Genomic DNA, 72,089 nt, shown 5'->3' on the forward strand with positions numbered 1-72,089 from the left:
GGGTAGGTTCAAGTGTTTCTTATCGGGGTTGTCATACCAAGTACTTAAAATGTTAATCCTGAGTATTTCTACGTAGTATAAAATGATTCTGGAAGAAAAATACTACACTTTGCGTTTCATCTAGAGTTAACGGCAGCAGAGGCCCGTGTTATAAGAATTATTTGACTTCGGCAGTCGACGGTCTTTCCTAATAGACCACATGTTTGAATTTTCGCCACAGATAAAAGTATAGAACTCTCAAGTTTGGTGAATGTGCAGACCATTTTACGTTTTCTGAACTACATTACGATGCTCTCCAAATATTGTCTTGAGAGGGTCTCTCCTTAGATGTGCGGAAAGGGAGGGACATCCGTCTTGTTGGTACCACACTGAGGACTTATGTCCAGTGGGATGTTCTCCAATTACTGCAGCAGCAGCATATCTTAGGAACTCGAGGTAATTGAAAGTATTTAGATTCACATCAATAAAGCAGGTACCGATTATGGGAGTCTTCGAAAACATGCACTAAACGTTGATAGACCGTTGTTTTAACCTACTTCTTTTAGTCAGTGAGAGTTTTCAACTGGTGGTTAGTGCAAATTATGAAGACTGGCTTGCCCATAGTTTGTAAACGATTTTTCTTCCTTAAACAAAATTCTGCATAGATTCGCCGCATCGTTTTGTACTTTTCGTCGGTAACATTCGGAGAGCTGTAACCACATTTGGAAGTCACTGTCGTGACGCTCTAGATGCAGCGAAATGTAAAGGGAATGAAATGCGATGGAACGTAATGCCCGCAGAACACTCATTTGATTGATCTCGTTCGTACTTTCGACATGCCCCTTAGTGACATTCACACTATATGCTACTGTTGCTAAAATGTTAGTTTAATTTCTTTCTTCACTTATTCTTCTTTTTCCCTGGCGTTTTCTATTCTCCGGACGTCTTGTTTCTACAACTTCTCGCTTCTTGTGTGATGTTTACAAAGACAGATCGTGAGTGCTTGGTACTACTAAGGAGACTGCCTACACTAGGTTTGTGCGTCCTCTTTTAGAATACTGCTGCGCAGTGTGAGATCTCTACCATATACGATTGACGGAGTACATCGGAAAAGTTCAGAGAAGGGCAGCACGTTTTGTATTATCGCGAAACAGGGGTGAGCGTGTCACTGAAATGAAATGATACAGGATTTGGGGTGGACATCATTAAAACAAAGGCGTTTTTCGCTGTGGGGGAACCTTCTCAGGAAATTCCAATCAACAACTTTCTCTTCCGAATGCGAAAATATTTTGTTGACACCGACCTACAAAGGGAGAAACGATCACCATGATAAAATAAGAAAATCAGAGCTCATACGGAAAGGTATAGGTGTTCGTTCTTTCCACGCGCTATACGAGATTGGAATAATAGAGAATTGTGAAGTGGTTAGATGAACTCTCTGCTATACATTTAAATGTGATTTGCAGAGTATCCATGTAGATGTAGATGTAGAGCTGGATACACTTTAGCATACATTCGCACCTCTGCTCTAATAGTTTGGTGACATTTAAATTCAACGAGATTAACATTTTCTACTGTCGGTTATATTGTGAATGTCTCAATAGCTTCAAGAGCAAGTTACCCGATTAATACAAAAATAGAGCACAGACTGATGGGCTTTAAGTGCACAGGTAACACAAGAACCATGCCTGAATTCCATCTTTGCTTCGAACTATGTGGGTACTCTTCAGCATACAACCGCACATCTGCCATAATAGACTGGAGATATTCGCCATAAAAGATGTCCACTTTTTCGACTGTCGCACTCACTGTGAATTTCTCAACAGCTCTACGAGCACAGAGCACATACTGACTGGCTTCAGGTGCAAAGGTAAACGCAAGAAACATACGTGTGTTACGAGTTTTTGTACATTTGCTATAACAGGGGAAACGTTTGTGGAATCTCTTGTCCTAACGACGGGACAGTGGTTCGCCGTACTGGTAGCCTGGTACTATTTGATCAAGTGTCGTATATATAACGTTGTTGAAGTCCTCTTAGAAGTTTCTTTCAAATGTCACAGAAACAAGTATATAGTAACATTAGAAAAAAACAAAATCGATGTTGTAATTCGGTGACTAAAAACGGTAAAAATTACTTACGAGCCTCATTAAATTCATCATATTGTCCGCAATAGCTTGGAGAAAACCATATCTCGATATATTTTTCTCTACTAGGTAACCTATCTTAGCTACCTCAGCCTGTATGAAGAGTGGTTATACAGCAGTCTTCTTTTCCGGAATCATATGAGAGAGTTGGTTGTAGATGATAACTTCGTCTTATGCCACGTGTAAGAGGGAGAAACAGCTACCAGCACATTTCAGGAATCGACAGCGGAAGAATCTTGTGTTATCGAGACTGTGGTTCATCGTTCCATGAAGTTACTGCTGGCGTTGGTCGGTATCCCACGACTGTCATGGGCTTACCGAATCAATGGTTTCAGGAGGGACATACCCAACGCCATGCACGATCTCAACGACCCCATACGATTAGCGCCCGAGAGGATAGGAACATTTTTCACTCAGCCATACATGAACGCACAGCCTCCCCATGTATACAGAGTCAGGAAATAGGGTTGTTTGAATCAAGATATATATTCATAATGACAGTTCAACGACACCTAGAATACCACTGATTGTGAACACAGCGATTAATCATACAGCTTCCCCTGACACAGTATAGAAGAGGTTCCCCGACCGTGGTGCACACAACACCGGACGCAGGAATTACACTAGCCGTCGTCTTCTCAGACAAGACCCCGTTCAGCATACAGTACCACAATTGACATACCCATCTACGGAGATTCTGTGGAGCAATAAAGTTCCCAGAGTCAAAACAACATCGTATAATGGTCTTAACTCTTGGTGTGAAGCTATGAGATGGCATTGGGCTGAGCAGCTGCTGTCGCGTTTCCGATGTGTTAAGGACTATGGCTGTATCCTACTTTACTTTCGAATTATTTCGTAAGATAGTGGAAGACAGCATACTGCCTGATAACGAGGGTGTAGGGATAGGCCAGGAAGCTCATCAGATCACTAACTTCTGAAAAGGTCTGGTTATGAGTTTCAGAGAGACTTGCACGCTATGGCTCTCCAACCACTGTGACTAATAAACTCTGGCATACACGCGAGGCAGCATGCAATGTCAATGCTCAGTTCGACTCACTGCTCAGGCCATTTGGGGCCAGTGTTTCCACTGGAAATGGCAGCTCGTTGTAAAAGTTTTTACGTCATATAATCCGTGGGCAAATGGAAGACATATGGGATCCACTATTAGTCTGAGCTTAACAGAGTTTTGGAAAAATTTAAGTCAAATAAGTCATAAGACAGATGGACCATTCCTTCGGAATTTCTAAAATCATTTCAAGAAGTGGTAAATAAGTTGGTTTCTAGAAGCCTTAAGTCCAGAGACATCAAAACTTTCGGAAAACTCTAATCCACACAATGCCAACAGAAGCACGATTTAATAAAAGTCAAGACACATTCATAGTATTCGTCGAATCGGAAGAAAACATTCGTCAATGCAGAATGGTACAAGATATTAGATGTTTCTACTGCCTAGGAACAAATACTATTTATTTCATGTTTTAAGTGCTTGTGTAGGGGTTACCGATTGTACTATTTGTGTTGCTATTTCTAGACTTGGTTCTACATGTTGCACGTGTGCTGTCATGTTGTATGTTTGTGTGCACGATGCCATATCCGTGAACGGATGCGGTAAGTGCGAGGGGATCCTCAGAACTTCGACACGCGCTTCCTCGAATGGCTTGACCCTTATATTGTGTAGCACCCTGCCCGTCAATTAGCTGGTTTTGGCGTGTGTTCACCCCAACTAATTGACTAACAGATCAACAGAGAGTGCAAAACTGCCGCAATATCGGATAACGCAAAAAAGTAATATGGCCTTGTGACTCCTGATTGAACTGCGGTGGCGGTGTTGACATTAATTTATTCAGAATTGATCACTTTTAATTAAAAGGGGGTGCACATTGATGTTATATTCAGGTATTGAACACCAGATGCAAATGTTGAACATAAAATTAATTAAGAAAGTGGCTTGGGATTTCAACTACTTGATTGAAAACAGATGCAGTCGATTAGCACAGATTTATTTTAACTCACGACCTTCAATCATCACATTACATTACTCTCCTAACAGGCAGTGGTAATAAATTGCGTTTGCGTGGAGTAAAGCGCGATAAATCAAAAGTAATTCCTATCGACTGACCCAGGCGTAATGCGAAGTGCGAGAAGAATTCTACAATACTCGGCCCATGAAACCCTTGTGAAAACTTTGCCGACGTGATCCAGCAAATTAATCACTGGCCAGAGCAGGCGCAATATCACTAAATACAGCGTGGCGGAGCGGTGTCGTTGTGCGGTGCTCGTGGTGCTGCAAGGCTGCGCTCGTCTATTCACTCCTAGCTATCTTGCTCAGTACATAGCTGAACCAAAACTTCCTATCTCCAAGTTCAATCGTTCTGTTTGCTAAGTCCTAAACTGCAGAGATGCTCACTCTTTCTCAGGCGAGCTGAGTAAAGAACGCCACGTCCGTACTCTAGGCAAGTTGGGAATGGAAGACCTCTACTGAGACTTCTGCCAGTCCACTCTTCGCCTCGGTTTCCCCTCCAGGAAAATCACTTACGCCAATTGCAGCGCAAGTCACGTTAATTATGCGTCGCATCCCAGCGCCGACCAATGCCTGCTCTGGGAAGTGAACAAATTCCCACAAAATTTCCCTTCCTCTCAACTTCTTCTATTTAGCTCTCCACCCATCAAGGTTAGCGTCTGCACAAACACGAAGTTTTCCGGAATTCTGACTCCCAGAAGGGTACTTCAAATTCCTTGGTCCTACGTTCCCACCGAAGGCCGGCGTATTTCATGCTGTCACTCTTCACCTGATTTACTTCAGGCTCTGCGGACCGTGAATTCAGCGTGAAGATGCTATAGTCACGAACACGCATATTTTGACCTCTGTTGACCGCTCCACTGTAGCTTTGCATAGCTTTGTCGCATGTTTCACAGAAAACGGGACGACGGACATTTATCAACAGACGTACAAGTTCTCCGTCTGTTTCCCGGTACACCAGCATGGAGTTGGGGTCAACCACCCAATCTTAAGGCAGCTGGCGGCTGCGCACCGTGCATGGGGGCTTAATTAAATATGATTGAAAATACTTTTTAATCTTTTTCGTACCTGTCTGTCCGATTACGCTATTCTCGTAAATGGTTGGCCCTGACTAGTTTTATTACGCTATCTGACTGCATAGAACAATGACAAAGAATGAAATGAAATTTTCGTTAACACAAATAATTAATTAAGTCCCCAGCAACTATAAAATTACGAAGCCAACAAAGCACAAGTGTAGCTGTTTTGTATGTGGTAGTATGACTCAACGCACATCTGGCACGGTTCTTCTTCAACAAGACAAGAATTTTAAATACCAATTATACTGACGTGATAAAAGAAAATTAGAACAACTATAATTACGCAAGAAAACCAGAATTACACTCTAATACAAGAACACAAGCCAGATGCTTTGTTGACTGAACCTGTAATGATGCATTATTTAAAACATGGAAATAATGAAAAAAAACACGCAATATTTTACCTTCATATATATTGACGAAAAGCACTCTGATCGTTACAATATCTTCATTAGAATAACATCTGCTATCTCTCCCATCAAACAACTGCATAAAACATGGAACAAACACTCCTTACTACAACATCTCGACAAGCCTTGCCCACTAGCACATCTCAACACGAACTGTCTTCTACGAGCTCTGCCCACGCACTGACTGCTACGAGTTCTTAACAGGCACTGACTACTACGAGCTCTCGACAAGCACTCACTACTACGAGGTCTGCCCACGCACTGACTGCTACGAGCTCTCAACAAGCACTGTGGAGGCGGCTTAATAATACTCTTTGGCGCCATCTCTGGCGCAGTGGCTCAATGTAGCCACCTTTCATATTCCCCTCCTCCACAGGCCAGAATTTGATGGTATTTTTGCCAGCATTGGTGGTGAAAATACCACCAAATTCGTTCACAAAAATACAGACAAAACAAAAGATAATATTATTACCTAAATATCACATAATTTGTTAAAATTTTGGCTTTGCACTGACTTTTCACTAACCTAATATATGAAATACAGTAAGCAATACAACTTCTTTTCATACATGTGACTTTACATAAGAGTTAACACAATACACAAAAAATCAGTTTATACAAATGTTCACATAAAATACTTTTAATTATTAAAAAAAAAAAAAACAAATAGTTGATAATTCCAGCCCAGCAATGGTCAACAGGTGCAAACACCAACAAGTGACATCATTTCAGTAGAAGCAGTCCATCAGTTGCACCCAGCAATGTTGAGCAGGTGCAGACACCAACAAGTGACATCATTTCAGTAGAAGCAGTTCATCAGTTGCACCCAGCAATGTTGAGCAGGTGCAGACACCAACAAGTGACATCATTTCAGTAGAAGCAGTTCCATCTGTGGCACCCAGTAAAGTTGAAGAGGTACACACAGCAACAAGTCACATTAGTTCATTAGAAGCAGTCCATCAGTGGCACCCAGCAATGTTGAGTAGGTGCAGACAACGGCAAGTGACATCATTTCCATAGAAGTAGCTTCATCTGTGCACCCAGTAATGTTGAGCAGGTGCAGACACCAACAAATGACTTCATTTCAGTAGAAACAGTTCATCAGTTGCACCCAGCAATGTTGAGCAGGTGCAGACACCAACAAGTGACATCATTTCAGTAGAAACAGTCCATCAGTTGCACCCAGCAATGTTGAGAGCAGGTGCAGACACCAACAAGTGACCATCATTTCAGTAGAAGCAGTCCATGGGTTGCACCCAGCAATGTTGAGTAGGTGCAGACACCAACAAGTGACATCATTTCAGTAGAAACAGTCCATCAGTTGCACCCAGCAATGTTGAGCAGGCGCAGACACCAACAAGTGACTTCATTTCAGTAGAAACAGTCCATCAGTTGCACCCAGCAATGTTGAGCAGGTGCAGACACCAACAAGTGACATCATTTCAGTAGAAGCAGTTCATCTGTGGCACCCAGTAAAGTTGCAGAGGTACACACAGCAACAAGTCACATTAGTTCAGTAGAAGCAGTTCATCAGTGGCACCCAGCAATGTTGAGTAGGTGCAGACAGCAACAAGTGACTTCATTTCAGTAGAAACAGTTCATCAGTTGCACCCAGCAATGTTCAGCAGGTGCAGAGAGCAACAAGTGACTTCATTTCAGTAGAAACAGTTCATCAGTTGCACCCAGCAATGTTGAGAGCAGGTGCAGACACCGACAAGTGACATCATTTCAGTAGAAGCAGTCCATCAGTTGCACCCAGCAATGTTGAGCAGGTGCAGACACCAACAAGTGACATCATTTCAGTAGAAGCAGTTCCATCTGTGGCACCCAGTAAAGTTGCAGAGGTACACACAGCAACAAGTCACATTAGTTCAGTAGAAGCAGTTCATCAGTGGCACCCAGCAATGTTGAGCAGGTGCAGACAGCAACAAGTGACTTCATTTCAGTAGAAACAGTTCATCAGTTGCACCCAGCAATGTTGAGCAGGTGCAGACACCAACAAGTGACATCATTTCAGTAGAAACAGTCCATCAGTTGCACCCAGCAATGTTGAGAGCAGGTGCAGACACCAACAAGTGACCATCATTTCAGTAGAAGCAGTCCATGAGTTGCACCCAGCAATGTTGAGTAGGTGCAGACACCAACAAGTGACATCATTTCAGTAGAAACAGTCCATCAGTTGCACCCAGCAATGTTGAGCAGGCGCAGACACCAACAAGTGACTTCATTTCAGTAGAAACAGTCCATCAGTTGCACCCAGCAATGTTGAGCAGGTGCAGACACCAACAAGTGACATCATTTCAGTAGAAGCAGTTCCATCTGTGGCACCCAGTAAAGTTGCAGAGGTACACACAGCAACAAGTCACATTAGTTCAGTAGAAGCAGTTCATCAGTGGCACCCAGCAATGTTGAGTAGGTGCAGACAGCAACAAGTGACTTCATTTCAGTAGAAACAGTTCATCAGTTGCACCCAGCAATGTTGAGCAGGTGCAGAGAGCAACAAGTGACTTCATTTCAGTAGAAACAGTTCATCAGTTGCACCCAGCAATGTTGAGAGCAGGTGCAGACACCGACAAGTGACATCATTTCAGTAGAAGCAGTCCATCAGTTGCACCCAGCAATGTTGAGTAGGTGCAGACACCAACAAGTGACATCATTTCAGTAGAAGTAGTCCATCAGTTGCACCCAGCAATGTTGAGAGCAGGTGCAGACACCAACAAGTGACATCATTTCAGTAGAAGTAGTTCCATTAGTGGCACCCAGCAATACTGAGCAGGTGCAGACACCACAAGTGACATCATTTCAGCAGAAGCAGTTCCATCTGTGGCACCCAGTAAAGTTGCAGAGGTACACACAGCAACAAGTCACATTAGTTCAGTAGAAGCAGTTCATCAGTGGCACCCAGCAATGTTGAGCAGGTGCAGACAGCAAGAAGTGACATTATTTCAGTAGAAACAGTTCATCAGTTGCACCCAGCAATGTTGAGCAGGTGCAGACAGCAACAAGTGACTTCATTTCAGTAGAAACAGTTCATCAGTTGCACACAGCAATGTTGAGCAGGTGCAGACACCAACAAGTGACATCATTTCAGTAGAAACAGTCCATCAGTTGCACCCAGCAATGTTGAGTAGGTGCAGACAGCAAGAAGTGACTTCATTTCCATACAAGTAGTCCATCAGTTGCACCTAGCAATGATGAGCAGGTCCAGAGAGCAGTCCATGATATTCACTATCACTAATAACACTGTTCAGCAGCAGAAACTAAACATGTCCTAGTGACACCAATCATGTAGATAAAGTACAAGTAACAGTCCATAATATTCACTATCACTGATCACTCAGTTCATCAGCAGAAATTAATCATTCCTAAGTGTCACACATTACGTTGAAAAGTGCAGGTAACAGTTCATAATATTTACCATCACTAATCAGACAGTTCAGGCATGAACAATAGTTTGAATACACATACAAATGTTTTTACACTAAACATATAAATTCTAATAAACACACAAATGATTTCAGATAATTGTCATATTAACTATTACAAATACTCAAATATCAGTAAACCTATAATATTTATGGGTGTCAGTGCAAGCCACTACAAACAAATACAATAATATTCAGGAGATAGGTGGGTACGATTAGGAAAGGAGAACACACAAAACACACTCACTCATCTTTCATCCACATTAAGTACTACTGTGTAATTGAATGGTGTTAACTGTGTAAATGTAATTCTGTCAAAATCTGATGTTCATCATGTGTATCAAGTAGTAGTGGCAGCAATGTATAACAGTCAATAATAGTTAGGTCAACGTCAGAGTCATCATGTCAAGACCAATGTTTGCCAAGCCAGATCAAATGTACTGTTGCTGAACAACTGTCAGTGAGCGAAGATATGCAAATACTTCCTCTCTTCAAAAAAAAAGTATATACTTCTTAGTGATTTAGCAAAGTGTGTGTATAGACTATCTTCCTTCTACTTTAGTGTTCTAGTCTGCTATCTTCATCCTCCTTGTTCCATAAGACCAACAAAAAAAATATGCACCTCACTTACTTTACCTCTTATCCACCAAAACTCCAATAATCATCTACTTCACACAATCTCAATAATACCTCAATAATACCTCTTCAATACGTCGATACATATAAACCTTATTGCCAATATATGCTCCTCACTTACTTTACCTCTTATCCACCAAAACTCCAATAATCATCAACTTCACACAATCTCAATAATACCTCAATAATACCTCTTCAATGCGTCGATACATATAAACCTTATTACCAATCTCATTTCACTTCTATAACAACTCTTTCCTCTAGTCAGTCTCCTCGAACAAGTACAGATAAAATCCTAATGCAAACTTCAGTTCATCATCCCATACAATCTGAAGACACATTGCCAACACACAACCTCTGTGTAATCTATCTGACCCAAATCTTCTGCTCATTATGAATTATAAACAAAAGAAATGCATACATGACCTCTAACAGACTTAGTTCGAATAACTCTCAGTAATTAAGTACGATTACGGAGTGTGAATGATCATAATATTTCACAGTGTGTACACCACTTCAAGAATTATGGCAAACAGAAGCAAACATGTGGAGTATTTCTTGTGTCAAGTGTCACTTCCTATTTCAATTGCTCACGAAAAATGCAGTGTAATAATTGTCAATGGTCTAAACCTATTTTTGGTATGTCATGTCGTTAGCCTCCTTCCTATTAGCATAAATTTATACAGCTTCCATAAAACCTCAGCTCATGTGACTTCAACGAAGTTCTTTGTACCAATGTCGTTCGTCGAATTATAGCAGTTCATTTTCTTATCTTAAAAATATAAGGCACTGAGTGTAAGCAAAACAAGCACTAGCGAGTAAATATACCAGTATAGAACAGAATGTCAAAAAGTGGATGCAGCACAATCCTTACAACGAGGCTCTGCCAAACGAACAATCTATAATTAATCCAATAGTGTGACCTAAACTCTCTGTTTGTACACAGTATATCGGCATTTTATACACAAAATTAAAGAGTAGTTATGACAACAACAGATATGTATAAATATGCAATCCATACGCAAAGCAGCAAACATATGTTATCTAACATAATAAACAGGTCATTAGCATCATATCAGCAAAAGCAAATAAATGTTCATATGTCATCTTAATAAGTAAACATGAAGGCGCAAGCAGATAAATCACAAAGTATAACTTACATACCTAACCACATCAGCACAATTAATCAGGTGACATTTATAATTTAAAGAAATAAGCACAGCAGACACATAATAAAAAAAAATATGACGTCAGTAAAAAAAAGCAGTGCAGCCAAGCGATGCATAATATATACAAGTTACAACCCAGTTCATTAATAATCATTGTCAAAATCAGTTAACGTACGCAAGCACGTCGCTTCACACGTAAATTCATAGAACATGAAATTAGCACAAAGTATGAATCACGTAATCGCGAGCAGCAAATTACGTCTAAAGTACGTACCTAAGTGGAAATATGTTACCTGAAAAATGAACTCAATTAATAGTTACCTTTTTTTTTAGTTTATTAGTTTCTTCTTCGAAATTACATTCTTCCTGAAAATTTCTCGATAGCAAGTCCTCTTAACGTCGGAGACACACAGAACTTATCTGAAGTTCTTAAATATTTTATAGAACCGTATCCTGAAAAATACTGAATATTAATAACAGAATTCATCAAGTCACTATAGCTTTATACTGAATTTAATCGGAGAAATTAAACTGTGTATTTGTTTACGGCTGTCAGTGCATTCGCACTGAGCGCTCGATCAGCTGTAGGCGCGTGACGTAGGAAGCAATTGTTCGCGGTCAACGACTGCCTTGTGAGGCGCGCAGACTTGACTGTTGCTTTGAGTATGTGCCGCCGCCAAAACACAGCGCGGTATCCTTGTACTCTCCGCATGTTTACATCTAGCTGTTAGTCTCTCACAAGTATGTCATTCCACAAAATTTTTTCAAAAGTATATCATTCCACAAAAATTTTTGAAACTACGAACCTCTCGTTTTGTGGTAGGAACAGCATAATTACGAATAGCGTCTATTTTTTTTTTTTTTAATAAGGAAGAATACCTTCTGTACAAATAATGTGACCACCTGTGAACGACCAAATTCAGATTTTTCTAAGTTCACTGTAATGCCAACTCTTGCAAAAATACGTAATAATGAATCCAAAATTTTGTTATGCTCACTCCAAGAACGTTTAGCAATAAGAATGTCGTCAACATATGAAGTAATATTGTTACGAAGATGAACAGGTAAAATTTCATTTAAGCTACGAATGAATGCTGCAGAAAATATAGTAAGTCCAAACGGTAAATTCCAAAGTCACTTTTGGGTAAATTAGTCAAATCCGGTTATTGTTTACTTACTCACTAGATAGATTGATAGTCGAAGAGTTGGTTTGACAGATGCAAAGAATAGTGAAAGAGTAGGCAGCGGTGCAGAAAACTAAAAGAGAAATAGCACCACTACAGCTCGGGGCCCTATGCTCGCTACGGCACATATTCACTTAGAGTAGTGAATCCCCTGAGGACATTAATAGCCGCACATAATTTCCAGTTTGTGTCTTAATGGCCAATTTAGTGGGAGTGCGTACATAAATTGATCTAACCATGCACATGGATGTATGTCATTCTTAGAATTGCGGAAGATCTTAAATTTCCGAACAGTCAAAAAGTGTTTATAGTCAAAGTTTTCGCCTCGTGGCGACAAAGACCTACCGCGTCTGTCCCAGTCCCAATGACGATTATTGTTAAATTCGCGCGCCTGGCGCTCTCTTGTAGCATCCCGTAAATGAAACAATTTATCTTCTTCAAACCCCTCTGCTATCTGTGATTCCAAATTTCTTTTGCTGTCCTTTCCTACAATTTCGCCTTCGATTTGTTTGACTTGCTTTCGTAATGCCTCAATTTCCCTTTTAACGCGTTCATTAAATTTTCCCTGATTTTCAACATGCTTATTTATGTTCTGGTACTCTTCGGTTTCTGAAAATGGCAATGGAGCTGTATCATCTGAATCTCTGTCCCCATTTAAACTAAGATTTGTCAATTTGTCTGAAATCTCCTCAACTCTTTCCGATAAATCACCTATTTGTTCTTTCTGTTTATTTACGTCTTCCGTAAGTGTCGCGACTCGGGTTTCAGTATTGTCACATTTGGTAACTAGCTGTTCATATTGTTGTGTTAGGTTATTTAATCTGTCATTTGGTACGGATTCCTCGATTCTCTCAAATATTTCTTCCTTATCTTTTGCACGTTGTAAATTTAACTCTGAAAATTTCTGTACTATCACGTGATCTCTTTCTTCCTGTTCTCTATCCTGTTCCCTTTGTCTAATCTCTACTGCAATTAATCTATTATTGTGAGAATTCAAAATCGGTTGTACTTCTTCTCTGATTTCTTTCTTTAATTCATCTTTCATATTTTTGAAACATGTCCCTATTCGTGAGTCTATCCGTGTTTCCAGTGTTCCCATATCAGTTTTTAATTCAGATCCCAAAGTTCCCATCTGTGTTTTTAATTCAGATCTAAACCGTGTTTCCATTGTTCCCATATCTGTTTTTAGTTCAGATGGTAACTGTGATCCCACTGTTTCCATATCTGTTTTTAATTCAGATCGTAAATGCTCCATTGTTCCCATTTGTAAATCTAACCGAGATCCTAAATTTAATATTGCACCCATCAACTGCTCCATATTAAATGGTTCAGAATTCTTTTCGCCCCTAACATTTCCCGCAAAACTAACTTCCTTCTGCATAGCCATAAGGCTATCTGTGTTCGATACTATTTCAGAATCTTCTGTCGTTAATCTCGTACTCTGTGAATTTTCTGATTGAGAAAAATTTTGAAATGGTTCCGGACTATTTTCCCGACTTATTAAATTGTTTTCCACTTTATTATTCATCACACTGTTTTCCTCTGTTGGCGAGTTCGCCATGTTAACAATTTCGTCATTCTCACTATTCATCATTTTTGCCTTTTTCATTGACCGTGTAATCATTTACAAAACATAAAAATTTCGTCACTGTTCGAAAATTACACACAATGCCTCCTTATCTCCAACAAAACCATTTACATGCAATGTCTCCCTCAAACACGATCAATCGAACAATTGAAATAATTGCACTAAATTGTCAAACCCGTAGACAAGACAACAAACAACAACAAAAAAAAAATTTAAAAATACCATTAGAAGAATGCCAATTACCAAATCTACACACTCAATACAGACTACAATCACTAAACTCAAATTACTACAACAATACTACAGTCTACTATTTTTACAATCAGAAGAATTTCAAGGGACGATCCGAAGCAGGGTCGCCACGTGCATGGGGGCTTTATTAAATATGATGCAAATATTTTTTTAGTTTTTAGTAGCTGTCTGTCCGATTACGCTGTTTCGTAAACGGTTGGCCCTGACTAGTTTTATTACGCTATCTGACTGCATAGAACAACGACAAAGAATGAAATGAAATTTTCGTTAACACAAATAATTAATTAAGTCCCCAGCAACTATAAAATCTACGAAGCCAACAAAGCACAAGTGTAGCTGTTCTGTATGTGGTAGTATGACTCAACGCACATCTGGCACGGTTCTTCTTCAACAAGACAAGAATTTTAAATACCAATTATACTGACGTGATAAAAGAAAATTAGAAAAACTATAATTACGCAAGAAAACCAGAATTACACTCTAATACAAGAACACAAGCCAGATGCTTTGTTGACTGAACCTGTAATGATGCATTATTTAAAACATGGAAATAATGAAAAAAAACACGCAATATTTTACCTTCACATATATTGACGAAAAGCACTCTGATCGTTACAATATCTTCATTAGAATAACATCTGCTACCTCTCCCATCAAATAACTGCATAAAACATGGAACAAACACTCCTTACTACAACATCTCGACAAGCCTTGCCCACTAGCACATCTCAACACGAACTGTCTTCTACGAGCTCTGCCCACGCACTGACTGCTACGAGTTCTTAACAGGCACTGACTACTACGAGCTCTCGACAAGCACTCACTACTACGAGGTCTTCCCACGCACTGACTGCTACGAGCTCTCAACAAGCACTGTGGAGGCGGCTTAATAATACTCTTTGGCGCAATCTCTGGCGCAGTGGCTCAGTGTAGCCACCTTTCAACCGTTACCGCTTTCTTAGAGCTTGAGCCACCCTAAGGTGCCTATTGTTGCTTCCCTTAGCCGCTCCCCCCGCCGGCCACAGTCAAATACTTCCCTGGGGTAAACTAGCATCTAGTAAAGCGACTCGTTTCCACAAAGTTTTCATGTCGTGTGAATTACTTTAAAGCCATCACCCGACATTAATTATTCCACTACGTCCATGCTATACCCTCTACAAGATGCATTGTGCCTTGTCAGTCATATTGTTCAGCCCTACTGTTCGCTCAACGTGAGTTAGGTGATCTTTAATGACTTCATGTAAGGGACATAGTTCTTGCCATCTTACAATTCAACGACTGTCCCATTGTTTACGTTAGTCATTATCCTTAACAGTACTTAGTTATCATATTAAAGTGCTGTTTAGATACATGGATCAATCAGGTGCTCTCTGCTTTTCTTATAATTATCTTATTTATCTATTTTAGGTAATATGCTCGTTATGTTATGAGTCTATCTATGACTGAGTTTGTATCCTCCCAAGGATCATGTGGTCGTGTTTGTTGTGTGTCTGTTAGAGATGTGCTATACGTATTTTCTTGCCTATAGACGTCGTCCAGTGTTCTTGAACCATTATCAGCGATGTTCCCTAGAACACCATTTTTGTGGGTCCCGTAAAATTTCTTTGATGTCGTCGTATGCTTTTATATATCTTACGTGTGTGAGGGTGTTGTAATGTAATGTCACGTGTTCTGGCGAGCCCTATGACCCCCAGATGCTTGTAGCACTCTGGCTGAGTCCCACGCGGTTCAGGTGGCCGTTCAAAAAGTGAACCATGCCACGGCCTGTATTCAGATGTTTCAATATCAGTCGTTCACTTATATTGGAGATAATAGAGCAAACGTGGACGGCCTTTCTCGGTCGTGTCCCACTTTCATCATGTATCAAGGCTCCAGTTGTTTAGTTGACGCATGTCTACGATATTTTCCCCCATTTTAACCAATATGCCGCCGCTTTGTTGCCGAAGAGTGATGTCAGTGGGCCAAGTCCTCAGAACACACAGAAGGCTTCTACCGCTTTGAAGCCAAAAGCGCCAAACATTCTGAGTAGTGTGCTCCACTGTCTTCGCCTCACTGTGTTTCCATAGGACACTAGACACAGGCATGCTCTCGATGAAAATAAAAGAAACTGAACTCCTCCCGAACAGGCGATGAAGGCCCAACGATACTGACCGGCAACCGTGTCATTCTCAGCTCATAGGCGTCACTGGAAGTGGTTATGGAGGGGCATGTCGTCAGCACACCGCTCTCCTGGCCGTATGTCAGTTTCCGAGACCGGAGCCGCTACTTCTCAATGAAGTAGCTCCTCAGTTTTCCTCACAAGGGCTGAGTGCACCCCGCTTGCTAACAGCGCTCGGCAGACAGGATGGTCACCCATCCAAGTGCTAGCCTAGCCCGACAGTGATGAAAATAATAGGATGGGTTAAAATATTATAAAACAATGACTGGACGAACAATAGAGAAAAGTAAGACGGAAAGTAACTTTAGACCACTACATAAATTACTCTTGGACTGTGAGGAACTGGAAAAGAAAAGAATCAAAATTTCGAAATGTCATACCATATAGAAGGATGTTGGAAAATAAAATGGTTCAAATGCTTCTGAGCACTATGGGACTTAACTTATGAGGTCATCAGTCCCCTAGAACTTAGAATTACTTAAACCTAATTAACCTAAGGACATTACACACATCCATGCACGAGGCAGGATTCGAACCTGCGACCGTAGCGGTCACGTGGTTCCAGACTGAAGCGCCTAGAACCGCACGGACACACAGGCCGGCGTTGAAAAATAGACGGGCTGATGAGATAAGAACTGTGGAGATCCTTCACAGATCAGTGAGGATGGAACCGCATGGAAAGTATGGGGAAGAAGAATCGACGAGATACTAGGACATGTGTTAAGACATCAAGGAATAACTTGAAAGGGTCCTGTAGTCCCCTTTCTTTATCATTTTATTTGTTTTGCAATGCACTCTACATCCTACAGAACAATTCGGGTGTTTTCGTCTCTAAACTTCGTACCAGAGAAGACTGAGCTCTGATTCAATTAAGCCTTAGCCTATTTATTTCTACGATTTTCAAGCATCATATGGTTGTTATGTTCTTTTATGTTCTTTTCAGACTTGCAAATGCGTCTATAACGCCATTATAAGTCTTCCATGCTTTTATATATAACCCAACTTACGACTATTATTCCAGCAGAGAATCAGCGGTAGTCTTACAGAACGGTCAACCCAATAGTTCTCAGGTAGGCAAAGAGGGTTGTTCCCTTTGTGTGAAAGTTATCGGTGTTAGGTTGGTGGCAGAAGTCTCATCTCTGGGCTTTCCTCACCACGGGGTTGGGTGGGAGAAGTTTTAGTGTGAGATAGGTAGTCTGCTTACATCTCTCTGAGGGTCTACAGCCGAGGTCTCTTCGAAGAAGGGTGAGATGATTTAAGCGCGTGGCGAGTTGTGTCATAGCGAGTGGGGAACTTTTAGCTTTCGGCTTGAAGTGCGCCCTCGGTTCAAAAAAATGGCTCTGAGCACTATGGGACTTAACATCGGAGGTCATCAGTCCCCTAGAACTGAGAACTACTTAAACCTAACCAACCTAAGGACATCACACACATCCATGCCCGAGGCAGGATTTGAACCTGCGACCGCAGCAGTCGAGCGGCTCCGGACTGAAGCGCCTAGACCGCTCGGTTACCGCGGCCGGCCCCCTCGGTTCAGTGTGCATGTTTGTGTGCCTGTGACTGCGTGTGTATACATTCTAAGTTTTTCCGAATCTTGATAATTTCTGCCTCTTCGTGAATTTTCTTTGTTTGATTATTACATATCCATTGGAAACCATTCACGTGGGTTAATATTAGAGTTTTTTGGCCTTCTGAAAATTACCCTCTGTCTATTCAAATGTGTCCTCTGTAAAATGTTAATTTGTCACGGCTGCTGATTTAATGTTTCTAAAATTTGGCCGCGGTACGTAGAAATTGTGTCTCCGTGAACCACGTGCCCACACGAGTTAACTGTGAGCCTAACTTTCCGGTGGCCTCCTGCCTCTGTCCTAGAGTTTACTTGTTGCTCTGATTTTGGAATATTAAATATATCCTATCCGGATTATTCAATTGTATTCGTGATTTGTGATTTCATGTTAAGCGCGTAAGCGTGTATGTATGGCTCTCGTTGAGGCGGTTTCTCCAAACCGAGGTTCAACTTCAAATGCAACCGTGATACTCAGATTTACTCGTTTATTTAATCATTTTTCAATACATCGGAACAAACCTCCTAGCATGTTAGTGATGGGGCCATCCTTGCTGCTCTTTGAGTGAATGTGGGTCTGAATGCGAGTAAACCTTTCCAGTCCTCCTCTAATTACTACCGCGATTCTAAATTAAGAGATTCTGTTGTGAATCGTATAGCGTTTCACAATCAATTGTACGTAGTTACCAGGTAACAGCAGTTATGTAGATGACTTATATTAATGTCTCAAGAAATAGATAATTTTGTTTCAAGTCTTATCCAGTTTACCGATCTTACGTCTCCTTTACCTACGCCATTCACCTTGTGTTTCCTTGTTAGCCCATCCATAGCGTTTCTTTAGAAGAGATCTTGTTTTCAGGTATGTTGCTGCAAGCTGCTCTTAATCACAGTGTTCACGCAACTTTTACTTTATTTTAATATTTGATTCATGTGAACAACTTCTGGATCGTATTAATAATTGCAACCCATTTTATGAGTGACATTACAATGAATGTTCTTTTATGAGCTTTTTCTGATGACTAAGTTAGTTAATTTTGCAACTCAGTCGAACCTCTTGTTTGTCGTGTGGCTAGAGTTGGTGGCGACCCAATTTTTAACTTTGATTTCAATGTCAGATAACATTTACATTTGCTTATGGCTCTTTGAGCCATCAGGATACAGCTCAGGGCTCCACTCATTTCATAAACCCCACTTAAGTGCACGTCACTTACAAATTTCCATAGGACTCGAGGGAGAAGTAGAAAGAAAAATTGTAGTAGAGGAGAGATAGTGGAATATGTTCATTAAATAACAGAAGGCGTTGCATGTAAGTGCAGCTCTAAAATTACTTGGCACTGGAAGGGAATTCGTGTCAGGGGGTATCAAACCTGCCAGAGTACTGACGCCACACCTCTCGCCGAAAGAAAATAAAGAAATCTGTAAATTTAATCATTTGCCCTTTATGCTATACTGTGTACCCACAATAAATGAATTTCGTTACTTGCTCTCCTTCCTGGCGCTACAGCTTTATGGATCAGTTTGTTCGGTTTATTGTTGTGCAAATTGTTTCTCTTTTCAAGTGTGTGTTTGTGTTTCTTTCGAAGGTCACAAACAGTCCAAAGCGCGCCAAAGTCCTATAAATATACCAAAGGTGTACTGTTGTCAGGGGGAGACTCCACTAGCGAAGGGGGAATTAAGTTCATAGAACCATAAGCACGAACTGAATTTATTAGCATCCACAATATCATGTGTGTCACTCGCACGTGCTAGACAGCTCCGTCGTTGGCGCCCCGTCTCACGAGATGGTGACGCCGGCATTCTCGCCGATCCAGTCGAGGAAGGCTGTGACGCGCATGAAGACGTCGGGCTGGCCGGACTCACAGTCGTTGGCCGTGCCCCACGACACGACCCCCACCACCAGCGGCTCGCCGTCCGACCCAGTCACCGCCAACGGGCCACCGCTGTCGCCCTGTAACCAGAAAGGTCGGCTGTTCATGTCTGCAGATGCAGCCTCCTTAACTACCACTATCCACTTCGTATAATCCAAATCATGAGTCATCTCTGACGGACATTTCTACATCTCCGTCAACAAATTCGAAACTTCACTCAATCCAATAGAAGCCATAGTTCTTCATGCGCTCTTAAATTCCATTTATACTAATAGCAACCGAACTAAAATTGTACCTTACAACCCTGGCCGCTGTCGATATTGCAATTTATAATTCTCATAGGAACCTCAACTACATTACTATGAATTTAATCCGACACCTTCAGAAAATCACACAATGGTATATGCTGTGAAATATCAAACTTAACACAAATGAAACCGAAGCAGTCAGATGTAGATTACAATGAAGAACCCATGCTGGACTTCAGTTGTATGATACTGCTATACCAATACTTCCAATGGTGACAATAACGTCACCGCGCGGGATTAGCCAAGCAGTCTAGGCCGCTGCTGTCATAGACTGTGCGGCTGGTCCCGGAGGAGGTTCGAGTCCTCCATTGGGCATGGGTGTGTGTGTTCGTCCTTAGGATAATTTAGGTTAAGTAGTGTGTAAGCTTAGGGACTGACGAACTTAGCAGTTAAGTCCCATAAGATTTCACACACATTTGAACATTTTTGAACAATAACATCGTGTCAAGCCTTGACTCTCATCCTGCTTGGAAATTTCATATTGCTGAAATAACGCAATGTTGTTTTCCAACTTTACTCCACGATGAGAGGAGAAAGATTATCTATAAATAAAAAATTAATGCTACGGAATACATATCTCAACGTATGGATGCAAACTATAGATCACTCCCTATGACGTCGACATATTCTACAGTCAAGTCCTACAAAATAAAACCCTCACAGTATTACCGCCAACCCCACGGTTCCAACTAAACCGACGTATTCAGTCCATATCAGTGCAGTGATTAGCACAGTGGAGTAGAATTTGGGAGGTCGACGGTTCAAATTCGCTCCCGGCCGTCCAGATCTGCATTTCCCGTAATTCCCCTAAAGCGTTCCACACAGATGCCGGGATGGTTCCTTTGAAAGGACACGGTCGATTTCCTTCCCTGTTTTCGAAACAATCGGAGCTTGTTATCTGTCCCTAATGAGTTTGTTGTCGATGAGATATGAATATCTGATTTTTCTTCTTCCTTATATCTCATCTTTATTGGGACAAAAGCCACAGTGTTTTTCAAAAAATCTGCTGTCTCCCTTCACTAGGCTAACAGCCTCTCTTGCCTCTGTTAAAAATGCCTTCAATCAAACCTACTGAATCAACCACTGTTGCTTTAGATTCTGTATCTATTTCTCTTTCTAATGACTTCGTGTCATTATTATGTCTCTCCATAATAACCATTTCGTAAATGTTGTCTCATGTCAGAAACCATAATTTTAATGGGGTTTCAATCATTAAATGTGCTTGAGGCCAATGAAGACTGCGGTCGTCTGAAAATACAAACAATATTTTCTCCGAAAACTGCAACACAGCAATGATATTTGTGAGAGAAGTGAACATTGTAGTACAGTCTGGGTACTTGAGAATACACACGCGATCAGGATTACGGAATAATACTCAGTCTTTGAGAATTCCGTATGATATGAAGCAGCATGTAATGAGAGTCGAAAAAATAGAGGGATTTGGGGGGAATTAGCTTACGAGACGTGAAGTACTCTGATTAATTGTCAACAGCAATTTTGCTCAAACGTTACAGCACTTTTGGAATCATGTGGCAATCGGAGCCCGTGTATCCACAAATTAAACGCAGCTGTAAAACAACATGTCCAGCATCTCTTCTAGGGAACTAATTTTCATAGTGGAACGAAAACCACTTACGTATTGCATGTAAATGACAAATCTACACGGATATTGTAGAAAACTCGGCCGTTGGTAATCCAAAACAGCGGCAGAAACTAACTTTCTTACACGGACATTAATTCACGCTCGCATTCCTTGAGGTAGCAAAAGAAATCATAGCAGGTTGACATGTGCCAGATATCATTTGATCTTCCTTAAATTTCTAACAAGGAAACGTTAGAACTCCATATTTTTCCAAAATGGAATACCTCGTTCTTAAGCGTTTAAAGGGTGCAGAGCAAACTCACGGCCATATCGGGACTGATTTGTATGAGGGAAGTAATTTTAAGAGGAGAGACTACTTAAATCGACGACTGTGTCGGTGGTGGAGGCGACTCTGTGAAGAATTTAATGAAAACATGTGGTGAATGGTGTGCAATGTATTTCTGTAGTACCTTCTATAAACTTTCTGGTGTAAGAAAATGTCCCTTACTTTCCGAATGTTCTTTGTGAAACGTATACTTACATAGCAAGTATGCTGGCCATTAGTGCCCATTGCACAGATCGCATTGGAATCGACAAGTTCACCGTATATAGCCTGGCAGTCTGCGTTATCCCAGATTTGTACATCAGCGTATTGAAGATATCCAGCAACATTCCATGCATCTGGAAACAAGGTAAAGAGTGCAAATGTGAATACGTCAGCATGACAACTTCACTTTCTAGGACATGCGAATGTATGATATAATAAAATGAGATTTTTTATCTTCTCCAAGCGATACTTTAAATTTATTGTAAATCATTATATGAAATTATTGGGCATTGCCTCGCAGAACTTATGTTAAGTCTCTGAAAGCAGTGTTATTTGCATCTGATGTTTAGAACTATGTATATAGTATTACAACTAAATCAAGTGTAATAAGTCTAGACATAGGGAAAGTAAAATATACATTTCACTCGTTTACATAATTTTTAGTTCCTTCTATATTGCTTTCCGCTGCTCACGTAATGGTACATGACATGATTAGCATCACTATAATGTGAGATGAATTGCAATAGTTTCATTATTCAATTTCATTTCAATGTTTCTTCCACATCACACTTTGAGTTGTGCCATGATCAGAATCTGTAAAATGAAACAGGGAAAGCAACATGAAAAGTCAGTGGTCTTGCTTACAGAACACTCATGAGGTCATTCTAGGATATTGCTCAAATGTGTGGGAGCCGTACCATACTAGACTAGCAGAGGTTATTGAATGAGAGCAAAGAAAGGTAGGACGAATGTTCGAAGCATTCTTTTAGCTATGTGAATGCATCATGAAGATGCTGAAAAGCCTAAACTGACAAACACTCTTAATACGGAAGGGAACTATTCTGTAAAATGCTATTTGCAGTGTCTGTTTTTTGGTTTAGTATATAATGTCTCTAAGATGTGCATACATATTTGAAGACCTGGCACTGCTACGATCAGCAGCTATATGAAACGGAAGAAATGTATTCGGAATTGCGAATGCAGTCATAACGCAACTCCACCATTAGTGACAAACGAAAATCTGTGCCAGATCAAAGCTCAAACCCAGAGTTCCCGCTTTACATGTGTGGTCGCTGTTGTATCATGTATCGATACCACGCTATGAGAATCATTACATTGGTAATGGAATTGAAAGTTTCCGTTGAATGTCAATAGCGGTCGTGTGGAATCAAGCGGCCCCAGTGGTGTGTGCCAGATAAGCCACACCTTCACTGGCTCTGTACCATGAGCGCCCTCTGCCACCACGATGAAGGGCGGTTGGCAGCAATGACTAAACCCACTCACACTCGGAGCCACATCGCCACATGTCGCTAAGCTAACGCCGGCAGATCTAGGCCCTGACACCATAGTTCCTGCAGTAGTCTGGAACAACTCATCTATGTTGACATCAGTAGCTGGACTCTATTCTTGTTGCATCATTTGTTATGCATCTTCCTACATTTGGAGACATACAAGTTAAGTAAATGTTCTGTTTGCTGTGTTACTTGTTCCCTAATCATTTCTGGTCTTGTTCAGCTTTCCCACCATGGCAGTTGCCACACCACTCCGTAGCCCACCTCTCCTTACCACTGTGAAGGGATACACAACAATCGCCTTAACCACTTTGGCTGTCTGAGTATGCTTCCACGTACGCATGTCTGAAGGACATTGCACAGAACATCGAAAACACAGCATTGCAAACAGTATCACATGCCTAGACAGGCCACAACAATAGTAATGTCTCACTCTGTGCAGGAATCACAGCAATTGTACGAGTGCAGGATATAGACACTTAGTGGCATATGGAAATTTGGGTCAGTCCTGGACACATGCTTGGATAGCCAAAGTGGTTAAGGCAACTGAGTGCGTAAAGCAGAAAATCTAAGTTTGGGCCCTGGTGTGGCCCAGAATTTCATTTGTCACTAAAAAATTGTGAGTTGCAGTCTAATCATATTCACAATTCTGAATTCATTTCTCCTATTTCGCGGAAACCTCTCTTCTTATAAATTCTCAAGAACCAGTACATAGATACATGCATACATTCATTAATCCTTGTTCTATATATCATGGAAATGGTATTTCATAGTGATGTGGACTGTGTTGCTTTAACATAAGTTTTCTTATCACAAAATAATTAATTAATTAATTTTTTTACAGTTACTACTTCATATCTAAGAATTCATCTATTGAGTAGGAGTTGTCAATCAGAATTTTTTTTTAATTTGCTTTTAAATGTTGGTTGCCTATCTGTCAGACTTTTAATACTATTTGGAAAATGACCAAAGATTTTTGTGGCAGCTTAATTCACCCCTTTCTGTGCCGAAGTGAAATTTAATCCAGAATAGTGAATATCATCCTTTCTTCTAGTGCTGTAGCTATGTAATTCGCTGTTATTTTTGAATTGGGATGGGTTATTAATGACAAATTTCATAAGTGAATATATGTATTGCAAAGGTACTGTGAATGTCCCGAGCTCCTTAAATATTGTAGCTATGCAATTCGCTGTTATTTTTGAATTGGGATGGGTTATTAATGACAAATTTTGTAAGTGAATACATGTATTGTAAAGGTACTGTGAATATCCCAGGTTCCTTAAATAAATGTCTGCAAGGTGATCTTAGGTGGGCTCCAGCTATTATTCTGATTACACGCTTTTGTACAATGAATTCTTTCTCTCTTAATGAAGGATTGCCCAAAAATATGATGCCATATGAAAGCAGTGAATGAAAATAGGCATAGTAGGCTAATTTACTGATATATATATCACCAAAATTTGCAGGAACCCTAATAGTATAAGTAGCTGAGTCTAACTGTTTCAGTAGATCATCTATGTGTTTGTTCCAATTCAATTTTTCATCAATGCACACACCCAGAAATTTTGAGTATTCTACCTTAGCAACAGACTTCCATTCATAGTCTATATTTATCAATGGTGTTAAACCATTTACTGTACGGGATTGTATAAACTATTTTGTTCTCAAAATTATGTGAGAGTCCAATTGCAGAGAATCACTTAATAATTCTGAAAGACATTATTTGCAATTTCCTCAGCTGATTCTTGCTTCTTGGGTGTGACTACTATACTTGCATCATCACCTTCATGAATATAGAGTGGCAAGTCCTTAATATATATTAAGAACAATACGGGACCCAAGACTGAACCCTGGGGACACGATTCTTGATACCTCCCCAGTTAGAGGACTCTGTTGGTTTTTGTAGACTATCTGTACTGTTAATTTCAACCTTCTGGATTCTTCCAATTAAGTATGAATCAAACCATTTGTGCACTGTCCCACTCATACCACAATACTTAAGCTTATCTATAAGAATTTCATGACTCACACAATCAAAAGCCTTTGAGAGGTTACAAAATATCCCAATGGGTGATTTTCAGTTACTCATTGCATTTAATATTTGATCAGTGAAAGCATATATAGCATTTTCTGTTGAAAAGCCTTTCTGAAAACGAAATTGACTTTCCGTTAGTACTTCATTTTTACAAATATGTGATGCTACTCTTCAATACATGACTTTTTCAAGAATTTTGGAAAAAGCTGTCAGAAGTGAGACTGGGTAGTAGTTGTCTGCATCAGATCTATCCCCTTTTTTCTGCAATGGTTTAACAATAGCATGTTTCACTCTATCTGGTAAAATTCCCTGTTTGAGTGAGCTGCTACATATGTGGCTGAGAATCCTACTTATTTGTTGGGAACACGGTTTTAATACTCTTTTGGAAATGCCATCAATTCCATGTGAGCTTTTACATTTGAGTGAATTTATTATTTTCCTAATTTCAGTAGGAGAGGCGGATTCAATTTCAGTTTTATCCAATTGCGTAGGTACTGCCTCTTCCATATACTGCCTTGCATTTCTAATGAATAGCCGGAACCTATATTCTCTACAACACTGAAAAAATGATTATTAAAAATGTTTCCTACTTCTAACGTCTTGTTAACAAACTTTTCATTGTGTTTGATAGAAATACATTCTTCCTTTGCTCTCAGTTGCCCTGTTTCTCTTTCCACAATATTCCAAACTGTTTTAATTTTATTATCAGATGTGCTAATCTCAGACATAATGCGCTTTTTAATAACTTTCCTTAATACAGTGCAGTGGTTTTTATAATGTTTCATTGTTTTGGGATCATTACTCCTCCTAGCTATAAGATACATTTGCCTTTTCTGTTTACAAGATATTTTTATCCCTTTAGTAAGCCATTGCTTTTTACATCGTTTCTTACAATTATATTTCACTGTTTTCTTAGGGAAACTTTTCAAATATACTCACAAATTTATCATGAAATAGGTTAAATTTTAAATTAGCATCATGTTCCCTGTACACCTCATCTCAGTCTGTGTTGCAAACTTTCCTTAAAATTCTTAAGTGTTAAATCGTTAATGGAATGCACTATTTTGGAGGACTGTTTTGCGTTACTGTATGGTGCTGTGCCATATATTGTAACTAGCAGTGCATCATGATCAGACAGACCATTCTTAACAGGAAAAGTTTTTATTTGATTAAATTCATCTTGGTCTGTGAAAATTTTATCTATCAGTGTGGTGCTTTCCTGTAGCACCCGAGTAGGAAAATCAATAACTGATGTCAAATTGCAAGAACCAAATAATACTTCAAGGTCAAGATTCCTATGTGACTCTTTCAGAAAATCTACGTTTAAATCCCCACAAACAATAATTTGGTTTCCATTGTCTGACAGATAACACAACAGGGAATACAAGTTTTTCAAAAATAGTTGAAAATTTCCCAATGGGGACCTATGCATGGCTACAATTATAAAAGTGCATTTATTTAGTTTAAGCTCACATTTACGTGCTTCTATGTGTTGATCCATGCAAAATTTTTTAGTTTCCAAATTTTTCACAGTACGACTGATTTTATCGTATATGTAAACTCGTCCTCTCTCCATAGTGTCTCTTCTTACATGGCTGAAACCTTATATCTACCTACATTTACCATTTCCATACCTGTGACTACATGATGTTCAGACAGGCATAGTACATCTATTCCACCATCAGTTTCTAAATCTTCTATACAAACAAGAAGCTCATCTACTTTTTTTTAATCACCTGATATTCTGAAGAATAGTGAAGAATCTAGAAATACATTGCAATCATCTGCTTATGGATCCTGTATCATTCATTTCACGACCCTTATGTGAGTGGCATAGGAACAAGCCCTAATATGTAGTACAATTGCAGGTAGTCTGTGTTGATACAATACATTATTACTTGTTCCTTAGATCAGGACTATGACATTTTGTGATGATGTGTGACATGTCAGTTTCACATAACATTTCTTTACTCTATATTACTTTTTTTGTTTACTGTTTTATATCTGAAAGTTCATGTATTGAGAAAAAGGAGTTGTCATTGAGAAATTCTTTTAATGTGTTCTTAAATGCTGGTTGACTATCAGTCAGACTTTTAGTGTTATTTGGTGAATGACCAAGGACTTTTGTGGCAGCATATGCACTCCTTTCTGTGCCAGTCAGATTGAATACAGAACGCTGAAGATCATCTAAGGTTGTAGCTATGTATTTTGGTTTTAGTTTTGAATTGGGATGAGTTGTTAATAACAAATTTCATAAGTGAATATATCTGTTGTCAAGGTACCATAATTTTCGATGAGCTCCAGCTATTATTCTGGTTACACACTGTTGTGCAATGAATACTTTTTCTCTTAATGATGAATAGGTGACGAAAAGCTAACTCTTGGTTCAAGAATGATGAAAGAAGGTTGTGTACGTGGAAGAGGCCTGGAGATATAATGATGAGAAAGAAATTTAGGAACCAGGTTTTAAATTGTAAGACATTTCTAGGGACAGATGTAGACTCTGACCACAATCTATTGGTTATGAATTGTAGATTAAAACTGAAGAAACTGCAAAAAGGTGGGAATTTAAGGAGATGTGACCTGACTAAACTAACAGAACCAGAGGTTGTAGAGAGTTTCAGGGTGAGCATTAGGGAACAGTTGACAAGAATGGGGGGAAAGAAATACAGTAGAAGAAGAATGGGCAGCGTTGAGAGATGAAATAATGAAGGCACCACAGGATCAAGCAGGTAGAAAGACGAGGGTTAGTAGAAATCCTGTGGTAGGCGACGATATATTGAATTTAATCGACTAAAGGAGAAAATATAAAAATGCTGTAAATGAAGCAGGCAAGAAGGAATAGAGATCAACAGGAAGTGTCAAATGGCTAAACAGGGATGGCTAGAGGACAAATGTAAGGATGTAGAGGCATATATCACTAGGGATAAGATAGATACTGCCTACAGGAAAATTAGAGAGACCTTTGGAGAAAAGAGAACCACTTGTATGAATATCAAGAGCTCAGATGGAAACTCAGTTCTAAGCAAAGAAGGGAAAGTAGTAAGGTGGAAGGAGTATATAGAAGGTCTATACAAGGGCGATGTACTTGAGGGCAATATTATGGAAATGGAAAAGGATGTAGATGAAGATGAAATGGTAGATATGAAACTGCACCAAGAGTTTGACAAAGCACTGAAAGACCTAAGTCGAAACAATGCCCCGGGAGTACAAAACATTCCATTAGAATTTTTGACAGCCTTGGGAGAGCCAGTCCTGACAAAACTCTACAATCTGGTGAGCAACATGTATGAGACAGGCGAAATACCCTCAGGCTTCAAGAAGAATATAATAATTCCAATCCCAAAGAAAGCAGGTGTTGACAGATGTGAAAATTGCCGAACCATCAGTTTAATAAGTCACAGCTGCAAAATACTAACTCGAATTCCTTACAGACGAATGGAAAAACTTGTAGAAGCCGACCTCAGGGAAGATCAGTTTGGATTCCGTAGAAATATTGGTACACGTGAGGCAATACTGACACTATGACTTATCTTAGAAGAAAAATTAAGGAAAGGAAAACCTACGTTTCTAGCATTTGTAGACTTAGAAAAAGATTTTGACAATGTTGACTGGAATACTCTCTTTCAAATTCTAAAGGTGGTAGGGGTAAAATACAGGGAGCGTAAGCCTATTTAAAATTTGTACAGAAACCAGATGGCAGTTATAAGAGTCGAGGGACATGAAAGGGAACCAGTGGTTGGTAAGGGAGTGAGACAGGTTTGTAGCGTATCACCAATGTTATTCAATCTGTATATTGAGCAAGCAGTAAAGGAAACAAAAGAAAAATTCGGAGTAGGAATTAAAATCCATGGAGAAGAAACAAAAACTTTGAGGTTTACCAATGACATTGTAATTCTGTCAGAGACAGCAAAGGACCTGGAAGAGCACTTGAATGGGATGGATAGTGTCTTGAAAGTAGGATGTAAGATGAACATCAACAAAAGCAAAACGAGGATAATGGAATGTAGTCGAATTAACTCAGGTGATGCTGAGGGAATTAGAATAGTAAATAAGTCACTTAAAGTAGTAGATGAGTTTTGCTATTTGGGGAGCAAAATAACTGATGATGGTCGAAGTAGAGAGGATATAAAATGTAGACCGGCAATGGCATGGAAAGCGTTTCAGAAGAAGGGAAATTTATTAATATCGAGTATAGATTAAAGTGTCAGGAAGCCTTTTCTGAAAGTGTAGCCATGTTTGGAGGTGAAAATGCTAAAGAAGAATGCTAAAGGTTAGATGGGTAGATCATGTAACTAATGGGGAGGTACTGAACAGAACTGGGGAGAAGAGGAATTTGTGGCACAACTTGACTAGAACACGGAATCGATTGGTAGGACATGTTCTGAGGCATCAAGGGATCACCAATTTAGTATTGGAGGGTAGCGTGGAGGGTAAAAATCGTAGAGTGAGGCAAAGAGATGAATATATTAAGCAGATTCAGAAGGACGTAGGCTGCAGTAGGTACTGGAAGAAGCTTGCACAGAGTAGAGTAGCATGGAGAGCAGAATCAAACCTGTCTCTGGACTGAAGACCACCACCACCACCACAACAACAACAACAAAAGATGATGCTATATGAAAGCAGTGAATGTAAACAGGCATAATAGGCTAATTTACTGATATGTTTATCATCAAAATTTACAGCAAACCTAATTGCATAAGTAGCTGAATTCAAACGTTTCAGCAGATCATCAATGTGTTCCTTCCACTTGAATTTCTCTCCAATGTACACATCCAGAAGTCTTGAATATTCTGCCTTAGCAAAAGGCTTTGGTTGAAAGTCTGTCAATGGGTTTATACCATTTCATGTACAGAACTGTATAAACTGTGTTTTCTCATTATTTAGTGAGAGTCCATTTGTGGGGAATCACTTGGTAAATTTTCTGATTATTTACTATTTCCTCAGCTAATGCTTCTTTGATGGGCGTGATAACTATACTTTTATCATCAACAAAAACATCCAGGTTTGCATCTTCATGAATATAGTGTGGCAAATCATTAATACATATTAAGAACAATAAGAGACCCAAGAATGTGGGACACTGCTCTTGATGTCTCCCTAGTTAGAGGACTTTGCTGATGTTTGGAGACTATCTATACTGTTAATTTCAACCTTCTGCATTCTTCCAGTTAAATAGGAATTAAAACATTTGTGCAGAGTGTCATTCATACACAATACTTATGGTGTTGTAGAAGAATTTCATGATTCACACAGCCAAAAGCCTTTCAGATAACACAGATTATCGCACTGGGTGGTGTTCGGTTATTCAGAGCATTTAATATTTTAGTAAAAGCATATATAGCATTTTCTGTTGGAAAGTCTTTCTGGAAATCATTGATTTATACAAATATGTGAAGTTACTCCTTAAAACATTACTTTTTTCAAGAACTTTGGATAAAGTTGTCAGAAGCGAGATGGGCGATAGTTGTTAACGTTAGATCTATCCCCTTTTTTATGCAATGGTTAACAGTAGCGTATTTAAGTTTGTCTGGAAAAAATGCTCTGTTTCAGTGATCTACCACAAACATGTCTGAGATTCCTCCTTATCTGATGGAAACAAGCTATTATTATTCTGTTGGAAATGACATGAATTCCATGCGAGCTTTTATTTTTGAGTGAATTTATTATTTTCCTAATTTCAGCAGAAAAGGGCGGCTGCATTTCAGTTTTATCATATTACATAGATATTGCCTTTTCCACACAAAGCCTTGCTTTTTCTGAAGAACAGCTGGATCCCATTTTCTCTACAACACTTAGAAAAGAATTATTAAAAGTATTTTTCACTTCTGACTTTTTGATACCAAATTTTTCAATAATTCTGATAGAATCACAGTCTTTTTGTGCTATTGGATGCCCTGTTTTCCTTTTACCAGTATTACAAATTGTTTTAATTTTATTATCAGAGGCGCTAATCTTAAACATAATGCACAGGCTTCTGGATTTTTTAATGACTTTTCTTAACACAGTGCAGTAGCTATTATAATGTTCGACTATCTTTGGGTCATTACTCACTTTAGCTACAAGATACGTTTCCCTTTTCTGTCCACAAGATTTTTTATCACTCTAGTAAGCTTCAGCGTTTTAGATGGTTTCTTACTATTACGTTTCACTGTTTTCTTAGGGAAACTATTTTGAAATATGCTCATAAAGGTATGATGGAATAGGTTAAACTATAAATTAGCAGCTGGTTCCCCATACACCTCATACCAGTCTAATTCTTGCAAGCTTTCCTTAAAATTTGCAATTGTTAGTTCGGTAATTGAGCACGCTATTTTGGAGGACTGTTTACTTTATTGTATGGAGCTATGTCATTTACTTTAACTAGCTCTGCATCATGATCAGAAAGACCATTCTTAACAGGAAAAGCTTTTATTTGATTAAATTTATATTTGTCTATAAAAACAATATTTATCAGTGTGCTGCTTTCCTGTACTATCCGAGTAGTCAAATTGAAAGAACCAAGTAATACTTGAAGGTCATTCTTTCTATCAAGCTCTTTCAGAAAATCTGTGTTTAAATCCCCAAATACAATAATTTGCTTTGTCTGGCAGATAACACAACAAATAATCCAAGTTTTTCAGAAACAACTGAAAGTTTTCCAATGGTGATCTGTACACAGCTACAATTATAAAAGTACCATTATTTATATTAAGCTTTCAGGCACATGTTTCTGTGTTTTGCTCTAAAAACGTTTCACAGTGTGCATATATGCCAACTCTTCCTCTCTCCATAGTCTCTGTTGGTCCATATTGCATATGGGGCCTGAAATGGCATAGTGAAATGCTGTAACTGGTATTCTTCAAAATAAAATAAAATAACATCTTAAAATAACACCCGTTGGTGAATTTCCTTGACATTGACTGACTGTGCATAGTGTCTCTACCTACATGTGCTGAAAAATTATATTCAGCTACATTTACCATTTATATATGTTTGACTATGTGATATTCAGACAGGCATAGTACAACTATTCCACCCTCAGTTTCTAAATCTTCCAAACAAACAAGAAGATCACCTACAGTGTCTTTTAATCCTCGGATATTCCAATATACTAACATTATTTTTCATTTACTTTTATGAGAATCTTGTGATATTTTAATGTCTCTAGTACCTGCCGGTCTGAGCTTCTCATTAAGCTTAATTTCATTCATTGTTGTATCATTGGATACTGATCTTAGCCTACAAAAGAGGTACTTCCATGAACTTTAGTACCTCTCTCCCCATTAAGTACATTTCTATCTGTGATCTACGCAGTGTAGATGTAGATGTAGACGCAGAAGCAGCTCACCGTTGCTGGTGAGTCCCCACCCAGTGACGGTGGCGTCGGAGCCGGCGAAAGTCTCGCTGACCTGCGACCTCGATGGCAGCTTGATAGGCTTCACATAGTCTGCAACGAGAGGCACAAGCAAGCGTTAGATAAAGTACTCAATCTGGCCGTATTCGTCCATGCGAATTATCTGTATTTCTATTGGTTCGTACACAACCAGCAGTCTCATCACTAGAAATGGTCAGGAGAGGAAGCATTTCTCGTTTAAGTTATTTAAAATGAACATTTTCAGATTCTAATAGTGGGAGGAAAACATTATTTGGTAACATAAACTTGACATAACGAGAGCTACGGAAGAAATATGTTATTTGTAGTAAATGTCTTGTTATTATTTATGTGCGATAGTAATATGATATATACGGTTGTTAATAAATGTATACGGTGCTATCAACAGCTTTGAAACGACTTAGTAATAGCTACGTCCTTCTAGAAACTTAGTTACAATCATAAACACATTACTTTACTTAACGATTTAACTGAACTGAAAAGAAATTTCACTTTTCATTAACGAGAATCGTGATTGTATGATTGTGTACTAAACCAGAACTTTTCTACAGTGATAAGTTTACCGTAACTGTAACTAAGGTAGACGGACGGCCGTTCCACGAGAGGGACAACTTCAAATGGTTCAGATGGCTCTAAGCACTATGGGACTTAACATCTGAGGTCATCAGTCCCCTAGACTTAGAACTACTTAAAGCTAACCAACATAAGGACGTAACACACATCCATGCCCGAGGCAGGATTCGGACCTGCGAGCGTAGCAGCAGCGGGGTTCCGGACTCAAAATCCCGCCGCGCCCGTCACGTTTTGTGGTCTTCCATCGTCCACCAGTGCCTCCAACCATGTGGCGACTCCCCCCCCCCCCCCAGGTTAGTAAACAGCTGACCGCCCCCGTGCTTTACCCTCGCTACCACCAATTACACAGAGTATGTGTATTTATTGTATTGGTATGTTTGGACACTCAAGTTACGTCAGACGGTTTATTAATCTGACCTCTGGTTTCCTAGGTTCGCCATTAAAAATGGGGCTCCCTACTACGTGATACGTGTATTTTCGGTTCCGCCTTGATTTTTATTGACGAATGCCTTAAACAAAGTTTATAGTCTTTGATACTTTTAGTTCTTCATCTGCAATCAATTTGCACATGGATGCACATGTAGGCCCAATAACTTAATTAACCTCCTCCTCCTCGATTTTTAATCTTACATCCCTTTTTCCAGGTGGTTTTTCTTTATCCTTGTAGTAACGGGGCTGGTTAACGGATTACGTTTCTCAGAAAGACGCTCTACTGATGATATGTTATTTTATGTTTCTTATATTCTGTTTTAATGTTATTTATTTCATTTAACTACGGTTCTTTTTGCCATATTGCTTCCTCTCCTGCACTATTCGCCCCAATGCTCTTTTCGTTATAATTTATTGACTTCTCCCCCTCATCATAATGTTGGATTCTGTGACTACGAAATTTGATGGCCTTTCCGTTTGCTAATTATGTGACACTACTGTAAGTACTTTTCATTCAGTTTTATTTTTAGTGGCTATCCTTCTTTTTTAACTTGTATAGAGTACAAGCTTGCTTTATTTTCTATGTACTATCACCTGAAGACGCTGCTTTAACGTATCAAAACCGGTCTTGTGAATAAATTATCAGTTAACATCTGTTAGTGGTTTTATTCAAGTTCCGTTTACCATTGCTTTTCGTCGATTAGTACCACAAATCTATAATTATGGTTTTCATGCTACCAATCTTTGATAATAAAAATGTCTCAACTGGCCTCTGAAGACGCATCGGTGCCGCCCGACCGCCGTGTCATTCTCAGATCGTAGGCGTCACTGAATGTGGATATGAAGAGGCATATGGTTAGCACACCACACTCCCAGGCGTTGGCAGTTTATTTGAGCAGAGCGGCGACTCCTCCAATAGCTCCTCAATTGGCCTCATAAGGGCTGAGTGAAACACACTTGCCAACAGCACCGGACCATCATCCATCCAAGTACTAGCCAAGCCTGATAGCGCTTAACTTCGGTATTCTGGCGGGAACCGGTGTTACCACTGGGGCAACGCAGTTGGCCTCCTAACAATAAACTTTCACAGCAATAAGATACATTTTCATGTTGAAAAATAAAGATTTACACTGTTCAGTGGTTCAAGGCTCTAAGCACTATGGGACTTAACATCTGAGGTCATCAGTGCCCTAGACTTAGAACTACTTAAACCTAACTAACCTAAGGACATCACACACATCCATGACCGAGGCAGGATTCGAACCTGCGACTGTAGCAGCAGCGCGGTTCCGGACTGAAGCGCCTAGAAACCCCCGGCCACAGGATTTACACTGTTATGAGGAATTAATACCTTTCAGCCTGACCACATAATTAAGAGACATGTTTCTAGATAGAGTGTGCTGACATTCAGTCGACTTATAGACATTTAGAGCAAAATTCATCGGCGCATAAGACTTGTCCCTGACAGTTTGAGTCATTTCCTCCGTACTTCACAAATATCAAGGCCACTGTGTCTACTTTGAAATAGTCAGGACCGAAAACTGAACTACTAGCACCTATGATGTACAGAATGTCCACCTGTATTTGCGATTAATATTTTACTTCCCATAAGGAAGAAAAAAATAAAAGAAAATGTTACTGCACAAAGTATAGGGTTTTCGCATTAAATTTCCTGTTTCAAAACATTGCAGTTAGAGAACCACTGATTAGAAAGACATCAAATTTGGAAAGCATATTATTGACAGGGGGAAATGACATGGAACACACACACACACACACACACACATACACACACACATGCGTGAAAATTTTACCACAAGGCGACTCTGTAAGCGTCTTTGCGTAAATGCAGTTATGCAACAAGTGACAGATGAATCGTAGCACAACAGGTGTGGTTTGAGTTGCTCATTACACCAGCCGTACTATTCAGATGTATGACTGCAAAAGTTCGGGAGTCAGCAGTTGTGGCACTCCTAGGTAAGACCGTCCACCATGACAACATCGTACCACATCAGATGGGAAAAATCGAGATCGAAAAGCCACATAAAAAGCAAAATGTCATTGGCCTTTATCTGCCGTGAGACTGGAGCAAGACATGTTAAATACGCTTTCCACCATTTTCTGCAACAAGTTGAAAGTGTGAAACAAGGTATTCCACAACAGATCGGAGTGTCTCAGGGGTCACGTTCAGAATGCGTTGCGCAATGCGTGCCTTCAGTTCAGCTACGTTCGTAACTGGAGCACTGAACACAACATCGTTCAGACAGTCGGAAGTCGCACGAATTAAGATCAGGTGATCTCGACGGTGAGGCCGTAGAGAAATGACGGCTGATAATTCTAGCGTTTTCGAAATGCCTCTGCAGCAGACGATTCACTGGCTGTGCAATGTGCTAGGGAACTCCATCTTGCATGAAAATGATCTTACCCCACACATCCACGCTGTTGAAGGGTTGGAATGGAACACACATGGCGTTTATCAGTGACGATACAGGCCTCATATCCTCGAAAAAATACGACCCTTCAACAAACGACGGCGCACGACAGAATCAACTTAGAAGAGTGAAGTAGTACCAAGTTGATGTGCGTGCGGACTTTCTGTGTCCATATTCTGCAATTCTGCGTATTGGCATGTCTTTGGAGACGGTAATGTTTTTCTTCTGTCCACAGAATGGTCCGTGGTCATTCATTGTCCACTTCCACGCGAGCAAGAAATTCCAAAGTGATCGATTGTTTTGCTGGCAGGTCAGCAGAAGGTAGCTTCTGAACTTAGGTGATTTTGTAAGGACAGTAGTGCAGGATATTTTGTAGGATTTTATGCACTGTGGTCGTAGGCATGTCCATTGTTCGGGCAATTCCGTGTGCACTGAATGCTTGCACAGCACCGATCGATCCCTCCTGCAATTCTGTGACCATGTTGTGACACATGTCGGAAGAACTGCTTTCCTCCCTCTGATTACAACGCAATTTTTTTAAAAAAATCCTGTATTTTCGAATTTTGTAGTGATTTTCTCTAGACCCTTAGGAGACATTGGACCAATACCTTTTTTCATAGTCTTGAGTGTCTGGAGATTCTGCAGGGCTACTGGCGCATGCCCACCGTCCTTGTAAAAGAGTTTTACCAGCAGCTGGCGATCCTTCATAGAGACAGTTATGTTGGGCCTTCAGGATGTGTGCCGTGCACCTGTTAGTGTGCGTATTCTGACGCTTATAGCGACAGCTATTGGTCAAATTTTCGTTAAAACTAGTTGGTTCCATGTCGTTTCACCCTGCGTCAATAATATGCTGTTGAAATTTGACTTCACTCTGAGAAGTCGTCTTCGTTCTACAGCGTTTTTAAACGGGAACTGTGATTAAGAGGAAAGTGTAACAATTTCGACTATAAAAATATTTAAGAGTATGATAAATCGATAAATTCTGCGTGTCATAGCTCCAAATTCTATGTATTTTGAATTACTTTCACTTTGGAGAACAAGGACAAGATCTCACAATGCTGTCGCTGTCAAATTTCTTAAAAAGAGACTCGACCACAAGATAAAGTTCAGTTAAAATCTAACAAATAACGGTGGCTATCCATTTTTCATAAAAAATAGAAAAAGTAAAAAATCGCGTCTTAGCTTTGTGATAATTGCCGAAAATAAATTCCCTTCTGCTTCTCTCTTCATAGATTTAAATCTACAATAGTTCATTCCAATTTGATTCGCTTGCACAGAAATAATTACACTTTTGAACGGGACCAACCTATACTAGCAATGTGATGACATTCAAAATCTTTCAGGCAAACCTCACGCCATATCTCAAGCGCGAGACGTTGGAGCCTGTGTTTGTCGGTGACAATTTTGTCCTGTGCGTGTGATTGCTAACTCCGTAGATATTCAAACAGTAGAATTGTGACTTGGAAGCCATATCAGCACTAGGAACAGAAGTATCTAAGTATCTCTGACCTCCATCACAAAAACCTAGATGACATTTCAGTGGAGACACTCACCGGTGATGGTGATGGGATCGGACCACAAGATGACGCCGACGTCGTAGTAGGCGGCATTGCCGTCCGGAGTGTAGAAGGCGTCGTTCTTGATGGCGTCGGTGGTAGCGAAGGACTGGCTGTTGTCCCCAGACGTGGGCCGCGGCTCCAGGCCTCCGAGCAGAACGGTGAAGAAGGAGCCACTGCAACAGGGCGCGAGCAGCGGCTCAGTCCCGCTCAGTCAGCATGTCTCACGAGAAGGCCGACATACTGAATTAGGTATCAGAAATTGTTCACAGTGGAACATCATAATACGGTGTATCCTTTTAATCGTCCCATGACCTTTGAAATGGCAGACAACCGACCACGGAATAGAAAAATAAGAACAATTGCTTTGTAGTAGAAAGGCTTGTGGACCAGATGAGATACCTGTAAGATTCGACAGGGATTATACAAAAGAACTTGTTCCCTTTCTAGGAGCGTTTAATGTAGATCGCTGGAGCAAAGAGGGGAACCAAGGGATTGTAAAACAGCGCACGTCACTCCCATTTCCAAGAAGGCTCGTCTACAGATGCACGATATATCGTTGGCCTCAATCTGTCGCAGAACTGTAGAACCTGTTACATGTTCATGTATTATGACTGTTTTGGAGAAGGAAAACTCCTCCGTAAAAATAAATCAGGATTCTGCAAACAGAGATCTTGCGAAACTTAGCCCGCTGTGTTTCTCCGTGAGATCCACAGCGCTGGTGACATAGGCGTTCTGGTTGATGCCGTGTTTCTCGACTGCCAGAAGCCGTTTGACACTGTGCTGCACTGAAGTTTGCTGAAAAAATACGAGCGTAGCGACTATCAAACCACACTGACGACTGGATTAAAGACTTCCTTGCAGACAAAGCTTAACACATCGCTCTTGACGGAACAAAATCGACTGATGCAAAGGCAACCTCCAGACTACCCCAGGGAAATGTGACAGGTCCGTTACTTTTAGAATGTACGTAAGTGATATAGAAGAAAGCGTGGAAGTTCTTTAAGACTGTTCACAGAAGATGCGGTTGTGTATAAGAGAGTAGCAACGTTAGAAGACAGTAACGATTTGCATGGGGATAAAATAAGGGAAATCAAAGCTCATACGGAAAGATATAAGTGTTCGTTTTTCAGCGCGCCACACGAGATTGGAATAACAGCGAATTGTGAAGGGGGTTCGATGAACCCTCTGCCAGGCACTTTAATGTGATTTGCAGAATATCCATGCAGATGTAGATACGCAGACCTAATAGATGATGAACGTTAATAAATACAACATATTACGCACAGATGGGAAAATAAATCCTCTGCTTTACAAGTACAGTATTGGTGAAAAATTTCTGGAACAATATATACCGTAAAATACTTGGGAGTAACTATCCAGAACGATGCTTGGAGAAATAAACGACGTAAAACAGCAGGAAAAGCGGTTACCACATCCATTAAAGAAGAGGCTTCACAATGCTTGTTGGACCGAATATTTTAGTAGTGTTCATAGATTTGGCACGCTTACCAGGTAGGACTGACAGAAGAGGTAAAGATCCATAGAAGAGCTGTGCTTTCCGTCACGGGATCATCCAGGTCGTGTGAGAGCGTTACAGAGATGCTCAGTAAATTCCACTGGTAGACGCTACAAGAGAGGCATTGTGCATTACAGAGAGGTTTACTATTGTGATTTACTGTTGTAATTTCACTAGAGGACTTTCTGGGTAGAGCCGAACAACAAGTTATTTCCTCCCTCATTCTCGCGAGATGAGCTCTCCCAAGAATATTCTGGAAATACAGAGGATTACCGAGAGTCAAATTTCGCACTCGCCGTTCGCGAATGGAGCAGGGAAGGGGGCATCAGTATGCGGTACCACAAATGCCGTACGTCACTTTCTGGTGGCTTTGGGGAGTATTGATGTAGATATAGAATCAGACGCCATGTGGTATGGTTTCAGAAAGTCGGTTCTCTCTCGTGCGAGAGCGAGAAAACTACCCTTATCAACCGTGTGACCCGACTGCAAGTTCATCACTAAGATGAAGAAAACGTTATAGTCCCTCTTTTACTAAAAATGCTTCTATCGATTTGATTCCTAGTTCTTGAATTAGTGTCAGGTGGGCATTCGCAGTCTCCTACCGCAACGGCTGAGTCCACACGCTTGCCTGGGATACAACATGTGCATTTACTGGCACAGATCCTTTCTTCAACGCAAAATGCAAGTCTGACAACAGTTTATGTGTTCAAAAGTTAGTTTAGATTGACACAATAAATTATTGGTCATCATGCTACACTGTGATGTGAAGAGATTTACTGGTGTTTCTTTGGGAAGACATCCATGTAACATTCCAACTGTTGTTCGTCAAGAAACTCCTGATCCAGTTCCATGTCAGAGAGGAGAACTGACCGAATGGAGCCCCAATAACATTGGAAAATAGGGCAAGGTGATGAGCCTCAAGTGCACATTTCTATACAATACTCAGTTAGTCGCATGTGATAGGTTCCGACACTAAGATTAACATCTAAGTTGGCTTGAGATTAACATCTACGTTGTCTTGTAAGGACATTATATGTGTAGTAAGCCTGAACGCTATCATAGTCAAAGAATTTTTATTAAGATATTACTTTCTAGTGCTATAAGCTTATTTCGGCTGCACTGCCATTGTCAAGCTATCTGCAAACATATGGAGTTGTTAGTGCATATATCTATGTCTCTTCGTAACCAATAACCATTCTGTACATATCTGTTGTAGTACTTATTACCGTAACACAGTTAACGCTGACGCTGTCTCATACTTTGTACTTCTGCATATCGTAGGTGCAGCACAGACAAAACTGTTGCTCTCTAGATATGTAATGGCTCAGCAGTGGAATTTATTGCTGAGCAATATATACTGAGACCAATTTAATATTTTCCCTCAAATCACGACCCTTTCTGGTGCGAAAGTTGTTACCATGGACAACTGGAGCGACACTAGCGCTCCAATGGTGAGAAAGCAGTCACATGCGCGTTTATTTTTAATTTTTTCGACTTAATTAACAGAACAGCTGTTATACTTTAGCGTTCCATGCATTAATAAGTTACCAAGAGACATGAATTATCGTGAGGTACATGTAAAAACAGCAGGATCACATTGACTCAAATACATAAGCTACAACTCATTCACGATGAAGTACTTCCGAATGTATCTACAGGGTGACATTTATTGAACTATACGTAAAAAACGTAAATTAATTAACAACTACGGTGTGCACACACTTTATTCGACACGTATATGTAAATACAGTTATTTAGATGTAGGTTATGACATGTTCGAATACCTGCCAAAACTGACGATTATGTGGCGCAGACGAATCGCGAAATTCTGCATGACCCGCTGACGTGTCGGAACATTGATGCAGTTGATAACGTCCTGAATGGCTGTTTTCAGGTCAGCGATGTTTTTCGTGTTATTTCGGTGCATATTGTCTTGAATATAGCCCCACAAAAAGGAATAGCACGTGTTTATATCCGGGAATATGGCGGACAATCGAGGCCCATGTCAGTGGACTCTGGGTATCCCAGAGCCAGAATAAGTTGCCCCGAAGTTCTCCTCCAGGACATCAGTTTCTTGCTTCTATGGGGTCGAGCTCCTTCTTGCATGAACCACATCTTGTCGAAATCAGGGTCAGTTTGGATAATGGGGATAAAATCGCCTTCAAAACCTTCACTTACCGTTCGGTGGTCACGGTACCATCAAGGAATATCGCACCGATTATTCCGTGACTGGACATTGCACACCACACAGTCACGCGTTGAGGATAAAGAGACTTGTCCATCGCGAAATGCGGATTCTCAGTCCTCCAGATGCGCTAATTTTGCTTGTTGATGAACCCATTCAAATGAATATGGGTTTGTTCTTTAAATCTCTAATGTAAACCACATTCACATCAAACTCCCGTTCGTCAGTTCTGTGGACAATAATGTTGGCGGAACACAATCGCTGTCCCATGGCCCTGGTTTATTTCTTTGGAGAAAATACTACCAGTGAGTCGGAACAACGGTTTCAGTCGACTTCAACTCGTACACTTGCACTTTACGCACAATCATCCAGCAATGGCAGCGAGAAAGATCTTGCTGGGCTGCGCTGTGAAGAGGTGTACTTTTGTTTTCCTTTTCGTAGTAAGTTTTAACGGAAAACCGGAAAGCTGTGTTATGGCTAACTTTATAATCCTTCCTATTCGTAAATCAGAGCAGTCGGAAGTACTCAGTTATTTTGGACAAATGGCAGCATCGCTTGTAAATACTGAAGTTCTTTATTTTGCAGATCATCTGTAAAATAAAGGATTTCAATATTTACGACCGGTCCTGCTATTTATCCAAAATACACTCCTGGAAATGGAAAAAAGAACACATTGACACCGGTATGTCAGACCCACCATACTTGCTCCGGACACTGCGAGAGGGCTGTACAAGCAATGATCACACGCACGGCACAGCGGACACACCAGGAACCGCGGTGTTGGCCGTCGAATGGCGCTAGCTGCGCAGCATTTGTGCACCGCCGCCGTCAGTGTCAGCCAGTTTGCCGTGGCATACGGAGCTCCATCGCAGTCTTTAACACTGGTAGCATGCCGCGACAGCGTGGACGTGAACCGTATGTGCAGTTGACGGACTTTAAGCGAGGGCGTATAGTGGGCATGCAGGAGACCGGGTGGACGTACCGCCGAATTGCTCAACACGTGGGTCGTGAGGTCTCCACAGTACATCGATGTTGTCGCCAGTGGTCGGCGGAAGGTGCACGTGCCCGTCGACCTGGGACCGGACCGCAGCGACGCACGGATGCACGCCAAGACCGTAGGATCCTACGCAGTGCCGTAGGGGACCGCACCGCCACTTCCCAGCAAATTAGGGACACTGTTGCTCCTGGGGTATCGGCGAGGACCATTCGCAACCGTCTCCATGAAGCTGGGCTACGGTCCCGCACACCGTTAGGCCGTCTTCCGCCCACGCCCCAACATCGTGCAGCCCGCCTCCAGTGGTGTCGCGACAGGCGTGAATGGAGGGACGAATGGAGACGTGTAGTCTTCAGCGATGAGAGTCGCTTCTGCCTTGGTGCCAATGATGGTCGTATGCGTGTTTGGCGCCGTGCAGGTGAGCGCCACAATCAGGACTGCATACGACCGAGGCACACAGGGCCAACACCCGGCATCATGGTGTGGGGAGCGATCTCATACACTGGCCGTACACCACTGGTGATCGTCGAGGGGACACTGAATAGTGCACGGTACATCCAAACCGTCATCGAACCCATCGTTCTACCATTCCTAGACCGGCAAGGGAATTTGTTGTTCCAACAGGACAATGCACGTCGGCATGTATCCCGTGCCACCCAACGTGCTCTAGAAGGTGTAAGTCAACTACCCTGGCCAGCAAGATCTCCGGATCTGTCCCCCATTGAGCATGTTTGGGACTGGATGAAGCGTCGTCTCACGCGGTCTGCACGTCCAGCACGAACGCTGGTCCAACTGAGGCGCCAGGTGGAAATGGCATGGCAAGCCGTTCCACAGGACGACATCCAGCATCTCTACGATCGTCTCCATGGGAGAATAGCAGCCTGCATTGCTGCGAAAGGTGGATATACACTGTACTAGTGCCGACATTGTGCATGCTCTGTTGCCTGTGTCTATGTGCATGTGGTTCTGTCAGTGTGATCATGTGATGTATCTGACCCCAGGAATGTGTCAATAAAGTTTCCCCTTCCTGGGACAATGAATTCACGGTGTTCTTATTTCAATTTCCAGGAGTGTATATTGGCAATAATACGGTCGTGTTGGACACGGTTCTCAGTGGAGTTAGACGTCAAAGCGAAATATTGTCATTAAAGATACTATCCTCACAGATCCAATAGCTGGAATTGTCTCTCTCATACCCATTGCGTACCCCATTTTTACCGATTTACCCATTACTTTTGACTTCTATTCTCAATCAAGGTTTCGTTTGTGACAAGAATACATAAGCTAAGAAGGGGGTGAGGAGGAGATGAGCAGAAAATAGGGGAAGAAACGAATATAAAGAAGGGACAGGGGGATATGAACCGATAGATGAGGGAGGAGGAGATGGATAGAGAGAGTGAGGGATAAAAGATGTACAGCGAGCAGGGGAAAGATGATGGACAGCGATAGGGGGAGGAGGAAGAGATGGACAAATGAAGGGAGAAGTGGAGAGAGATAGAGGGCGAGAGGGGGAGAAGGAGACGTATATACAATTCCCATACATGTTTAGCAATTGCAAAGATTGTTGAGTCAGCTAGTTATAAATATTTCCGGGGTCAGTTTCAGTTTGCCCATCCTTCTGGAAGTCCCTGCTTGTTCAGTTTATCAGTATCAAAAGTCACTAGCCATCTGGCTCGGTATGTGGTTTCAAAAGGCTAATGTTATCCAACTATTTGTCGATCTACAAAGGTTGTCTAACACGTAAGATTTTTTATGTTGTTGTTGATTAAGCGCGTCGAGGATTGGTATTATTTATTCCGTGCTTTGGTGATTACGTTACTGTCTTTTGCATACAGAACGCGCTAGTATTGCTACAAAATGTGTGTACTTACGCGTCGACGCAGTGTGCAGCGGTGAGGACGGCGGTGGTCGAGATGAGGGAGCCGCCGCAGAAACCGGAGCCGTCGATCATGAGGCCCGCTTGGAACGGGAACTGCCCCTGCACGGCCTGCGAACCTTGCACGACGCGGTCTTCTGTGGATGCTGCGGAAAACAAGCGATCTCATATAGGAATTGGGAAAGAGGAACTCTTTGTTCACGTGGTCACGACCGAATTCTCTTGAGCGGTGGAAGGGGGGGGGGGGGGGGGGTGACGGGGGTTACGGAGACAGGAAGAAGCAAGCACTGCTCACTGTCGCCGCCTGAGTGGAACTGCAAGGGGTGTGAGTTGGGGTTCGTGGGGAAAAGAGTGGGTGGGAGGGTACAGTTTCGTATCGCGCTTCTATGACGATAAGAAGTGTTGGTTGGTTGGTTGGTTTGTGGGATTAAAGGGACCAGGATAAGAAGTGTCGCAGGAACTACTTCGTCATTGATTGCGAGATATACTAATCAAAAACGCAGCACATAATGGCACCACAATCACTTCGTAATGGTTTTTGCACAAACAGGAACGCCGTTTTTCAGATTGTCAATGTTGGCAGCGGTCGGACGCAACATATTCGCCGGCCGAAGTCGACCCACTCCTACCGATCCAGGAGCAACAGTTGAGAACATCGTAAACGAATAATGGAAGTATCTCACTGGTGTGATGAGAGAGAGGGGTTGGCAATAGCGATAGTCGCGAGTTCACGTCACAGTCCGCTACGAAATTTTAATATGTCAGGAAACTGTCAGCTAGTTATCTTTTAGTGGTTACCTTGTAACACTTATATCGATTAGTAGCAGCTTTATATCAGGCAACCGTGTATCTACGATAATGGAGTGTGTGTTCTTTGTTAGTTTAAGTCCTTGATTTGTGACAGGAAATTAGAGTGTCGTAATGTATATATGGAAAAGAGACAAATGATTGTTTAAAACAATAAAATTTTATAATACGTGTATATTTCTAAAAAATTAATGTGGACTGCAAGCTGGTTTATGGTTAGGGCATTTCTGTTTGTAAAATGTAAAAGACGTAGGGAAGTCCCTTCGCAACGGAAGTAGCACGGCGCGATGTAAAAGGTGGTTTTGGCGGGGGAACTGGGTGGCTACTTGGTTGGAACGGTACACATCGACGGTGCCAAGGGAGGTAATGGAAGCCGTTTTCCAAAGAATTTTGCTCGGATGTGGATTTGGCTGTTGCCTAGTACTCTCAGCAACAAGAAATGGCTCAAAGACTTTAAAAATCCGTCGCCAAGAAGTAATTTTATAGAGCATTCAAACATCAAGAGCAGTGAGTACAGTTAGCTGCCATGTCGCTTGCCACCACAACTTCGCCACTGCTCCACTAACTTCATGCATGCAGATATGTATCAGAGCATGGACCAGTTAATTTGTGCGAGTGATTTCAATAATAATCCTGATGCTATACATCTGTGTTTGTAACCATAACTTCTATCCTTATCAAGAAGCTATTCAGGGTCGTCTCCTAAGTGTTTTTAAAACCAGATATCCTGTTTCAAATGAACTAGTGATTTATTTATGTTGGTCAAATGTGCAAAGATTAGCAAAAGTTGAAGTTAAAACCGCAAGAATGAAGTTAGTTAGAAATTTGCTTAAGTACTCTCAGTTTAGTGCAAAGTATTGTCCTGCAAAAAAACAGTGCCAGATTCTGTAAATGTTACTGTCTAAAATAGTTGATTCACAGGTGACGAAAAAGACAAATACGTTAAACTTATCTGAAACATAATTTAGTCTCGAGTACTACCATGGATGATTTTCTTTGGAGTTAATTGAGTTCAGTGTTGAATAATTTGCCTTGAAAAGTAGAATATAAACTAACCAAAGTGAAGTTAAGGAGTGAGTTTTTTTGAATTAGTCTTTGCTACTGAGATAATCACAGAGCTTAACTAGTGATATTATACCAGTTTATGGGTCCACACCATATTCTCCTCATATTACAAAGATAATTGGAATATTATTGCTACTAAGGAAATCTGATATATTTCTATAAATGGAAGTATAAACAGTGTAATTGTGATATTATTTGTCTTTTCTTTTGTTTGTGGTTGTTAAATGTCAGTTAAGTCAGAAACCCCCCGCCCCCCCTCTACATGACCAAATTTAGTTCTGCACTTCTTGCAGTAACATTTAAGTACTGGTTCATGTAATAATCTTTAGTGTAACTGTTATTAGTATAAGTTTCGTACATTTTTGCTTTCCATGATTTCCAGTTTGTGCATTATTGGTAACTGCTGCTACGTGCAGCTCAGAGTGGCCTGAGTCAGTTTGTATCCTGTGTGATATTCAAAGGGAAATATTAATGAAAGTAATTTCAACAACTAATATTCAATTTTCTTAAACATATATTTCCGAATTGTTGTTGTTATGGTCTTCAGTCCTGAGACTGGTTTGATGCAGCTCTCCATGCTACTCTATCCTGTGCAAGCCTCTTCATCTCCCAGTACCTACTGCAGCCTAAATCCTTCTGAATCTGCTTAGTGTATTCATTTCTTGGTCTATTGTGCCTAATTTGGCTGGCGACGTTCATTTTTTCATTCTTATATGAATTTTACTACTTCCATTAACGCCAGAGTTAAAGACTGTTTAGTTTTCTGCTAATTGCAATATGTTCAATATTACAGTCCGATACCTTTATCCATTAGACACACACGCGGTCAAAATTCCCAAATCCTCTCAGGGGGTAACATGGTAACATTAGCTTCGGTAGTTAGGGAAGAGTGGCGTATAACGTATAACGAACTAGTGTTATAACCTGGATAACTAATGAGGAGGTATTGAATAGAATTGGGGAGAAGAGGAGTTTGTGGGACAACTTGACTAGAAGAAGGGATCGGTTGGTAGGACATATTCTGAGGCATCAAGGGATCACAAATTTAGTATTGGAGGGCAGCGTGGAGGGTAAAAATCGTAGAGGGAGACCAAGAGATGAATACACTAAGCAGATTCAGAAGGATGTAGGCTGCAGTACGTACTGGGAGATGAAGAAGCTTGCACAGGATAGAGTAGCATGGAGAGCTGCATCAAACCAGTCTCAGGACTGAAGACTACAACAACAACAACCTGGATATCAACGAGTTAATGAACGAGATCACATTGATTTCATGCTCTAACAGTATGATTGATTTCTTTTGGGAGTGACAGCTCTTAGGCAGGTATGTGTAAGAAATCTGCACCATTCGTCTTTCCACTATAAAAGAAGGGTTAGACAAATATTACTACAAATGTTGGTGAAAGCAGCTGAAGTCGATAAGACTTCACGAGAATTCACGAAATTCCCCTGCGGTCTCTGCAGGTGAATAAACTTCAGTCATCAGTTCGGAAGATCCCCTGAGTAGAGAAAGGGAGGGTTGGCTTTCTTCAGTTCTCCTTCTTCGTCTTCTTCTTTTAGAATGCAGAGCAGCTAGTTCATGTCGACCCGTACTGCAATTTTGATTGAAAGTAGTCACGGTCACACTGAGGCTGCCTGTTATAGCGTTTTTCCACTTGCAACCAAATGGTCATCTACATACGATCTTATAGGGAGTGCTCTAAAATTTTCGTCACAAACTTGTAAGACCTGCAAAGGCGACCGACTGGACAACATTCTCAATTAGAACCCATGTCCAGAAACGTATCGTTTCGCACTACAGCTATTTGAAAACATGTTTGATGCAACAAGTTAGTCATGGTGGGAGTGTTTACGTCGGATCAACTAATATCATTTGACGTCTTTTCTATCTTTCTGCCCTGGTTCAAGCCTCATTCATGTGTCTGTGATTATTGCCGCGACTGGCTGAGTAAACGTCTGGAGAATACCAAGAGAATCTGTCAATGAGTTCTTTGGCTGTCAATGAATAGAATGGCTCTGAGCACTATGGGACTTAACTCTCAGGTCATCAGTCCCCTAGAACTTAGAACTACTTAAACCTAACTAACCTAAGGACATCACACACATCCATGCCCGAAGCAGGATTCGAACCAACGCGGTTCCCATTCTAAAAGGATATTTTCGGCTCAGAAACCGGCGATTCGGGGAATAGGTGGTTTATGTTCACGAACCTCTTGCCGACCCCTGTTCACAAGTCTGAGTATTTTGACATTGGCCTCTCAATATATATATTCTTTGCGTCATTTATTTTCAACAATATTAGCTTATTCCCAAGAATAAGCAGCTTTCACTCTGTTAATACTCGGCAGAAATCAAACCTGCATTTGAATCGGACTTCCTTATCTCTTGTGCAAAAAGGTGGGCAGTATACTGCTGCATCCATTTTCACTAAGCTACCACTCGAATCCAGAAATCTTAGCAGTAATCCACGAGCTTTCAAATCGAAACTGAAGAGTTTCCTCATAGATCACTCCATCTATTCTGTCGAGGTGTCCCTTAAAAAAATTAAGTTGATTCTTATTGTATTGTTGATTGCATTTACTTAAACTTATGGACTGACATTTTTCGGGTTCATAAACATTTAATTTTATCTGTTATTACATTATGTTGTAAATTCATGTACTGACACGTTCTATGAGTTTGGATATTTGCTCGTCAATTTCGTCCTACGAAACTTGACGTGTAAATAAATAAATAAATAAATAAAAGAAGGACTCACTAGCACAAAAGGAGTCGGGAAGTATTTTGTTGTCTATAGAGAAGAAATAACAGCATAAATAGTCGGTCGCGGGAGTTCACTGATTTCGAAAGTCAACTAGTTATTGGATGTCACCTGAGTAACAAGATCATCAGGGACATTTCAACACTTCGGAAGCTTCGGAACTAGACAATTGATGATGTGATTGGGAAGAGGCGATGTTAAGAAAAAACCACTGCTGAACAAACTACAGGCAGACTTCATATACTGACAGGGACCGTCAAGCTTTGCGGATGTTGGTTGTAACAAATCAACAGTTTTCAACAGAAGGAATCACTCGTCAGTTTCAAGGTGGTATCAGCAGTCCCTAGCTCAATGAATTGGGTAGGAAGTTAAAAATAATGAATTGCAGTGGTTGAGGAGCTCCTCATCAGCCGCACACTTCAGTAGTCAGTGCTAAGTGGCTCTTGAGATGGTGCAAACGTCGACGCCATTGGGTAGTGGATGACTGGAAACGAGTGGTCTGGAGTGATGTGTCTCGCTATGCCCTGTGGCAGTCTGATGAAGGGTTTTCGGTTCGCGAATGCCTGCAGAACTTTACCTGGCATCACCTGTGGTGCCAACAGTCAAATATGGAAGAGATGGTGTTCTGGTCTTTTGCAATTAGGGTGTGTTCCCCACACAGTGCTCAAGAAAAAAGTTGTGAAAGGATATGAACACATTTCACAGCATTGTGTTCTTTGTACCGTAGAGGAAGAGTTCGGAGACGATTATTGTTTGCATGAGCGACACAATGCAACCTAGTATAAAGCAACATCTATGAGGCAATGGCCTGGAATGATCTAGCCAGTCCCAAGTCCGGACATTTGGGTGAGATAGAACGTTGACCCTAGAGCCCAACATCACTACCTTCTCTAGTTTAAAAATGGGCTGCCATTCGTGCACAGACAGAAGTCTCACTGTTATAGTTGCTATAACAGTACAAAGGTTCCCACAGTTCCTATTAGTTATTCTGACGACCGCATTTTCGTCGAGACGGTCTTATGTGTATGTGGCTGACGTAGAGCTTTGGCAGCCTGCACAATGAACTTCATCTGGCTGTTTTACTTAATCTGATGATTTATAACTAACACGCAAAACGCACTGTTAAATAAAAATAGCTTTGCAACCACGATTGTTTTATTTTTAATATATGAATTGATAGTGTCTTGTGAGGAATGTTACTACATGAAAATTAGCGAAAGTAAAATGAAGGTAATGGAGTTAAATCAGGCGATGCTGGGAGACTTAAGTTTGGAAAGGAAACTCTAAAAGGGCCAGACGATCTTTGTTATTTTGGTAGCAAAATAAGTGATCATGGCCTGTGTGGAGAGGATATACAATGCAGATCGCAGTTATAAGAAATCTTTTCGAAAATGGGTAATTTGTTAGCTTCGAACACGGATTTAAATGCTAAAAAGTGATTTATGAAGGAATTTAAATAGAGTTTAATGTTCTACAGAAGTGATTTACTTACACTAAACAGATCAGAAATTATGAGAATAGAAGCTTTCGAAATGAGGTAGTACAGGAGAACGGTGAAGATTTGGTGGGCATATCAGTCAACTAATGAGGAGGTACTGAATCACATTGGGAAGAAAAGAAATTTGTAGTACAACTTGACAAAAAGAAGGGATCGGTTCATAGGATCAGCCTCTGGTATCAAGGATTAGTTAGTTTGATGATGTAACTGGCGTGGTGTAAAAACTGGAAACCAAGGCTTGACTACATTGAGCAGGTTCAAATAGATGTAGGCGGAAGTAGTTATGGAAGGTTTTGGACAGGATAGACTAGTGCGGAGAGCTGCAGCAAACCAATCTTCGGACTGAATTGACTGCAACAGGTGCCGCATGTTGTGAAAAATCCCTACTTGGAACCAAAGATGTAACTGCTCGCCTACATCTTATTGCTCTCTCACGCTCTCACTCTGCCACTTACCAGGGATCCTCTTGGCCGCAGGAGGAGAAGGCGGCGCACGCGGCAGCTTCCTGAGGTGCGACTGGGAGTGCAGCCTGCCGGCCCGCCGCGGGTCCGCTGCCTGGAAGACAAGTCAGTGGTCAGCACAGGACCTACGTAACCAGGCAGGGGACCGCCTTGAACCTAGTCGTGACTTAACTATTGTAAGATATCAGAAATCTACTTACCAGGGGCTTCCAGGAGATGATCAGCAGAATTTTTAGTATGGTTAGAGGGAACATCGATGTTGTGGTGGTTGTTTCATTTTTGCTGTATATGTTACTTATGGTGTGTTCGGTAGTGCAGAGGTCAAGTGGTTTTCTGCGAAAGTTTATTAGCGTTGTATCCAGAGCGCTGGAGCGATACATTGGTGGATGGATATACTGTGCAAGTGTCAATAAGGTTGGTGCAAGTAAACACAATCAACAGTTGAATCTTGTACCTCTTTACTACCACGATCAGTGGTGGGCGTTTAATTTTAACTCTTACACTCACTTCCCCTACGTTGATGCAAACCAATGGTCTTGGAATTATGGCACTAGTGACTTACTGCGTCCTATGTTTCCTGATAAGCACCATCGCCAAGCCATTGATGTGATTCCAAATGGACCACGACTCGTCAATCAAAATTTCACTGGTTGGGGCCCCCGTTGTTAGCGTTTCTGCGTCGATGAAAATGAATTGTCGTTATCTAACAATAACATGTAAAGCGACTAGCTACACTGTGATCCACTTATCTGCTGTTACAGTGGCAAGTGAAACTCAAAATACCCCACAGCTGAGTAATGCCTGGATACAAGCTTTTTTACACTATGATGTAATGCCTTAATTATCACGCGGCCGTCTGTACGAAATAGTACAACATGACTTCAAACTCTGGGCAAAGCAAAAACGAATAAAAATAGCAGTATAGTAGATGTAAATTGCAAAAAAATTAGGAAACTACAGTTCTAGACACGAGACTGCATACACAAACGATGTCGCTAACGCTCGTCTTTGTGGGTGGTGTTAGACTCGGAAGCATTCAGTCAAATTTCAGATGACAGAAGAATTTTCAGAGCCATTGTTTGGCCGGAAAGGGGAAAAGAGATAGTGGCGTACGAGTTACTGATAAACATATTTTCACCAGTGTTCTGCATTGTATTCCAAATCTCGCAGTGTGTCATAGTCATAATACAGAATACAAACATTAAAAGAGAAACTACTGGTAAAGCAGAGGAAATACTCTATATAAACTCGCACGCATAAACGCCACACTGTACAGACAATCAATTACTGACATCAGAGCGAACCACAGCGCTCTCTATGAATAGGTGTTGAGCTTCGAGGCAAGTGGTGCGCACATGGACTTGCACTAAAGACAAGAAGGCCAGCAACGAGGCATTGGCAAAGGAGTGTCCTCCTGAGGCTGTCGGGGGCAAACAACACCATCTCAACGGAGGCGCTATGTACGGTGTTGTCGATCTTCCCAGTCGACATAAACATCAGACATGGGACCGCATGCTACTGGCTAAAGAGAGGAAGCCGTGAAAAAATCAAGGAATAAAAGCGGAAGGCATTTAACATTTGGTGGTTGGTTGTCTGGCAACAGGAGACAAAGGCCGTGATGTGTGTACAACTTTTTCCCGAACATCGGGGAACGGTTACGGGTGAATCATGCCAACTATGTCAATCCCGGCCATGACATGGTTCGTTTCCTGCTGACCATGGCCCATATCCAGCGAACCTACAGCGTTTCTCATTTTCTGGGGCGGCAACTGCCAGTGCGGCGAACATGGATCCCCTGAACACATCGTGTTGTACTGTGAGCAGTACACACACGGCCTAACACAACAGTAATTATAAGAGAAACACTACAACACACACTCAGCGGCTCACAGAAATGGGGACAATTAAACGAACTAGTAGACCATATTTATAAGAGAGAAGACACCATCTATAAGAAAATGAGACTTTACAGGCATCGTAGTAGACGTCAAAGAGACGACTGGGTTGGTTCGGATGATGACTCTCATACTACAGACTCCTCCAACATCGACATAGACGACATAACACATGAAGAAGAACGTGTAGCCACCCAAAAGATTGAAATGTTAAATATAGATCAAACCAGAGACATATAGGACGAAGAAAAAATGCTGCACGTAGAGATCGGCATGCGATTCCTCATCCAGGTAAGACAAAAGTTTATATATCAAAATCAGATCGGGCACATTTTGAAAACAGATGAATGAAAACGAGGAGCTGGCAACGGTTACATCGCGCAGCGGATTCTATTGTACAGGGGAACGTGTACCACTCCGCATTTACTGCACCAGCCGATGTAGCTCACTGAGTAGACTTGTGGGACATCAAACCCACATCCACCATGTAGCTATGATTCAAATACTTGTCAAGTTCCTTTTTTACTTTTTAGACGTCTGTTCCCCAGTTCTCGTCGTTTATAAGCAGTACATAATTTTCCCGCATGACAGTAGTCTATCGTATGTGTTTATAACTGCGCAGTGCACAGCCGTAACTGGTCCTGTCACATTCATGTTGGTCAGCTTCCTGATGGAGTACACGAATGAAGGATACATCGATAAGCTTTTGGAGCTAGACGCATCCGATAAACAAACTGCTGCTGCTGCTGTTGCTGCTCGTACCTACGCTGCACAATACTACCGAAGGCGTGATTCCGAAAAAGTCGCCTGGAGCAACGCCTTTGGGAAACCGGTAATTTCGTCCGCAGGTAATGAACGGGGGTCGTCCAAAGACAAGATATACTCCGAAGACTGAAGACGCGGTTGTTGAAACCGTTCACCAGGCACCTCGGCGAAGTACCTGTGATGTTGCAGGACAGTTCCAGATGTCTCAAAGACCGGTTATTGAAGTGTTGCTCGATGAAACAAATGCATCCATATCACTACACGATATATCGACACCAGCGGCCGAAAGACCGCATTCGACGAATACAGTTTTGTGAATGGCCTTAGCACCAAATGGAAGATAATCAACATTTTATAAATAATGTGATACGAACTGACGAATACGGCTTCACTCTTGAAGGCGTTTTCAACCTCCACAACATACATTATTAATCGGAACACAACCCTTATGTCAGCCATGAACATGGCTTTTGGGCATACTTTGCCATCAACCTGTAGAGTGGAATTGCGGAAGGAGTGCTTTTGGGCCTTTACTATCTTTTTCCTTGAGTCATTAATCTGACTGGTCTGATGCAGTCCGCCACGAATTCCTCTCCTGTGTCAACCTCTTCACCTCGGAGTAGCACTTGCAACCTACGTCCTCAATTATTTGCTGGGTGTATTCCAGTCTCTGTCCTCCTCTACAGTTTTTAACTTCTACAGCTCCCACTGATGTCTTAACAGATGTCCCATCCTCCTGTCCCTTCTTCTTGACAGTTGTTTTCATATATTCCTTTCCTCGTTGATTCCGCGGAGAACCTCGTCATTCCTTTTCAGTACACTTGATTTTCAACATTGTTCTACAGAATCTATCGAACGCTTCGATTCTCCTCTGCTCTGATTTTCCCACAGTCCATGTTTCACTGCCGTACAATGCTGTGCTCCAAACGTACATTCTCAGAGATTTCTTCCTCTAACTAAGGCCTGTGCATGATACTAGCAAACTTCTCTTGCCCTTTTTGCGAGTGCTAGTTTGTTCTGTATGTCCTCCGTGCTCCGTCCGTCATGGGTTATTTTGCTGCCTAATTAGTAGAATTGCATTACTTCATGTACCTCGTGATCACCAATCCTGACGTTAAGTTACTCGTCTCCTTTTCTCTACTTCTCATTGCATTCGTGTTTCTTCGACTGACTTTCAGTCCCGTTGCTGGATGAATTGAATGCGCCTGTGTATCGTACGTTTATTTGCAAGACTGTGTCTGACACATTACAAAAGATCCACTTGTTGCTCGGTGACAGCTATGGTTTCAGCATGGTGATGCACCGCCACACTTCGGAAAGAAAGTACGTAGCTAATACATGTAGCGCTTCGAGCCACATTCCCCGGACCATAATCCACTAGATTTTTGTTCGTGAGGTCCCTTATCCTGCACAAGTTTCAAGTGCTTCACCCATGGATGTATCTGAGCTAATATTTCGCGTACACGCCGCTTCGGCAATGGTTGAATGCAGATGTGATGCGTAGGGTCCAGCATAGTACTGTCCCTCGATTTTCGAAGTGTGGTCGTTTTGGACATCCTCTGTAAAGACAACATTGCTCGTACATGTATGTATTGGATCTGTGAATATAAGCCTGGACGTCAGACATAGTGAATGGAATTATTGTGTGTAGCATAATGTGCAATCTAGGGTAATCTGCTTATTGTGTCTTTTGTGCCTCACTGGATATATACAATGTTACTGTATCCACTATTATTTTCTATTGGCTTTATTTGTGTCATAGACGAAACATAGTGAATCGTTTACGTGACTAAGAAGTTCATGTTATGTCTTAATTTTTAACAAACATAAAAGTAACAAATAGACACCACATTATGGAAGTATAAATTGGATACTGTTTGACGCTTTTACCGAAAAAAAAAATGTTTGTCGCGAACGGTATTCGCACATTGACGAGTCTGTGTATTCATTACTCACGGCATTACCTTGTGTCACTGAGGTAACGGGACTGTTCCGGTAGAGCGCCGAGTTCATGCTGCCTGTTCTTGGGCATACCGCAAGCAATTACAGCATTTCTGGAGCCTCATTTTTTAAATCGTGTTTCTGTTAAACCTATTGGTGACACTAGGTTCTGCTAGATACACTTTTGTTTTGAAATGGGCTGAGGAATCGCAAAATGTCACACTCGTCGGTGGGCATGCGATGCCCACCGACGAGTGTGACATTTTTCTTTACCCTGCATGTTATCACATAATCGTGACCGGTTATTGTACCAGGCGCCACCTTAAATCTGTTATTATAATATCGCAGATTTTTTTACAAATAGTGTAAATTAGGATAAGAGTAAACACACAATAAAACACTTGAAGAGACACAATACATTGCATAAACAACACATATCAATAGAAACCCTTTATCACATAGTGTAAAGGCACGTTGTAGAATGGGTAACGTAGTGTGGCTGAAAATCTTTTAAAACACTAACCTATGATTAAGCAGACAATCATATCAACATCCTTTAGTTAGTAGTCTCATTCCGAGACCTCATTCTGGGGCATCGCAGGTGAAGGAAGCTCTACTACACAGATTCTATCCCCTTTTATTGATCTTCTTAAATCAAAAATGTTTTCTTTTATAATTTTCTGTTTCCAACATATTGTGCAATAGTTTTATGAGTATGATGCCGTTTCCATTTACACAAAGAACGAGGACAAAAGACCTGCACAAGCCCTCCCCCCCCCCCCACTCCCCCTCCATCCACCACCCACGAGGAGCCATGGCCTGAACTGCGTAGCATGAGTGCAGCACAGTGGAAACCACTGGTCCTGGCTGAGCTTACTGAGTGGACCACTACAGGCCATACAAAACTTATCAGACGCTGGGCGATCGTAGCATGGAAAATAAAGCGTCTCTTGAAATGAAGTCATATGAAATTCGTGATGCTGATCTATTCTTTGGTTGAGAACGTTAAACTCGACGGTACCCTTGGTGTGTCATTGGGTTTCATCCTACCCCTTCTTGCATCATTATGCAGCACTACATGCACATCTATTAGTGACCTATACTGAAGAGATACCACACAACCCTGGTACAGCCTTTGGAAAGGGGCCGTTGTTCGTACAGGATGGAAGCCTTTCGAGGCGTCCCAACTAAGAATACCGTATGGCCATTTCTTTCTTTCCACATACAGGGTGTTTCAAAAATGACCGGTATATTTGAAATGGCAATAAAAACTAAACGAACAGCGATAGAAATACACCGTTTGTTGCAATATGCTTGGAACAACAGTACATTTTCAGGCAGACAAACTTTCGAAATTACAGTAGTTACAATTTTCAACAACAGATGGCGCTGCGGTCTGGGAAACTCTATAGTACGATATTTTCCACATATCCACCATGCGTAGCAATAATATGGCGTAGTCTCTGAATGAAATTACCCGAAACCTTTGACAACGTGTCTGGCGGAATGGCTTCACATGCAGATGAGATGTACTGCTTCAGCTGTTCAACTGTTTCTGGATTCTGGCGGTACACCTGGTCTTTCAAGTGTCCCCACAGAAAGAAGTCACAGGGGTTCATGTCTGGCGAATAGGGAGGCCAATCCACGCCGCCTCCTGTATGTTTCGGATAGCCCAAAGCAATCACACGATCATCGAAATATTCATTCAGGAAATTAAAGACGTCGGCGTGCGACGTGGCCGGGCACCATCTTGCATAAACCACGAGGTGTTCGCAGAGTCGTCTAAGGCAGTTTGTACCGCCACAAATTCACAAAGAATGTCCAGATAGCGTGATGCAGTAATCGTTTCGGATCTCAAAAATGGCCCAATGATTCCTTTGGAAGAAATGGCGGCTCAGACCAGTACTTTTTGAGGATGCAGTGACGATGGGACTGCAACATGGGGCATTTCGGTTCCCCATATGCGCCAGTTCTGTTTATTGACGAAGCCGTCCAGGTAAAAATAAGCTTCGTCAGTAAACCAAATGCTGCCCACATGCATATCGCCGTCATCAATCCTGTGCACTATATCGTTAGCGAATGTCTCTCATGCAGCAATGGTAGCGGCGCTGAGGGGTTGCCGCGTTTGAATTTTGTATGGATAGAGGTGTAAACTCTGGCGCATGAGACGATACGTGGACGTTGGCGTCATTTGGACCGCAGCTGCAACATGGCGAATGGAAACCCGAGGCCGCTGTTGGATCACCTGCTGCACTAGCTGCGCGTTGCCCTCTGTGGTTGCCGTACGCGGTCGCCCTACCTTTCCAGCACGTTCATCCGTCACGTTCCCAGTCCGTTAAAACTTTTCAAACAGATCCTTTATTGTATCGCTTTTCAGTCCTTTGGTTACATTAAACCTCCGTTGAAAACTTCGTCTTGTTGCAACAACACTGTGTTCTAGGCGGTGGAATTCCAACACCAGAAAAATCCTCTGTTCTAAGGAATAAACCATGTTGTCTACAGCACACTTGCACGTTGTGAACAGCACATGCTTACAGCAGAAAGACGACGTACAGAATGGCGCACCCACAGACTGCGTTGTCTTCTATATCTTTCACATCACTTGCAGCGCCATCTGTTGTTGAAAATTGTAACTACTGTAATTTCGAAAGTTTGTCCACCTGAAAATGTACTGTTGTCCCTAGCATATTGCAACAAACGGTGTATTTCTATCACTGCTCATTTAGATTTTATTGCCGTTTCAAATATACCGGTCATTTTTGAAACACCCTGTATGATTACAATTTCAGTGGACCGAATGTTGGAGAAAAATAAATACATCTACATTGCATCTGGTAAGAACCTGCAGCAGTAATGTCTACAGTGTAACAATCTTAGTAGTGTATATTTTTATATGGTTTTAAATTAACGGCATTTGGAAAATAGTTACAAACTGATTCTGATTTTACGAATCTACTACAAGTCATTGTATTCGAATTATTGGTGCTTATGCGAAAGGTGCACCACAGTTTTGAAATCATTGCCTCCTGGGCATATCAGTATCTGAACTCTAAGGTAATACTATTTAATTCAAATCATTTGCAGTACAATAATCCTACCCATAAAATAATCTCCACTTTCTAATTCCCTGTTCTTACAACTTTCGTAAAGACTTGTATCAAAAAATTTTACTTGACACTCACCAGCGCAGAAGCCAGTAACAGAATAACCACTAAAGCGCACTTCATGTTGGTCACCAGTGTCAAAGACGTGATGTGTAGCTGTTTTATACACTCAGAGCTTCGGGCACCATATGTTCCACGACCTTGGTAATTTCCACTGCCGTGCTCGATAAAACAAATCTGATAAATATATACAAGCTCGTCACCCTGATAATGAAAACAATTGATCTCAAGTGTCTGTAGTTGGATGAGGCGATTTCAGATAGCCGTAATTAACTCGTGTGGTCACAAATTGAAATTAATGTACAGTCTTAGACAATAAAACTGACCGCCGGCCGGCCGTCACAGAGACTAAGTCCGAGTCGTTCACTTAAGGTGGCCAATAAAACTGACCGCCCCTGACAACTCTAAGTCCGGCCATATGCGCAATCTGGCAACACTGTAAGATGCGGAAGTGTTAGGAGGAAGTGTTGTCTAGTTCCGAGAGGTTGTCGAACTATGTGAGCCCATGGTCTAGTGGCAAGCGTCGTGCGTTCTAAACTTATAGTCGCATGTTCGCGTCCAACTGTATTACTTTTTTTTTTGTTTTTACCACAGTCGGTCTCAAGTTATGAGTCTGACTGAACATCGAAAATAATTCCCTTAACATTCTACCCACCAGCAATACCCAATATTCCAGAAACAATTCCGCAGGACAGTTCATGGCCGCGCCGCGATCATAGCAGCTTACGCTCGAGCGTTTCGTCGCGCTGCAGCGGCTACCGACCACCGGCCAGACGCCACCCGCCGCCTAAAGTCCGGCGCCGTCCAGGTGAACGCGGCGCCACGCTGTCAGTGTATGTATCAACTGTCATTTTCGAATTTGAAGATCTAGTTATCATCTTGCAGTTAAGCATTGGATTTTGCATACTAGAAAATCATGAACTACAGTTAAGAATTGTAAAATTGAGTCGCAAGTGGAAATAGGTGTAACATCTGCAACACAACGTTTACTTTTGGTATAACAGACGGGTGAATGCAGAAGAGGCATGTAGAAAGATTTGAATTGTGTGTGGAGCGAGTGCTTTTGGGAAAAATACGCCAGAAAAAGATATTCTTGTTTCAACAAAGATCGTTCTGGCATGAATGATTTTTCACATTATGGAAGTCTCGACTACTGATATATGTGATGGATTACCATTTTACCATCATGCGACATTTGCATTCAACAGGCAAAGTTCAGAAGTCTGGTGTAGGAGTACTGCATGCTCTAATTCAAAACAACAAAAATCATCGGAGTGACTATTATTGAACGTCATCAGGTCGCTCATTGAGCATTCGTATGCAGTACTGTTACTGGTGACGTGTTATGATGCCTTTATCGTTAACTTCCTAAGAAGAAATGAAAGGCTGAGCCCCTCAAAAAGACATAACCTCGAGCAAAGAGTAGTGTGAACATAATATTTTACATCTGATAGCTCCAAAAGTGTGTTTTGGGCTACGAATTCTGCCCCATGGGCTGTGTGCAACACAGCTGGAATTTGTTGCCAACAACTGAGACACCTTTCGGTCTCAGCGTAAGAAAATCGACCAACACAACTACGAAAGCAGCTTGCACCTGGTAGCCAAACATGTTTCTTGGGAACAGCCTACTTCCTAAAGTGGGAAGACATTCTTTTGTGGTTGAATTGTTGGCAAATGTCAGACGTGTTCCGTTGGTCTAAGCGTTTCGGTGTGTTGAATTAGTACCAATGACTTTTCTACAGGTTTTTTCTGTCCCAAATAGAAAGTTGAAGTCTCCCATTAGTATTTTCACGTCATCTTGGTGAATTTTGCTCATAGTATTTTCGAGTGTGTTCCACAATTTTTCGACATTTTCGGTGTTTTCCTTATTTTCGATGTTGGTGGGTGCATGTGCATTTATGAGTGTATATTTTTTATAGGGGCTCTGAATGAGCATAGTCATAACTCGATTGTTGATGGGTGTGATTTCTTCGACAGAATTGTTGATAGATCTGTGTTCGAGAAATTCAGTGCCGAAGATTGATGCGCCTTTCGCTACCTTTTGTTTTTTGCTCTTGAAGATGCCATGGTTTCCGTAATGCAAGTTTTAATTGTCAATTCATCGTGGTTCTTGAAGAGCAAGGATGAGAATTTTTGGGCGGACGATTTCTTTTGTGAGATTATTTAGGTTTCTTGTTTGGATCAATGTATCGATGTTTAGTTTTCAAATGAATGTTTTCTGCTTGTAGGGAAATTTACCAGAGTTCTTCGATATTCTCTGCCGTGCTAACCTGGACTCCCCAGAGTGCGAAAATCCATTTGCCGCCTATCGGTGGCCAGGTTGTGTACCACCTGGGGTAAAGTTACCTTTGCTTGCATAGTTCATGTTTTCTTGTGTTTCATTGGTTTGGACTGGGTGATACCGGGACCAGACAGGACCAGAGGGTGTTGAAGCCTTTTGAAGCAAATATTTTCAGCCAAGCTCATTGAGATAACAGACGGTGACCAGAGTAGCGGTGATTTTCACTCAGATGTGTCTGGATTTTGGGTTCAACGGATTGAGCAGCCGTTCAGGATTGTGTTAGTATTTGGTTCACCCCAAGTATTTGATTTCCTCGGTACCACCCATATGGGGGAGGGTTTCCCCTATCGGCCACACGGGATTATTATTATTATTATTGTCATTATCTCATCAGCAAATCTGATATGGAGTATCTTCCCAACACTGAAATAGATGTGTATTGTTCCATTCAATATTTCCATCAGATAAATATGGGTTATAATTACGTTACATTGCTGCTAGTCGACATATTTCTCACTTTTTCTTAGACAGTTGCTAGCTGTTACTCCATCATAGGAATTTATGTGCGCAGCATTGTTGCAAAACAGACGTTCAAATTATCCGATTTCTGTAATTCATTTCGATACAAGATCGTCCTAATCGGATTCAGCCAGTCAGTCTTAATTTGGATATCCGACTACGACTCTCATCATATGATAGACTGGGTGAACCACATCCTTAATCGGACTGTTGAATCCAGATCACTTATCTATGACAGGGAATGAAGTCTTAAACACTGTGGAAAATAATAATCCAATGTGCTTATTACAAATACGTTATTTAAATAAAAATATATGAACTAACGAGATAACAGATTATTTACAGGAGCAGAGGCCCATCCATCATAGCAGAGTAGTGCGAGATTGGTTTCAGGGCCAAGAGAGGATAAAGCTGTTGCCGTTTGTTCCACGATCACCGAACATCAACCAGATAGAGAATATGTGGGCAGAGGTAACAAGGTCATTGCCATGTGTCCCTACAAATGCGAGCGACCTTTGGACGAATATAGAAAACGTATGGTGGGAAATAAACCATCACGCTACACTGTCGACGACTTAATGAAATCAATTCCCCTACGCCCTCGAGAAATCTTACGTAATGATCGTGGGTCGGTTGGTTACTAAAAGTATACTCGTCCACAAAACCCATGTGGACAATTATCTGATAATCGGTCAAGCTTTGCTTTGTCGCAGCTCTTTAGCATACAGCAAGTCCATTTACTTTCAGTCTCCTGCTTACAATTGTTGCAATGCAAGGTAATTGAAAAATCTCATCCACTCGACGCTAACTGAGGAACTGACTGGTGCATGTGTTGTTCAACACACAGTAGTTGTCACCCTCACTCGGTACAATGACTGTGTGTGTGTGTGTTTTCGTGTTCACGCACAATCTGAATCAGTACTATTAACATTAGAGAGACAACCAACAATAAATATTGCATCAAATATGACAAAAGTATTTTAATGCGATGGGAAGTTACAAACTGAATTTTTACCCATCCCACGTCCTGCGTATTACGTTAAGTAAGATGTATTAACTCCATAGTATCGTTAGCAGAGACAGTGCGCTCTTGTTATAGAGGCTCGCGACAGGTACAGCGATTAGCAGTGCCCAATGCCGCCGCGATTTGTTTATGTTGGCTGAGCGTGGACACTGCAGCAGACGCTTCGCCCTAAACAGAAAGAAATCACCTTGGCTCTGACTCTCAATTTGTTCGTTTTTTTTGTTCGTTGCATCTGCTGGGGGCGGACGTCGGAAGACATCCGTTGAAGTTCGTTGTTGATCGATTAGCTCAGTTTTTTTTTATTGCAAAGGGCTGCTAACCCTCTGACCGAACACGCTGAGCTACCGTGCCGGCATCACTAGACCACGGGCTCACATAGTCCGACAACGTCTCGGAAGTAGACAAGACTTCCTCCTAACACTTCCGCATCTTACAGTTTTGCCAGATTGCGCATATGGCCAGACTTAGAGTTGTCAGGGGCGGTCAGTTTTATTGGCCACCTTAAGTGAATGACTCGGACTTAGTCTCTGTGGCGGCCGGCCGGCGGTCAGTTTTATTGTCTAAGACTGTACACTAAACCATGTAGCGCCATGGACCTAAACGATAACGCGGGCTACAGTTCATGCTGTGCCGTAGTGAGGTCAGCGAAACACATCAAATTAGCAAATTATTTATAGAGATATAATCGATTTTTGAGAGAAACGTCAACGAAAGAAACCGGAATAAATGGAACATGGGTACGGAAGGGCTAAGAAGATGTCATTGTAAGATTTTTTCCTGTTCATCTCTACCGCCGTGATCTCTCAAAATTTAGTTTGCTTACCTGATAAGTCATCGGCAAGGTGGTTCTTCCAGTCGGGTCATTGAAAAATAATTCATAAAATGTGAGGCATTTTTAGTCACAGAAGCACAATAACCATTCAGAAATATAGCGGTATCACGAAAAGTATTTCTCCTTCTTCTTCTTCTTCTTCTTTTTTATCTTTGACAGTCTATCTCTGTTCACTGCTGGATATAGTCCTCCTCAACATGTTTCTATTGTTTTCCTAACTTGTGGGTGTCGGTAGTTTCCAGGAAAGATTCTTGCCAAATGTTTGTGTGATTAATGTCAGTGTAATGCATAAATTGAACACCATTATGAAGAACAATAAGAGGAGCAATATGTGCCGGAAGAAGGAAAGAGATTCACTATCTTGGAAGCAGAAGTAGAAAAGGCACTGAAGGAGATGAAGAATAGGAAGGCATGTGGAATTCATGATTTGCCAGCAGAACTGTTGAAGAGTTTGGGAAACAAGACAAGAAAAGAAATCGTGTACCTCTGTAACGAGACATATGACAAAGGGGAATGGCCTGAGGATTTCTTTCCAACAGTTATGATACCAAAAGAGAAAACGAGAAACACTAAAAAATGTGAAGAGCATCGGACCATCAGTCTAATTTTTCATGCAGCTAAAGTCTTGCTGAGAGTGTTGAATAGAAGACTATATGGCAAGCTGGATAGAGGGATTGCAGAGGAGCAGTTCGGATTTAGACGCGGAAAAGGAACAAGAGATGCTATTGGTCTGTTAAGAACTATAGGGGAAAGATATAGGGAAAAAGGTAGAGAAAACTTTACTATTTTTATAGATTTAGAAACGACTTTTGACAGAGTTCAGTGGAACGAGCTGATGGATATTTTGAAGAGGAAAGGAGTAGATTGGAAAGAGAGGCGACTGATAAAGAAAGTATATTTACACCAGAAAGTAAGGATAATGATCGGAAATGAAATGCCAGAAGGAAGCAGCATTGGTCGAGGTGTTAGATAATGTTGTTGCCTTTCTCCACTGTTGGTTAATGCACACCTTGAAGAGATTATTGCAGAAGGCTTAGATGGGAAAAGAGCAATACGTATTGGTGGAAAGAGAATAGAATGCATAAGATTTGCTGATGACATTGTATTAGTGGCAGAAATTGAGCGGACAGTGAATAACATCCTGAAAGATCTGAATGAACCTTTGTGGAATATGGGATCACAGCAAAAACAAAGATTATGGTCATCAGTACAAGAGGCAGCTTGTCCAATATTACAGTAGGACAATCAACCATTAGCCAAGTAAGTGCATTTAAATATCTTGGAAGCACAATAACAGAACACTTGAGATGTCACCAGGAGGTGAAAACTCGAATTGCTCTATCAAAGAAGGCATTCAACAGAAAGAGGAGACTGTTATGTGGCAAATTAGATAAAAGTCTAAGGAAAAGGCTTGGCAAATATTTTCTCTGGAGTGTGCCACTATATGGGGCAGAAACATGTACGCTGATACGAGAGGATGAAAAAAAGTTAGAAGAATTTGAGATGTGGATGTGGAGGAGAATAGAGAGGATAAGCTGGATGGAAAGAGTGAGTAATGAAAGAGTATTGGAAAGGGTTGGTGAGAGAAGATGTCTGTTGAATGTTGTAAGAGAAAGGAAAAAGAACTGGTTGGGACATTCATTGAGAAGGGAGTGCTTGCTAGCAGATGCTTTGGAAGGATTGATTTGTGGAAGAAGACTGAAAGGAAGAAGGAGGTACAAGATGATAGACGAGATAAAGGGAAGAGGAAATTATGCAGGCCTGAAGAGGCTGACAGAAGACCGGACAGACTGGAGAACTACCACATCAAAACCTGTCTTTTGGCAGAACACTGATGATGATGATGATTATGAAGAACGAAACAAAACAGATGAAGATATTTCCACAGGACGTTTATGTTAGATGCGCAGAATATGAGCAAGATTTGTAATTTATTGCCGGCCGGTGTGGCCGTGCGGTTCTAGGTGCTTCAGTCTGGAACCGCGTGACCTTTACGGTCGCAGGTTCGAATCCTGCCTCGGGCATGGATGTGTGTGATGTCATTAGGTTAGTTAGGTTTAAGTAGTTCTAAGTTCTAGGGGACTGATGACCACAGATGTTAAGTCCATTTGAACTATTTTTTTTGTAATTTATTAACTCGAAGATAAGTAAATTATAGTTGGGATTTATAAGAGACACGCAGTAGCGGTGAACTTCACTGAAATCCTTTTCGAAAGTGCTGTGTATATAACACGTAGTATGAGACCTCAACCATGTTTAGGAAAAATAGTCTTTCTTAACACTCGTATAGCTTTAATGTTTCGAAAATGTTATATGTAAAGCTACAGGATAACTGGAAAACGTTTATTTTTGCAATAATAATTAAACCCACTATGTTCAAAAGGTAATTATTTCTGTGTGGATTACGACACAAGAACTTCCGTGAGGATGATTCTTTTAAACTTTTGGATACTCTTGTTTGAAGAATACTTCTGTATCATAGTATTGAACCATAGCGCGACTGACAGCTGGCCCCAAGTCTCGTGAAACACGATCTTTGGCGTGAAAGGCCGTGGCACGTTTGCCGCGAGTGGCTCCGAGGCCGTTTTTTCCCGGAGAGGCAGTGACTGAAACAGCGCGGACAGCACATGTCCGCGAGCAACTCGCCAGCTCTTCGTTCTGTCCGGCTGAGCATCTCCCCGATATAAAGGACGTGCACCAGAAAGCGCGGTGGACACGTTATTGATTTGGCCGACGACATTTGGAAGTGGGCAGTGGGTCGTCGGCATCCACGTATCTCCTGGAGGCTCCAAGTTTTTCCACTGTTTGTCACGGCACAGGGGCATTGCATGCTCGGTGAGCTACGTTTAGCTCGTTGCTTTGGTGCTGAGACCATGCAGCATTCGTAAAGAATGATCTTGCTTTCCGCTATGAGTGTGTTAATAATTGCAACTGGTTCACTTCCTGTACGTGTTTGTGTCTTGCTGATTCTATATGGGACGCGGTCCAGCCCACTGTTGTTGTTGTTCCCTGCTCCTGCGTCTGGCCAGGCGATTTGAGGAGCCCGTTGCTCGTATGAAAACACAGTAAGTTCCAATTGGTAATTGTCATAGAGTTGTGATTTTGTTGTATGTCTTTGGATTGCTTGGAGTTAGGTAAATTTTTTTATATACAATATGTCATTATCTGAGACGTTCAAGATTTATATATATATTTCTTTTTTGGCCTGGTAGGTTGTGTACTAAACGGGCAAGTCGATTTCTTTAGTTATTTGGAGCCCTCAAGCTTACGCCTTTTCGTCCCAAATCTTGTTGCATCTATTTTGGTGAGTTAAACTTCCAGTCCAAGCTGGCATTTAACGTAGGTGAAGTTCACGAGCCAACAGTTTGCGTCTCTCTTCCACCTATGCTTTCCGTCCCAAGCGACAGTTAACTGTTTATCGTCTCCACCTCGTGGCGTGATCTGAAGCTGAATCTCAGTTGGCCACTGAACTTCTTTATGATACAGTGTAAGTAGAGGTTGTTACCTTGGCCAGTTACCTTATTATCTTTTAGCGACCTATCACAGCTGTCTTGTCTAAACTGTCAGAGTCTAATCTGATGACTGAGGTTTTACTCTTTTTAACTAAAAGTTACTTATCTGTTCATCAGGCTATTACTTTATGTTCGTGCCCTGTGGGGTGTTCCCACTGATTGATTACAATAGGAGGAGTGTGACGAGCAGCGTATCGGACCTGGCGTAAGTAATTTCGGGGCCGTTCGTCCTAACTACACTGACTGATGTGTGGTGGTTTCATATCAAGCAGCTTTAATTATTTTTGTTTCTTTGTAATGGATTTCTTTTACGTCAATCTGAATTATTTGCTGTATTTTAGTCAGACACATTCTAAAGATCTTTATTGCCTGCCTGTTTAGAAGACAGTTTTCCTATCAAGTTACACTTGTTGTAAAACACTTTTATTTGGAACATTGTTGAGTTTTGTGCTTAATCGTTTATCCTTTAGTAAAGGGTCAGAACCTTTAAAGAGATTGTTTTATTGATTATCATTACTGTTCTTAAATTGTTTTATCTAATTAGTTGGTTTTGCCTCAGTTTGTCAAGGTCCTTTTGATCTAATTGGCAAAGTTACTTTCCCAGGGGAGTGTTAGTAAAAATCTTGATACAAATAATTTTCAGTCCTTATTTTGTCTAGACCATCCACTCCCAGGCAACCTTACACTAGTAGTGCGTACCAAATATATGTTGCTGACAGCAGACACCCCTTAGCACTTAGCAACGGGATTAATGTCAGTAGTTCAATGTGAAAAGGTGAGTAAATGAACCAAGAGGTACAATAATTATCCACCATTAAATACCTAACAAAATTTCATCTTGTGGTAAGAAGCTGTATATCTGTAAATTGGTGGGTAGTTGGGAGTTTTCAGAGAATGTATCTGACAAATGAATTTTCGTATGGATTCATTTTAGTTAAAATTTTGCAAATTTTTCCGATGAGATTCTATCGTCGAATAATATCCGATTTTTGCGAACGGAAGAGACCAGTGGATCTTCAATTGAAACGTAAGTAGATCTTAAGTACCTGCATTTCTAACAGAGGTATTAAGCAAAGCGAGGAGGCATACATCTTTTTTTGAGTCATCAGCCTTCTGACTCGTTCGATGCAGCTTACCGTGAATTCCTCTCTTGTGCCAATCTATTTATCTCAGAGCAGAGCCGCGCGGGGTAGCCGTGCGGTCTTGGCCGCCTTGTCACGGTTCGCTCGACTTCCCCCGCCGGAGGTTCGAGTCCTCCCTCGGGTATGGGTGTGTGTGTTGTCCTTGGTGTAAATTAGTTCAAGTTGGATTAAGTAGTGTGTAAGCTTATGGACCAATGATCTCAGCAGTTTGGTCCCATAGGATCTTACCACAAATTTCCAGTTTCAGAGCAGCATTTTCACTATGGGTCCTCAGTTATTTGTCAGATTTAGTCGTACTCCAATCTTTGGCTCACTCTTCAGTTTTTATCCTCTACAGTTCCCTGTAGTACCACATGTGGTACTCGCTCATGTCTTATGTCCTATCACCCTCTCCCTTTTCCTTGTCGATTTTTTTTCCGTATGTTCCTTTCGTCACCGATTTTCCAGAGAATCTCCTCATTCATTATCTTATCAGCCCCCCTAATTTTCAATATTTTTGTGTAGCAACTCTTTTCGAAAGCTTAGATTCTCTTCTGTTCCTGTTTTCCTACATTGTGGTTTGCTACATCCTATCATTCACTACCAACCACTGCTGTACTGCATTCTCAGAAATTTCTTCCTCAAATGGAGGCCTGCATTTGATACTAGTAGGTTCTCTTGGCCAGAGTCCACCCTTTGCCGGTGCTAGTCAGCTTTTTATGTCCTCCTTGCTTTGTCCGTCATGGGTTATTTTGCTTCCAAGATAGCAGAATTCTTTAACTTCTTCTTCGTGGGGGTGCAAAGGTAGCAGTTTATTCCATGACCACAAATTTTGATGTCAAATTTCTCACCATTCCCATTTCTGCTATTTCTGATTGCTTTTATCATTTTCCGGTTTACCCTCGAACTATATTCTGTACTGAAGATACTGTTAATTCCATTAAACATATCTTGTAATTCTTCTTCATGTTCACTGGGAATAGCAACCTCTTCCGTGAATCATATCATCGATATCCTTAAACCCTGAAATTTCATTCCATTCTCGAACAGCCATTCTGTTTTCGCCCTTGCTTCTGCGCTGTATAGATGGTACAGTAGGGGCGAAAGGCTGCATCCCTATTTTACGCAGTTTTAATCAGAGCACTTCGTTCTTCATCTTCCACACTTATTGATCCCTCTTGGTTCTTGTACATATTGCATATTATTCGCCTTTGCTTTCAGCTTACTTCTATATTTCTCAGAATTCCATTTTAAACTGTCGAACGCTTTTTCCAGGAGGACAAATCGTATGATCATATTTATTCAGTCTTGCTTCTGGTCATATTAATTCAGTCTTGCTTCTGTTATCAACTGCAACGTCTGGACTGCCTCTTAAGTGCCTTTACCTTTGATAAAGCGGAATTGACTGTCATCTAATAGTTATTCATTTTCTTTTGCATTCTTCTGTATATCACCTTGTCAGCAAATTGGATGCGTGAGCTGTTAAATTACTGTGCTGAAACGCTGGCACTTACCTGCTCTTGCTCTCTTAGCAGATGTAAGGCTGACGTTTCTCCGAAAGTATGGCGGTAGGTCTCATAGATTGTATGTACCAAATTGATTAGAAGTTGGTTTCAGAAATTCCGATGGAAAAATATCTATCGCAGACGAGAAGGATCAGTAAAACTTAACACAAGTCTTCCAAACCGTTTATTTTAATACTTGATCTAATACTGGATCACCTATCTCTTCCATATAGACTCCAATTTCTTCTTCTGTGATATCATCAGACAATGCTCCTCCTCATACCGGCCTTCAGTGCACGCTTTCCAATCATGCGCTCTCTCTTTTTCGTTTAAGGTGGGATTTCCGTTACATTCTTAATGTTGCCATCCATGCTTACAGTTTTTCTGAAGGTTATTTTGACTTTCCTAAATGATGAGATAGTCCTTCCGACGATCACTTACGATTTCTTAGCATTTTTTCTATAGCCATTTCACTTTGACATGCATTTCCTGTGTCTCTTCATCTTCTGTTTGTGATGTCGGGATGTATACCTGAATGAGGATGTCGGCGTTGGGTTGCTGTCTATTTTGATGAGAAGAAACCTATCACTGAACTGTTCAAAGTAACTCGAATCCTACTCCCTTTTAACATTTTCCTTTGTTTTTGATATTATCCTATGCGTCGGTAGAAGTGTGGTGTCACCGCCAGACACCACACTTGCTAGGTGGTAGCCTTTAAATCGGCCCTGGTCCGGTAGTATATGTCGGACCCGCGTGTCGCCACTGTCAGTGATTGCAGACCGAGCGCAGCCACACGGCAGGTCTAGAGAGACTTCCTAGCACTCGCCCCAGTTGTACAGCCGACTTTGCTAGCGATGGTTCACTGACAAATTACGCTCTCATTTGCTGAGACGATAGTTAGCATAGCCTTCAGCTACGTCATTAGCTACGACCTAGCAAGGCGCCGTTATCATTCGCTATTTATCTTGTGATGCATGTAGTGTCAAGAGCTATGTTCACAACTTATGGATTAAAGTTAAGTATTCCATCAGCTTCGTACTTTATTTGCTAGTCTCAATTACTTTACCTGTTCCAGACCTCACGCCAGCCTGCGTGAGCTTAAACGTGCGCCTTTCGGCTTCCTCTCATAGTGACTTGGCTGTCTTGCCAAGTCACAACAGTTTGGCGCCGAGGATTGGCGACGAGCCAATTCGCGTTTGTACCAATACAGACTAATTTACTTGTGTCATGGCTTCGCCACAATCTCCCGATGTACTGTCCGAATTTTATCGCTTGCAGATCCACCAGACGCAGGCCTTACTGGATGCACTTGGACAGTTCGTCCAGCTTCAACGTGCAATGCAACACGATGCGGCAGCCGCCGCTCCACCGTTCCCGCCGTCACAACACGCAGTTGCACCACCTTTTCGTCCTTTTGATGCGGCACTGGAAAGCTGGACGGAGTGTTCACGCCAATTTGGATTCCATCTCGCCGCCTACAGAATTCAAGGTAACGGGCGGCAGCCTTTCTTATTATCGTGCGTCGGCGTGTCCACGTACCGTGTGATAGTCAAATTGTTTCCCCGACGCGACGTAGCAACTCTGTCCTATGAAGAAATTTTGTCTGCATTAGATGCTTATTTCAAAGAATCAGTCAATGTAGTTGCAAAACGGTATACCTTCTTTCATACAAAACGTACGGCCGGTCAAACTAATCAGGAGTGGGTTGCAACCTTGCAGGACCTTACTAGGGATTGTGCTTTTGAGTGTGAATGTGGACTCCTTTATTCAGATACTATGGTACGTGATGCAATTGCACAGAACGTTTCTGATGTTCGTATATGGGAACAGATTTTGAAACTGGTCAATCCCTCCCTTCAAAAAGTGATAGACATATTGGATCGGCAGGACACACTTGACTTTGTTCAGGAATCATTTCAAACTTCGCCACCTGTGTGTCACATTAACCGGCCCGCCGGGCACGCTGCACGGAACAGTAAACAGCCTTCGCGCCCGTCCGCGCAGCTGCTGCCAAGCCCTCAGCCACGTGTGCCAAAAAGCAAGCCAATGCAGTGATAAAATCATGCCCACGATGTGCTACTAGACATTCGCGCGAGAATTGCCCATCACGCCAGGCTATTTTCTTTTTCTGTAATAAAAAAGGACATGTTCGAAGTGTTTGCCAGAAAAAGCTCCGATCGGCAGCTCAAAACCATTCCAGGCCCTTTGCTTCGCGCCGGAATCGGAATCGAACCAAGGATACTCAGGCTCGCGACACTTCGCCCATGGAAATTCATGTAGTTCATTCCACTCCACCCAGTGCCACTTTCTCTAACAGTGAATGTGTTTGTCCCACGAATAGTGTGCGTCGACATCGCCGGAAATCCCGTCCAGTCGCAAGTGATTCTGTACCAGTGTCAGTTCATGTTGCAAGAGACAGTCGCTCTTGTCGTCAGCAGGACAATAAACTTTTTGTAGACTTGGACATTAATGGCAACGTGATACCATTCCAGCTTGATACCGGAGCTGCAGTTTCCTTGATCAATCAAGACACGTACAAACAGCTGGGCACACCTCCGTTGCGTGCCGCAAATGTTAAGCTCAGTAGTTATTCAGGACAAGCAATCCCTGTGTTAGGACAGTGCAGCCTTCTTGCAACATACAAGGGACAGACAAAACTTGTGTCATTTTACGTACTTCATTCTTCTTCTGCAGTGAACTTGTTTGGTTTCGATTTCTTTCAGTTGTTTAACTTGTCTATAGTCAATCAGGTCCTATCAGT

At 41.4% G+C, this 72,089-nt stretch overlaps 1 protein-coding gene across 1 annotated transcript; it reads right to left on the reverse strand.

Annotated features, from left to right (window-relative positions):
- Positions 1–19,380: 19,380 nt before the first annotated feature.
- On the reverse strand, positions 19,381–51,023 carry LOC126456189 (brachyurin-like). Its single transcript, XM_050091943.1, has 7 exons — positions 50,970–51,023; positions 50,764–50,863; positions 44,173–44,323; positions 37,601–37,779; positions 32,569–32,667; positions 21,906–22,045; positions 19,381–19,554 (listed from the first exon to the last, which is right to left on the reverse strand). The coding sequence occupies exons 1-7, from the start codon at positions 51,021–51,023 to the stop codon at positions 19,381–19,383; spliced, it is 897 nt and encodes a 298-aa protein (XP_049947900.1).
- Positions 51,024–72,089: the final 21,066 nt, after the last annotated feature.

The sequence above is a fragment of the Schistocerca serialis genome, chromosome 2 (genome assembly GCF_023864345.2).
Source record: "Schistocerca serialis cubense isolate TAMUIC-IGC-003099 chromosome 2, iqSchSeri2.2, whole genome shotgun sequence".
Taxonomy (NCBI): domain Eukaryota; kingdom Metazoa; phylum Arthropoda; class Insecta; order Orthoptera; family Acrididae; genus Schistocerca; species Schistocerca serialis.

Bases quoted from the DNA above. Each gene is read 5' to 3' on its own strand.
- LOC126456189 (XM_050091943.1), bottom strand. From the start codon at position 51,023: ATGTTCCCTCTAACCATACTAAAAATTCTGCTGATCATCTCCTGGAAG. The intron at 37,780-44,172 runs GTAAGTACACAC...GCCCTGTTGCAG, and splicing joins GCTGCACACTGCGTCGACGC to TGGCTCCTTCTTCACCGTTC. The intron at 32,668-37,600 runs GTGAGTGTCTCC...CTCTCGTTGCAG, and splicing joins CGATCCCATCACCATCACCG to ACTATGTGAAGCCTATCAAG.